General features: G+C 42.3%; 1 protein-coding gene across 1 annotated transcript; it reads right to left on the bottom strand.

The window, feature by feature from the left end:
- Positions 1-19,349: 19,349 nt before the first annotated feature.
- Positions 19,350-46,681, bottom strand: LOC124119399 (B1 bradykinin receptor-like). Its single transcript, XM_046481891.2, has 3 exons — positions 46,582-46,681; positions 35,965-36,148; positions 19,350-22,998 (listed from the first exon to the last, which is right to left on the bottom strand). Exon 3 carries the CDS (start codon positions 21,812-21,814, stop codon positions 20,711-20,713), a length of 1,104 nt encoding a protein of 367 aa, XP_046337847.1. The 5' UTR covers positions 21,815-22,998; positions 35,965-36,148; positions 46,582-46,681; the 3' UTR covers positions 19,350-20,710.
- Between the last annotated feature and the right edge of the window lie 25,408 nt (positions 46,682-72,089).

Below are 72,089 nucleotides of genomic sequence, written 5' to 3'. Positions count from 1 at the left end.
GGAATTCGTGTAAGGTTATTAGAGTCAAATATGCCGTCGCCTCAGGCGAGCTGCCATTTGCGATTAATGTCTGGGTGACATTGATTTTCATGCTTGTCAATCAAATCTAATAATATGTTTTGATATGTGAATTTCCCGTGAGGGTTCTGCGTTAGTTTGGGGGGGGGGGGGGGGGGGGGGGGGGGCATGGATCGCGTTCACGTGGTTAGACGTACTGACTTGTATCGGTGAAAAGCTGTAGGTTGGTTGGTTTGTTGTTTAACGCCGCACTCAGCAATGTTGCAGCTGCATGATGGCGGTCTGTAGGTTATCGAGACTGGACCAGACAATCCAGTGATTAATATCATGAACATCGATCCACGCAATTTGGACCGTACATGCATCAACCAAGTCAGCGAGCCAGACCACCCGATCCCGTTAGTCGCCTTTTACGACAAGCATTGCAGTCTTTTACGGCAAGCGTATTTGGTTCACATGTCAGCAGTTCATAGTGAGTGAGTGAGTGAGTAAAATTTAACGTCACATTGGCAGTATTTCAGCCATATCGTGACGAAACAGTTATAATAATTATATCGAGATTGTAAAAAAAGCTGTCAACGATTGACAGTATAATAACTTGAGTATCACAGTTTCGATTTTAAAACTAGTTTAGAATATTTCAAAGAATACATTATCATTCAACAATACAATATATAAACGGGCTACAGATCACCAGCAACCACAGTTAGGCCACCATACTTGGGACCGAGGGGACTTACGGGACTTCTGCTACCTGCACGGTTCCCCAGCAGGAATTACACCATCCCTTTAGCTGCTGGCGACGTTACCCATTTTAGCCATCAATTAAATTAACAAAGATACTACGATTAAAACCGTGGCATGAATAAAGGTACTTAGAAGGCTGTTGTCTTACATATGCTCTCAGGGGGACAATAATTTTACGCTGCTTCAACCTGCACTAGTATAACACTTAAGGTAAAATCGAGCATGGCCTTTCTTTGAAGATTTCAAAGATCGCACATGACTGTATTATAAGGATGGAGTCATGTGCGATCTTTGAAATCTTCATAGAAAGGCCATGCTCGATTTTACCTTAAGTGTTATATTAGTGCCACCATTATTGGATCCAGGACTGTATCATAATATATGGTATATATGTATAAGATATGTCCAGATTTGACCAAAATGCTGTCTGATGCAATGCCTCATTTTCACTTGAACCATGTATTCCCGTGGTTTTGTCATCGGGACAAATGACTTGCCTTTGAATGTGTTTGTGACGGGGCTACCAGTTGGCCAGCATACCCGTACCTTTCCGCAAACATGTGGGATAATCACTACTTCATAGTGTTTCATTAACAGGTGTTTATGATATAGTCGGAATCGCATAATGGACTGGCTTTAAGCAGAGTTTTCTTATGATTATGGAAATGATTTTGTCGCTTTTATTTAGCATTACTGGGACTTTATTCCATCCATATTGTATGTATAATACACATGCGCGTAGTCCAAACTGACTCTCCCCACCGCCAAAACACAGAATTCGTCGGTGCATTCATTTTGGCAGTTTAATTTGTAGTGATAACTCCCTAAACGTACATATTGCAGTCAATTCTTATGAATAAATACATTAAGAAAAATAACTTCACAGACTGTTTCCGAAACACACTAGGAGACAGCAATACAAAACCAGTCACATCGTGCAGGGCAAACAGGAACCACTAAAGACACGGTAGTTTGTAAATGGACGCGGTCTAATTTGTTTTTGGAAACAAACAGAAAAAATACTTGCTTGGAAATGTATGTTAATAGTAGCATCACACCAAAGTTAAAAACAAGCATTTAATTATTCACATACATATTTAAAATGTATTATACAGACCAATTTCTTACAAGTAAGTTATGATGAAATGCCCGCTGACACGGGTAAAGAGATTTACACTTTGATAATGTGAATCCCATGTGATTGCAAAGTCCACACAGTCAAGCAATATATGCTTGACGGTGAACCTTTCATCACAAGGGATACACTTAGGAGGTTCGTCCTCATCTGTCTTAAGCAGATATTCGTGTGTAAACCGACTGTGGCCAATACGGCATCGTCGTAAAACGACCTCGTCATGTCTTGACTCACAACCCAAGTAGGTATGACCGATTGTTGGTTTCAATTCGTGTAGTTTATTGCTTCCTACTTGGGTGTCCCACCTCTTTTGCATGAGATCCCGAGTATAAGATTTGATGGTTGATTTGAAATCACTGTACGGGATAAGAAGTGAAGATAACGGTTTGCTGTTTTAGCTGCAGCATCGGCTTTTGAGTTACCTGTTATGCCTACATGACTTGGTAACCAGCAAAAGACGATGTCACATTGGCTAGTAGAAAGATCATTATAGAGTTCTAAAATGTCAAGGATAATAGCGATATGGTGAGACACTTTTAAGTGCTTGAAGGCAAGATAACGAATCAGAGAAGATGATGAAAGTTTTTAGATTGGTGTTGTTGTTGAATATAGGTCAAAGCTGTTAGGATAGCTTTGGCCTCAGCAGTAAAAATTGAACTCAAATCTGGGATTCTTGAGGAGACAGTTCTGGATCCAACGATGGTGGCACTTGCAACTTTGTCGGGGGTATATAGTTATACCAAGATTCCGTCCGTCCGTCCGAAAACTTTGTCCGCACGATTTCTCTTAAACTATTCAAGGGATTCATCTCAAACTTAGTACATATAATCTGTGTCATATGAAGGGGTGCAGTCAAAAGAAAAAAAATGTTTTTATTAATTTTCCATTTTTTAATGATTTTTTCCAACCCTTACGTCCGTCTGAAAACTTTGTCCGCGCGATTTTTCTTAAACAATTTAGTGGATTCATCTCAAACTTAGTACATATAATCTGTGTCATATGGAGGGGTGCAGTCAAAAAAAATAAAAATGTTTTTATTAATTTCCATTTTTTTAATGAATTTTTCAAACCCTAAGCTAACCCTATCCTAGCTATTTAATTTGTAACTACTGACACACTAGGTGGGTCGGGGGTATTAGTGAGCCACGCTCACTTTTGCACTTGTTCTAAATTGCTTTTGCAGGCTCCACCATAGACAATGGAACCATTGTCTAGTTTGGAGCGTATTAACGATCTGTACAAGTGAAGGAGGGTGGTCTGACTTTTAACAAGTTGAGAGCACCTTGCCTTGAGATATTTAATGTGTGGTAAGAATGTGAGATGACGGTCAAATATGTAGCCAAGGAACTTGGCCTCCTCTACTACCTTGATAGGAGTACCATCTAAAAATAAATCTGGATCCTTGTGAGGTTTGTATTTACGACAAAAGTGAATACAGTTGGTTTTGGATTTAGAAAATTTGAAGCCGTTTTCGTTTGCCCATTTTTGAATTTTGTTAAGACAGAGCTGTAGCTGTCTTTCTATTGTATTCATATTCTTACCACGACAAGAAATGTTGAAATCGTCCACAAAAAGTGAACCATCAACGCTATTGTTTAATACCTCAGTGTTACTATTAATTTTGATGCTGAAAAGGGTGACTGATAGTATGCTGCCTTGAGGGACGCCCTGATGTTGATCGAAAGCATCAGACAGGGTAGATCCCACTCGTACTTGAAACTGACTGTTGTTTAAAAATTGAGATATGAACTGAGGTAATCTGACCCTCAATCCAAATTCATGCAAATCTTTTAAAATACCATGTTTCCACGTTGTATCATATGCTTTCTCTAGATCGAAAAAGATTGATACAGTATGTTGTTTGTTGACAATAGAATTTTTAAGAAACGATTCTAAACGCACCAAATGGTCAATGGTACTTCTGTTTAAATAAAATCAAACATGTGAACAATGCATTGTATCAGTCTTGTGTACGAGTCGGATGCTTCTGGTACCAATCATCGAGCCCTTTTATCTTAGTCAGCCATGCGAGTCGACAAGCTCCTCATTCTCGGGAGGGGCGGTCGGGTAGCCTAGTGGGTAAAGCGTTCGCTCGTCATGCCGAAGACCCGGGTTCGATTCCCAACATGGGTACAATGTGTGAAGCCCATTTGTGGTGTCCCCCGCCGTGATATTGCTGGAATATTGCTAAAAGCGGCGTAAAACCATACTCACTCACTCATTCTCGTGAACCTAACACTGAAATGCCACTACATTGTCATGCTTCTAATATAATAGAATTCAGCTTTCAGACCAAGCAGTATTCAATCTACGCCCACGATACCCCCCTGCACCACTAGCAAATAGATATCGGTTGCAACCAGTGGTGTGTAAACAAGCGTAATGGATGCCTTCCGACAGTGATTGCAATCATGCCAATTTCCTTTATTTTCCATCAAGCGTCTACCACGCGGTTATGGCCACATGGACCTCTAACACCGTTCTCCACTCACCGTCACATTACTGGCTTCGGGAACAAGATACAATCAGGTCGGTCCGCACTGTGGACTTTACTCAGCAACAATTAAGTTATTGTAACGGTATATTTATCCTTCCAGTTTCCTTTCCTTTAAACATATACCATTAGACATTTCCTACAACTCAAGGGGGCACGGGTGGAGCCGCGATTCGCTGTGCAGAGTTGCGTACCTTGGGCACGCAAGAGACCTATGATTGTGGGTTCGAATCCCGGTTCGCCCCGACCCGTGAAGATCCGGGGTAGAATAGGTCTTCAGCAACCCATGCTTGCCATAAATGGTGACTATGCTTGTCGTAAAAGGCGACTAACGGGATCGGGTGGTCAGGCTCGCTAACTTGGTTGATGCAGGTCATCGATCCCAATTGCGTGCATCGAGGCTCATGATATCAATCACTGGATAGTCTGGTCCAGACTTGATTATTTTACAGACCGCCGTCATATAGCTGTAATATTGCTTAGTGCGGCGTAAAACAACCAACCAACCAACCAACAAACCCGGTTCGCCCTGATTATGTTTCTAGGTTTGTCAGCAGCATACCCGTGCTCGTGGGTTTCACCGAAGTGGTAAACGTCGGAGACATGCATCACTTCGGCCTTAAGCTGACACGCCGTGATATAACTGGAATACTGTTAAAAGCGGCGTTAAACCCAACTCACTCCTACAACTAAAAAATGCAAAAGGAGCTCTTTGAAATCTGATCTGCCATTCCCACTACGATGTAAACGTTGAATAGTGACATTGTTGTTTGTTTGTTGTTTAACGCCGCACTCGGCAATATTCCAGCTATATGACGTCGGTCGGTCTGTAAATAGAGGACCCGTGAAGATCCGGGGTAGAAAAGGTCTTCAGCAACCCATGATTGCCGTAAAAGGTGCCTATGCTTGTAAGAGGCGACTCACGGGATCGGGTGGTCCTAATTGCGTGGATCGATGGTCATTATATCAAACACTGGATTGTTTTGTCCAGACTTGATTATTTACAGACCGCCGTCATATAGCTGAGTGCGGTATTAAACAACAAACAAACTGTAAAAACTATTTGCATCATCTTTGTGGCGTTCAAGGTGCGAATACAGTTTCAAGCGCTCTTGCGTCGTTTATACCCATATCATCCTCCACAAAAGCCTTCACGTGATGTGTGTGCCGTCATATGGCAGGGATATGGCTAAGTACGGCGTTAAACAACAAACCAAACCAAAACCGTCTTCTGTTAGTCACACTGGTCATCGCTCGACACAGGAAAAACTATTCAAGCACTCTATAATTATTTGTCACTCATTATTATTATAACATCAATGTTTGACATGAAAATAACTTCCGGTACTGACATGCGTATACTAACCAGGATCTACTTTCGAGAAAGAAATATTTGATTCTTCTTTGCTCCAGGTCTTATCTGCCAATATAGGAAGGGAAACCACAGCGGAATGCTATAAAATCCCAATCAGTAAAAGCGACTTGCACAAACATCCGACTTAGTCGACAGCCCTAGGCGGTATCTTCAAAATCTCTTCCCATCAAGCAGATCAACCACATTGACTGGTTGTGAAATGGTTTATTTCCTCTCAAAGAGACTCATGTAATTTTGTGTGGTTTCGTTTGAGTGGTGGCTGAGTGATTTAAACTTTTTTTTTTACGTCGGCAATATTTCAGCCACGTTGTCATTTGAGTAACTGTGGAAGTGGACCCGTGAAGATTCCGGGGTAGAATAGGCCTTCAGCAACCCATGCTTGCCGTAAAAGGTGACTATGCTTGTCGTAAAAGGCGACTAACGGGATCGGGTGGCCAGGCTCTCTGACTTAGTTGATGCATGTCATCGATACCAATTGCGTGGATCGATGCTCATGATATCAATCACTGGATTGTCTGGTCCAGACTCGATTATTTACAGACCGCCGTCATATAGCTGGAATATTGCCGAGTGCGGCGTTAAACAACAAACCAACCAAACTAAAAAAACAGGAAGTAAAAGTTGTTTGGAGGCCACAGTCTGGGATATGCTAGCTCTATGGCGAAGGTCTAACATAATTGGGTTTGGGCCTGGACACTGCAAACCTTATACACTCAAGACCCGTGAAGATCCGGGGTAGAATAGATCTTCTGCAACCAATGTTTGCCGTAAAAGGCGACTATGTTTGTCGTAAGAGGCGTTTTCATAATATGCTTGTTTTCTACTTTTATATTACAAAAATATTTAAACTGAAATATGCCATAATCTCATTTCTGATACTCAAGGTACCACGTGCAAAGTAAATTTTGTTTTATCTTCTGGGTTACATGTTTTCGCTTTACAACAGTATCAGTTCGCTTTACAACAGTATCAGTACTTGCATCAACAGATAGTATGCTACAACATCTCTTTGTGCCGTGTTGATCCTCTGGATCAAAGTTATCTTGTATTTGAGGTTGTATAAGGGCTTGATGAAGGTATATCTTGGCATAGCCTATGGTATATTTGATCTAGCTTAAGGTTGGTTAGTTGGTTGGTTTATTGTTTAACGCCACACTCAGCATTATTCTGTAAATAATCGACCAGACAATCCAGTTATTAATATCATGAGCATCGATCCACGGAATTTGGATCGATGACATGTATCAAACAAATCAGCGAGTCTGACCACCCGATCCCGTTAGTCGCCTCTTCCGACAAGCATAGTCGCCTTTTTTACGGCAAGCATGGGTTTCTGAAGACCCATTCTACCCCGGATCTTTTACAGTCTATAGCTTAAGGGAGCAACCGAAGATTCGGGGTAGTTTGTTTGTTTGTTTGTTGTTTAACGCCGCACTCAGCTATATGACGGCGGTCTGTAAAAGAATCGAGCCTTGACCAGACAATCGAGTGATTAATATCATGAGCATCGATCCACGCATTTGGGATACGATTACATGCATCAACCAAGTCAGCGAACCTGACCACCCGATCCCGTTAGTCGCCTTTTACAACAAGCATAGTCGCCTTTAACGCGAAGCATGGGTTGCTGAAGAACGGTAGAATAGGTCTTCGGCAACCCATTCTTGCTTTAAAAGGCGACTAGCAGGATCGGGTGGTCAGGCTCGCTGACTTGGTTGATGCATGTCATCGTATCCCAGTTGCTTGGATCGATGCTCATTATATCAATCACTGGATTGTCTGGTCCAGACTCGATTATTTACATACGTCTAAAACGCAGTCATATAGCTGGAATATTGCTGAGTACGGCGTTAAACAACAAACAACATAAGGGAGCAACCCTTGGATTTCAGGGACAGGGTGGTGAGATCAGCGTGGCCTTTGGACACTTGTCCCCAAGAAAAGGTCACGTTATTTATTTGCTTACAATGAAAAAAGCATCTGTATATTTACATTAAGGAGGAATTTTTAGAACCTATCTCCCGCCGCCCCCAAATGGTTCCTCCCTATGATGGTTTAATTGGACTTGAATGCCATGGTATTCTAATTTGAGAGTCTTAAGATTTCACCCTTTATCCTGCTTAATGAGGATTGTCATCTCCCCCTACGGGCAACCCCGGGGGAGAGTGCTTCCCAGTTCCGACAAATGTTTCCTGTGCAAGAATGTGGAGGATGTTGATTTGTGTGAGGCGCATAACAGCTGTTGAATATGGAAAGGGATTTGGTTCTTTTCATTTCCCGTCACGGCCAGGTGATAAAATGCGTTTGACGTTTCAGGGCGGAAGCTGAGATTTGCTGTTGCCATTGCGGTTTACATTAGCTTATTTTTTAAACTTGTTTGCATGTCAAAAGTGTCGACTGAAATGTATGTTGTGGCTGCAGGCGTGTGTTCATGTTACGACGGCACATTGAGTGAGTGAGTGAGTGAGTTGGGTTTAACGCCGCTTTTAACAGTATTCCAGTTATATCGCGGCGTGTCAGCTTAATGTGGGAGGAAAGCCCGAAGTGATGCAGGTCTCAGACGTTTAACACTTCGGTGAAACCCACGAGCACGGGTATGGTGCTGAGAAACCTAGAAACATAATCGGGGCGAACCGGGATTCGAACCCACAATCATAGGTTTCTGGCGTGCCCAAGGGACGCAACTCTGCACAGCGAATCGCGGCGCCTTAGACGACTGGGCCACCCAGGCACATTGAACAACAAATACACGCTGAATTGCATGGTCAAGCTTTTGAACCTTGAAGATCAATGGATAGAATAGGTCTTCAGCAACCCATGCTTGTCGTAAAAGACGACTATGCTTGTCGTAAAAGGCGACTAATGGGATCGACTAATGGGATCGGTTGGTCATAAAATTTCAATAGCGTGGATCGATGCTCATGATGTCAATCACAGGACTTTTTGGTCCAGACTCGATTATTTACAGACCGCTGCCATATAGGTTGAATATTGCCGAGTGCGGCGTTAAACAACAAAGATAGAAGGTAAACTATGCTTTTGTTGGTGTTTCTTAACTTGTATTTAAACTCATTTGTACCATGTATATCCCGTGTCATGTAAAATGTTACCTTTCACCATACACAAGCAATACCTTCGCAATAGGTTTATGATTATGTTACAACAGTAATTATGACCTAAAGAGTCACCATGTTTCGATATCGTGGATCACCCAACATGGGTTGATACAGCCTTTTTGAAAAGGGGGGTGCACAATTAAGATCTATTTATTGTCTTTGGTGGTTATTTATACAGAATGCCCAACCATACTCTAATGGACACGCGTTTTTATCGATATCATTGTCCCTTTTTCCAATCGCAACAAGACATTTCTAATGGCTTCCGAATTAGGAAGCCTTGCAACCGGAACAGTAGCGAGGGTGTTTTCGAACTTTATGTACTTGACATGGTCAATAACAAAGTGTTGTTTTTAGGAAAGCATTAATTCCTCTGTGTGCAGATATATGAGACGAAAACATGTAACACGACCTGATGATACCCAGTCAACGTTGTGTGAACATCTGTTACTCTGCGAACATTGAACGAATTTTCTATAAATAAGCATCTATATCCGAAACTTCCGATAGATGGGAGTGTGAGTTAAAACCATTAAAAGGTACAGACACCATACTACTTGGAAGATAAAGGCGCTGCTTCAGCATCATCCTGAGATTGTGTAAATTATTAAGAGCAGTACAGGATGCCTTCAGAGCAATATTCTGGAACAAAAACTTTCAATATAGGTTCTGTATAAAACAGGCGCCGATTCTATGAAGGTTTGGTTTTGGTTTGGTTTGTTGTTTAACGCCGTACTCAGCAATATTCCATCTATATGACGGCGGTCTGTAAATAATCGAATCTGGACCAGACAATCCAGTGATTGACATCATGAACATCGACCCACGCAATTGGGATACGATGACATGCATCAACCAAGTCAGTGAGCCCTATCACCCGATCCCGTTAGTCGCCTCTTACGGCAAGCATGGGTTGCGGCGTTTAACAACCAACCAACCCAATATCAATCACTGGATTGTCTTGCCCAGACCTGATTATTTACATAATAACTTCATATAACTGGAATGTTGCGACAAACAACAAACACCCACCAAACATGTTGAATTTAGTGATGTCAAAGCAAATGTTTTGGGTTAAATAACAATGCGTGACTTACAGATTACACGATCAAGCGCAATAGACAGTCCAAGCGACCTTTTCCTCTTCGGAAGGAAGTCAAAGTCAAAGCAATCTCATTAAAATCAGATCTTAATTATCGCTACAGCTAAACAAAGATCTGAGGACATCCCACTACGGGTCACGTCAGACCGACCTTGCGCGAACTTTGACCGACCAAGGGAATGACCAATCAGAAGGGAGCTTTCTCGTGCTTTACGGCACTTATTTCAAATTGGCGACTTCGCTTCGAAATATATTTTGACAAATTCTCGATGTCCTCAGATCTTTGTTTAGCGGTAGCGAGAACTGAGGTCTGATTTTAATGAGATTGAAGTCAGTGTGTGAGTTAAAATTTAACGTCGTATCGGCATAAATTCAGCCATATAGCTACGAGAACAAGTTGATATAAATACAAGTGAGTCATGAATTGTTTGTGTTAGCATTCTCTTGAAGTTCATCAATGTAATATCCTTTGTAGATATGACTACCGGGCGCTTTCATAACGTGGTATCCTTGACAAGGCCTTTTTGTGTGGCCACAAGCATCACCAGACCTTTAAATGAATATTCTCACTTAATGTGTACACGGAGCGCTCCGAGGTTGACGCTTCTTGCTGGTGATAAAATATTAGAATCGTCGCGTTGTGCGACCTATGATTTAATGAGGTACCTGTCTACGCGAAGCTACAACCATCTGGAAGGGTTAAGGCCTCATCAAGTGGATTGTTTGGTTGTTGCATATTTGCTGTCAAAGTAAAGATTTAGAGTTTTAGGGTCATTACCAAATTCCTCATATAACCGAATCGTAAAGGTATGGTAGTTCCCGTTTTACTTACTGTCCCATATTTTAAATAAGTTTGTGTGAGTGACAAGATAGACACAATTTTATGGATAACAACTTCTTTAATACTGTAAAAAGCGACGTTACGGTATAGATCCTTATACCGAAACGTCGCTTTTTGTGGATCGATTAGGATCGACGACATGCATCAACCAAGTCAGCGAGCCTGACCACCCGGTCCCGTTAGTCGCCATTTACTCGCCTTTTACGACAAGCATGGGTTGCTGAAGACCTATTCTACCCCGGATCTTCACGGGTATTTTTTTTATGAATATGGAAATGGTTTTGTTTTTAACCATTTTCTGGCATTGGTATCATTTCATTTTACAGTGTTGAAATTTCCACAAGGCTCTTCTCGACCGAAATTCTAATCAAAGCAGTGTTAAACTTACTCACTCACTAGTTGATCACTCACTCACTAGCTGATCACTCACTCACGACATCAGTTCCATAGTCTGTCTCATACATGACATCGATCCCAATTGCTTGGATCGATACTCATGATATTATTCACTGGATTGTCTGGTCCAGACTAGATTATATACGGACCGCCGTCATATAGCTGGAATATTGTTTGTTAAACAACAAACAACAACAATCAACATAGTCTGTCTCAGTCCCTGAACCATTATTTCGACACGTAAAGACCCGGGGTAGAACAGGTCTTCAGCAACCCATGATTGCGATAAAAGGCGACTATGCTTGTCGTAAGAGGCGACTAACGGGATCGGGTGGTCAGACTCGCTGACTTGGTTGGATGCTTGTCATCGATCCCAATTGCGTGGATCGATGCTCATGATATTTATCACTGGATTGTCTGGTCCAGACTCGATTATTTACGGACCGCCGTCATATAGCTGGAATTATGCTGAATGCGGCGTTAAACAACAATCAACCCAACCAGCTGTTTCTGGACAGCAAAATCCCCAAATGAAGCAAGTCTAGATTTTCCTCAGATTTTCTACATCCTCTCTTGCTTATCTGATTTGTGACTTGTGTACCAGCTATCAGCATAGCCACATGCCACGACACGTACACGCGTAGCTAATACGTTCTTTGGCGGACGAGACCTGCCTTGCGGGAGTTGATACCGGCGACTTCACCTCATGTCCAGCTGCTCTGTGGATACAAGAATACATTAATGCACAGCTGAGAGGACGGAACAGTTAGCACTCCAATGCTTGAGGGGAACACGATTGTTTGTCTTATTTGTTTGCTGTTTAACGCCTCTATATGACGGCGGTCTGTAAATAATCGAGGCTGGACCATATAATCCAGTGATCGACATGAGCATCGATCCAAGCAATAAGGACATGCATCAATGAGAGCTTTGTTTTGAAACTATGTAAATCAAGGCTTGGAGAGGTTTGGATATGGCATAAAAACCTGGCCTCTCTCTCTCTCTCTCTCTCTCTCTCTCTCTCTCCGTGAAGATCCGGGGTAGAATAGATCTTCAGCAACCCATATGCTTGCCGTAAAAGGCGATTATGCTTGTCGTAAAAGGCGACTAACGGGATCGGGTGGTCAGGCTCGCTGACTTGGTTGATGCATGTCACCGATCCCAATTGCGTGGATCGATGATCATGATATTAATTACTAGATTATCTGGTCCAGACTCGATTATTTACAGACCGCCGTCATATAACTGGAATATTGCTGTGCTGAGTACGGCGTTAAACAATAAACAAACAAATAAATCTCTCTCTCTCTCTCTCTCTCTCTCTCTCTCTCTGTAGATATATATGTATACACACACACTGGTCCGCAAAACAAATTATTTATGTTATTATATGCCAAGGGTGTCATGAGGAATACACTGGAGAGACGGAGTTCTGAATGGACAGATTGCGCGTCATTAAACAACAGATGCAGGACCCAAAAACAAGATGCAACCCTTAAAGCCCTCACATCGACAAATGTGCAGTAGGAAAGGATATGAAATTTAAGATATTCCCTTTCTTTAAAATGAACACTGCTGATGCCATGCAACGTAAAGCCAAAAATCCTCTTCATTAAAAAGTTGTGTGCATCGCTAAACAGATAACGCAATATATACTGAACCGCAAGAGAAACGTCACCCCAAGCAACATTGCATGAATAGTTGTCATTTAAATATCTGGGTAATTTTTGTCAAAGTTGAAAAAATTTATCATTACCTTGTCCGGAAAAATGAAATTTGATGATAAAGAAACAAAGCAGATGACAATAAAACTGATCGCCCAAACGCATCACGGCAACGGCTATAGTAACCCGATGCCCGTGAGTGAAATGCACCTGCGTTCCCCCATTTCTTGCCCTATAAAATTCCACCGAGATCGGATAACATTCATTCGTTATTGAATTGTTACCACATGCCAAGATTGACAAGAATCAGTGACACCAAGCCCTTGGACGGTTGCAAGCTTGATAAACCGCTCGGCAAGTAGCCAATGCATTTTAAGTCCACGTAAGGACCATATACAGGCTCCAGCAACGGTACCAGACCACCAACACTACAGATGACCGACCACGTAGTTGAAGACCAAGGGTCACTACCCGACGTCAGGATCGTAAGATTGTGCGACAGCATCTTTAAGATCGCTTTGTTACTGCAGCTCGGTGTCACAGCAGCTCGGTACATCGATCAAGTCTTGAGACCGGACGCCATACCTTATTGGCACGTTGCCGCAACCACGAGTTTCAGCATGATAACGTCCGTGCCCACACTGCGAGAGTAACAAGAAACTTTCTCCAGCAGAATGGCATCAGAACCATGGAGTGGCCTGTCCTCAGTCCTGATTTAAATCCCACTGAGCACCTGTGTGACGAGATTCAAAGACCAAGGCCGACAACTGCAGCTGAACTGCGTCAAGCGTTCCTCAGAGTGGGGGCTCAAGTGCCCATGGTCTTCATCAACCGCCTCATCCATTCTATGTATCGACGTTGCACGGCAATCATCAATGCACATGGCGGACACACGAGATACTGAATTGTAATGCTATTTTCTCAGATGTGTTTCACTTTAAGAACATTTTACACTTTCATTTCAACCTTGATCAGTTTTGCCAAGTATCATCTTCTCAATATCTCTCAAAGTATGTTAGGGGCGGTCGGGTAGCCTAGTGGTTAAAGCGTTCGCTCGTCACGCTGAAGACCCGGGTTCGATTCCCGATATGGGTACAATGTGTGAAGCCCATTTCTGGTGTCCCCCGCCGTGATATTGCTGGAATATGGCTAAAAGCGGCGTAAAACCATACTCACTCACTCAAAGTATGTTTACCGTGTTTGGACAAATAAGGTGTCTCATATATCTATCCATGGTGACGTTTCTTTTGCAGTTCAATATATGTGAATTATATGTGTTTGTATTAATATTGTGAATGTTACCACTGTCAATTTAAGCCGCCAAGGTGAATTCATGGCAACGTAGCGTCACAGTATTTGTATACAGTCGCATTGTGACGTCTTGACATAGTGACGTCATAATAGTTTTCTGTAACTGTAATCATGTAGAACAATCCGTGTTGTGTAATTATTTCTTTGAATTTATATATTTGTCGCCCTGCCATTTCAAGTATTGTTTTCACCATGTCCTCAATGTCCAAAACAGTTAGCAGAAACCAATACACTGGTGAAGTACCCCCTAAATCCCTACAATCAGAGACCGCCTCCGTGGTCTTGTGGTAGAGCGTCCGCCCGGAGAGCGGAAGGTCCAGGGTTCGATCCCGGGCCGCGTTATACAAAAAGACGTTAAAAGATTGTACTTGTTGTTACCCTGTCTGGCGCTCGGCATTAAGGGGCTAAAACAAGGACTGGTCGGCTCGGAGTCAGTATACTGTGTCTGAGTGGGGTATCCATGTTAAACTGCGGCATGGTATCTCAGTGAGCTAGCACTATAAATCGGCATCAGTCCGGACTAGTACAAGCAGCCACACACACACATACACGTGCATGCACGTCGCTATATAAGTGCAATAATCTTGGACGCGACGTTAAACCCAATTTCACCTCACCTCACCTACAATCAGAAATCTCAATTTACAAACTCAGCCACACGATTTGGCTGTTCTTATTATCGCCGTCGCATGGTTATATCGACCTAATCGTTAATGTCAGAGTCACCCTCTGCTCATGTCAGGAAATCTCAGGTACAATAGAATGAACCATACTGGCAATAGATTCACTAGTTTCTCCAATTCACGTGACAAGCACATTACCAACATATGACACCCTGTTGTTAAAGGTCGTTCCTAATTTAACATGCTAATCTCAAAGTCGGCCTTCATGTTGGACGAACGAACGAACCAGGTTTGAGGTTGGACCTGGCGTTACAGCTAGTATCAATATTCATGGTGTGTGTGTGTGTGTGTGTGTGTGTGTGTGTGTGTGTGTGTGTGTCTGTGTTAGCATAGTTTCTTAGCAGTGTTGAATAAGGGAAATTTTGTTTTGTGGAAATTACCCAAACATCAATTTTGTGTGTTAATAATGGAAATGGAGACTGTTTGATGGTGCTCATGAAATAGTAAGTTTCTTGGATACATCTGGCAAAAGAATAGATTGCCCTATAAAACATATAGAATAGGTCTTCGGAAACCCATGCTTGCCGTAAAAGGCGACTGACGGGATATGGTGGCCAGCCTGGATGACTTGGTCACAGCATGTCTTCCTATCCCATTTGCGTGGATCGATGCTCATGATGTCAATCACTGGATTGTCTGGTTCAGACTCGATTATTTTCAGACCGCCTTCATATAGCTGGATTATTTCTGAGGGGCGTTGAACAACAAACAATCAAACCAAATGAATGCTCCCTATGTGCTGTAGGTACTGGGAACCTAGGGTACAAAGCTACCAGCCGCCCCAGGACCCACAAACAACCATCCGTCCTATGTCGTAGACCCGGGGTAGAATAGGTCTTCAACAACCCATGCTTGCCGTAAAAGGCGACTAAGCTTGTCGTAAAAGGCGACTAACGGGATCGGGTGGTCAGGCTCGCTGACTTGGTTGATGCACGGTCATCGATCCCAATTGCGTGGATCGATGCTCATGATATCAATCACTGGATTGTCTGGTCCAGACTCGATTATTTACACAGACCGCCGTCATATAGCTGGAATATTGCTGAGTGCGGCGTTAAACAACAAACCAACCAACCAGTCCTATGTCGTAAGAGGCGACTAACGGGATCGGGTGGTCAGGCTCGCTGACTTGGTCGATGCATGTCATTGATCCCAATTGCGTGGATCGATGCTCATGATATCAATCACTGGATTGTCTGGTCGATGATTTACAGACCGCCTTCATGTATGTGGAGTACGGCGTTAAACAACAAACCAATCAACCAACCCTGTCGGTCCGATCCATAAAGTCCTCTCAAGCATTGGATGGTGGGGGCCCATATTGTTACCAGGAATCCCCATGGGGTCAAGTGAAACTGTGACTGTCCAGTGTCATCCGATCATCTTGATCCCCAGCGGTCTCATGCCAGCAACTGATGTGAGTAATTGTACAAAGATCCACATTATTAACAGTAGAACACCATCATTAAATCATTTTAACCCAAAATAATTAGATCATAGCATGCATTATTCCTAGGAGCCTAACGCTGGTCAATGTAAAACTCCCATCAATGTTACTGAAGGCTGTTTAATGCTACTTTGTCTCAAACCACGACTCCATATAGTGTCGAATTACACACTTTGGCCTCAGGTTGAAGTGGTTTGATGTAAAATCGCGTGCATTATTACTTCTAACGACACAAACAGATACTGCGATCTTCAAATACACTTATTGATTATTTTTATGCAAAGGCCTATAGGCCCCGCGAAGGACAGGGTTAGAACTTGTCTTCAGCAACCTATACTTGTGGTAAGACGCGATTAACGGGATCGGTTGGCCGTGCTTGTTATTGTATCCTAATTGTGGAGATCGGTGATGTCAATTACAGTGAGTGAGTGAGTTAATATTTAACGTCACATCGGCAATATTTCAGCCATATCGTGAGGAGTTAATTACAGGATAGTCTTGTCCATACTATTATTTACCGACCGTCGTCATATAGCTGGAATATTGGTGATTGCGACGTTAGATAATAAACAAACTATATAATTTCTTCTTTATAGTTTGTTAATTGTTGCTTATCAAATTAATATTGTTCCAGGTAGTTATTGGCGGCCTGTAAACACTCGCACTGCGGGCAGGCAAACCAGTGGTTGATAAATAGGTCATGCAACGCGGGACAATGACCCACAAACAGCCAGAAAACAACGCCCGATCCCTATTGATGGCTTTTTGAGGAGTTTTAAACTTTTGCCGACGACTTGTTTTTATATATTTGATATCAATAGACACGAGATGAGATACTACGAATCATCCAAAATCCTTCTCCCAACTCTTTTAGGTCATACAGTAATATTTTTTTAATTTGAAGTTTACACGATATACGGCCTTTCCATTGGACGAGAACTCGGTCACATGACCGCGAAATTGACGTTTATAAGTGTATGAACGACACAATTTGACGTTCATACGTTTTTCACGATACCGTGTTCTTGAAATGACGTAACACTGGCGGATTACTTACACATTCCTTGGGAAACCCCTGGGAATTCCCTAGCACGAAAACATACATAAGCGTTCTTTCTGATCACTTAGAACCTTTATTCTTGGTCTCAGCGTTTCAGTATACATTGAGGAATGTCAGAGAGCGTGACTGCATGATTGTTCACGAATATCCTCGCTACGGCCCATCCAAATGAACAAACGAAGAAATGCACATCTAAACTATCGTAGTATCGACTCGATTCGTGTCTAGGCAGACACTGACCGTCTCCAGCAATCTATGAATTTACCTTAGTGTCTGTTTGACGCATCTTTCAATGATGCCTAAGACGTGTAACCGCCACAGGTTCATTAACAACTTTGGAAATCTCTCCCGTCACGTTTATCGTGTCGGCCATTTTGACATCTTGTACTTGATGTAAATGTATTACGACGCGCTGTCATTGTGACTGACTCACTGAGGTACATGTAGTTCTTTACAGACCTTTCTCATCTAATGGTGTTATTTTTTGAACACATGTGTTGCGTAAGATGTTTCTGAAGAGCAAGTTGTGCATCCATACGCTCATGTCACCTCTCTTTTTGAGGAACTATTTTACTCCGCGATATAGCTGGTTGTTGTATGGCTGTCAGTGTAAACATGAAGTCACACGTTCTAAAAAAAAAATGTGTCTAGATCTTGGCCTACATCTTTTGAGGTAAGAAATTGTGATAATTTTTTTATAAGCATTGACTTTCACTTTGTGTGAGTTCATTGGAGTATGGACCTTCATAGAGTGAGGGCCAAACATTGTATGCAAGCTCCGACGTTCATACAGTTTGGCCCTCACTCTATGAAGGTTCATACTCCAATGAACTCACACAAAGTGAAAGTCAATTCTTAAATAATCTGTGTCTGGAGTGTAAAGAGTACAGCTTACTAGCTTCAGTGGCTTTAGTGACGTCATGTGATTGTGACGTCATGGTAACCGATGGCGTCACAATGGTCGTCACAGTATTTTAATGCAATTTCATTTTAGTAATCTCACCCACGCGATACACCGGTGAAAGCCAGTTGGACCCGTGAAGACTCCGGGGTAGAATAGGTCTTCAGCAACCCATACTTGCCGTAAAATTGGAATGCGATGACATGCATCAACAAAGTCAGCGAGCCTGACCACCCGATCCCGTTAGTCATCTCTCACGACAAGCATAATCGCCTTTTACGGTATGATGCGACCGGGGATCGATCTCCCGACCTTCAGCTCTCAGGGCAGTCGCTGACCCGAATATTCAAGGGTCGTGTGACCTTCACAATGAATATATTAGTATTTGTATGAACATTCCAAAGGGCATTCCAGCGAAAATATAGCATATTCAAATCCCTGCTGTATTCAGCGACTCCGCGGTCGGGGAATATTTTGCAAAAATGCCCACTCGTTGCGGAAATATACCCGTCTTACAGTAAATCCCATTTTGTGCAGAACTCATGCTGATTTTTGAATTAACTACCGCAGATTTGGTCAAAAAACCTGTTGGAGCTGTTTTTCACGTGTAAACAGAAATATATGTCGTTTTAAATTGAAGTTGACGATTCTATTATTCCTTAGCGTAAGTACATGTCTCCATGTTTACACAAATGACTTCCAGATTGACTTCATTAAGTGTATCAGAAACATTGCCGCCAAAAGTCAAACAGTTTCAAAACCTCGAAATTCACGAAAAACTAAACTAAAATGTTTGCAGAAAAGTGTGCAAAATTATGAAAATGTGGTTGCAGAACTTATATTGACTGTAGAGGAGATATACATGTTATCATATCCTTGAGATGCCCAAGAACCGTGTGGTCTCAGCAATGATGGTCGCATTCCTTCCACACCTTACAGTAACTACATTTACACGTGGTTGCTCAGCTGACTGTGTATTCCACAACCAATCAAGAACAAACATACCCGAGAACATGCGGCCACGAAGAAGGCAACTAAACGACGGAACAAAGTATAACGTTTATTTTGTCATCTTACATGGTCGAAACGTTTGACAACAAACAAGCGTTTAAAAGAATAAACATCCAAAATAATAACAAAATGATACAATGTGTAAGATTGGTAAGTTAAACCACGAAGATGAATGTAAAATGACTAAACGCAGAATCATACTCATCCCACATTGTATTGTAGCAGTTGAAGATTGCCGGTATATATCTCAAGGGGCCATTTAGGAGACATATACAGGAAATCCGCACACCCTACACCACACAGGTCGAATCAGTGTAATATCTGTGTGTGCAGTGCTACGTATTATATCTCCCAAGAAACGATTCATTTCGCAATGATAATTCAACAGTTCATTAGGACAAAACACACTTGGTTACAATAATTGCGATACGTGTATTGTGTGATCGAACCTCTGAAATGGAAGTCAGGCATGCATGATAATTAAACAGACATTAAATAGAATTGATTGCACTTCTTTTAAACAAGCTTAACAGAAATACAATATTGTATGAGCAAGTGTTGAAATCATCAACACATGTTGTTCCATCCCGCCCTAACGTCAAATACTCAAATTAATACACTGGATAATATTGAAAAGTAGATATGAATAGATGTATGTATTTGGAGCGAGTGTCACACACACACACACACACACACACACACACACACACACACAGAGTGTAATATCTGTGTGTAAAGTGATACGTATTATATCTCCCAAGAAACGATTCATTTCGCATGGTAATTCAACAGTTCATTAGGACAAAACACACTTGGTTACAATAATTGCGATACGTGTATTGTGTGATCGAACCTCTGAAATGGAAGTCAGGCATGCATGATAATTAAACAGTCATTAAACAGAATTGATTGCACTCCTTTTGAAAAAGCTTAACAGAAATACAATATTGTATGAGCAAGTGTTGAAATCATCAACATCAACACATATTGTTTCGTCCCGCCCTAACTGACAGACTAGCACGTCAAATACTCAAATTGATACACTGGATAATATTGAAAAGTAAATATGAATAGATGTATGTATTTTGAGCGAGTTTCACACACACACACACACACGCACGCACGCACACTTTTTGTTTACCCATGAGGATCCAGGGTAACAACCCTGTGCTTGTACGAGGCGACTCAATAGACCTGGTAGTCTGGCTCTGTGACTTAATTGGTTGCATGTCATTATATCCCAACAACGTGGATAGCTGCTTATGTTGCCACTCACTAGATTGTCTGTTGCAGGGTTGGTTGCTTACAGACCGCCGACCTATAGCTGGAGTGCTGGAGTGCAGCGAAAACAACACGCAAACAAATATGTCTTGCAGCATCACATAATTGTCTACAGAGTTTTGTTTGCATCATCTAAAGATCGCTTCTCCTTCAGAGCCCCGTTCAGCATATGGATCAAAAGTATTATTTTGGACAGCCTCCGTTTCATAACATCCAGAAAAATATATCCGTTTAAAAACCAGTCTAAAATTGTCACCGAAAATCAGGTATACTGCACAGTGGACAGAAAAGTTCATATAGTACACGAGTTCAAAGATTCGATGCATTACACCATCATTCAAACTGGGGGAGGCGGCGCCATATAAACTTTGTAGGAACATCATTTTGATTCTGATAACATGGGTAGGGGTGTGGAGAACAATAAAGATGAGCGATACTGCAAACAGCAGCTTTGATACCTTTACTTCCAAGGCTAGTGTTTCCTTTCGGCGTGATGTAGATGTCCTTGGAACCCTTTCAAACAATCTCTTCCGGCGCTCGTGTGCATGGACGGCACTAACTGAGATGGCAACGTTCAGGAAAACCATTACAACAAGCGGTATGACTAGCGTTAATATAGAGTCGACAAGCGTCATGGCAACCAACAGTCTTTCGTATTTTTCAAAAACAAGACAACTTGAATTATTGTGGGAACTTATTAACCCTGTCGTCCACAAACTGAAGCTGTACAACCCAACGGCGATGGTGATGAGGAGTATTATGGTGTACTTCGCACGCTTGACACTGCACAGGTTTGTTACGTGGCTAGGTAATGACACTCTGATGAAGTTTTCCCAGGTAATAAGCACAACACACCACACAGACAGAAAACCTGTGATATACGTAATGAAAACGGTGGCCTGGCACACTCCGACCGTTTTAAACACTCGCACATCCAGGCGATACAACCAAACAACGAACAACGACATCAGAAACAACAAATCGTTGATAGATTTTGTTGCTAAATACAGACAACAAGACGTGTTTCTCAGGTTTGGACTCAGGAATGTTCTCGCAGCTAAAATATTCCCAATTAGCCCTATAGAGAATACAACTGGAAGAGTCCATGTCTGAAGATGGAGTACAGTTTGGTACGTGGGGTCATTTTCCAGATCCGTGGTGTTATATTTGGAGGCGTTCCTGGCACCAAGAATGCTACTTCCCGTATCCATTATCAACTGTTGGTCAAACATGCATGTTATTCGGTTGACTGTTCAAATGGGATCCTTGTGGCAACAGTGCTGATGTCCGCAACTATTAACAAACGTCGTTACCTAACGAGTTCCTTGCATTGCTAATATCCGCAGCTATTGTGAAATGTTAGTCAAACGTGCATGTTAACGTTTAAGTTCCGATGAGTTTCGGACAACTCCAAAACAGTATCCACATCCATTTCAGAGCTGCGTTCACTACCTGTCTTCACATCTATAGAACTGTGTTCAAATGTGCATGTTTGTGGCTTCGCTGTTCTGATCAAAGTCTGAGATCAGATCATACCATGTCCTCCTTTCCATATTTACAAACCAATCAATCCTTCACTATTTACAGTGCCTTGTCTTGATACACATGGGTTACCATACTCAAGATTGATAGTTTATTTAATGCAAGCTTTCATCAACTGTATATACCTATATGTCACATGTAAGGTGACACTGGTAAAGAGATTGATTCACTGATGAAAATATATTGCCTGTGTATCAAATATTTCAATTCCCCGAAGTGCCTGAAGAGAAACAGTTACCCACTTCTGACTTTATTTGTCCATTAAATCTTGTTGATTAAACTGCTTTTATCAAAAGGTTCTCATTTCCTCAGGTCGTAATGTGAGAGTTCCGATATATTTGTTCAATGAGATGCCGGCGTATCAATGTTCCAGGGAGAACAAATTGGAATCATTTGAAAATGTATGTATCGCGTATCTACTGTTTTGAATATGATCCGTTAGACATCAATGTAATGATCGTAAAATAATAAAACATTATTTCATGAAAGCTGATCAAAAGTCATTTGAATCAGTTGTCTGTAAGGCACACGTTGTCTCCTTGCGGACTGTCTCGTCTGCTGTTACAAAGTGCCATAGGAAGTGGGACGCTTGATGAGTGATCATCTATCAACGTTGGCAACGTGATCAACTTTCCTTTTAGAGTATTTCCTTGTGAGCATATATAACTGGGAAGTCGTACAGTCCCTGCACGATCATCAGTCGACGAACATCGTATGGCCTGTTTCCCTTGTTGTTGCAACTAGGCTGTGAAAATCAGTGGGCGATAGATATATACCCTTTAAGTCATTTCTTGGTAACGAGAGACACGTCAACTTTCTATCTCTTATTATCTTGATTAATTTCTTCTGTTGACGTCTTGCCAACCTTCTTTATCTGAAAAATAAGTATGATTCAAGTGAGACAAGATAATACGTTTCGTTTAAACTGATAGGGTAGAAAATACACAGACATTTTATAAATTATAGATGAAATATTCAAAATATACAATCATGCTATTTGTGTGTGTGTGTGTGCAAATGATACATTTTTACAAATAGTTAGTAGTTATAACTACTGACATACACGGAGGTACTCTTGGGCACACCCGAAACCTGTGATCATGGGTGGGAATCCCGATTGTCCCCGATTATGTTTCTAGGTTTGTCAGCACCATACCAGTGCCCGTGGGTTTCACTAAAGCGGTAAACGTCTGAGACCTGCATCGCTTCGGGCTTTCCTTCCGACATTAAGCTGAAACGCCGTGATAAATCTGGACTACAACTGAAAGCGGTGTCAAACCCAGCTCACTAACTCATTGAATTGAACCGAAAAGTTTTAAGACAAATCTCGAATCAAGACCTATGAAACCATTGGTTGACATCTGAATCGCTGCTAGTTGGTCCCCACAAAGGAATATTTACAGATTAGTTTTAGTGTCCCTCTGATTGTATAATACGTCGTTGTTTTCTGATGTGTTTGTGATGAGATGAGACACCGGTAATACGCCTACCCTTTCGCTGATATCTGGTATAACTGTTATTAACACAGTGATATTGTTAGAATTGTAAATAGAATTTCTTATGATTATGGAAAGGGAATTGTCACTGTTACTTATTTGAATACATTATACCCAAATACCTTATTGAACGAAACGGTATCTTTATTACGTTTCCGATTTCTTACCGCAAACCTAGTATCTAGACACTGATGTATCACCCCCAAAGGAACACTAATGTAAGTGTGTGAGTGAGTTTTAAATTTAACGTCGCATCGACATTATTTCAGCCATATTCCGACGAGACCAAGTTGACATACACCCAATGCATTCATGAATACAAAGTTTATATAAAACAATTTATCAAACATATTTGGGCATACCAATATCATTTCGACCGTTTTTATAGGCCATCAGCAACCAAAACCTAGGCCACCTTGCTGGGGATTATGGGGACTTACAGTACCTCTGCTTCCTGCATGATACCCCAGCAGAATTTATGCCATCACTTTAGCTACTGGTGGCTATGCACAAAACTAGCCAATATTAAAAAATACTCAGCAATGAGTTGGCCATCAAACACTGGTTGAGGATAGTTACATCGATTATGATAGGAATTATGTGACACACATGGGGACAATCATTTTACGGTACTTTCACCTCCTGCACAGAGCCTTCAATAATGTCAGTTGGTAAATATCATCACACCAAAGTTAAAAACAAGCAATTAATTATTCATGTACTTTTCTTGATAAAATTTATCATAGAGACCAATTTCGTTCACGTAACTTAAGATAAAGATGCCGGCTTACACGGAAAAGAGATCTTTCAGATTTACGCTTTGATAATGCGAATCCATTGCGATTCCATTATATGCTTGACGGTGAACCTTTCATGACAAGGAATACACTTAGGAGGTTCGTCCTCATCTATCTCAAGCAGATATTCGTGGGTAAACCGACTGTGGCCAATACGACATCGTCGTAAAACAACCTCATCATGTCTTTACAGACAACCCCAGTAGGTATGACCGATCGTTGGTTTAAATTTGTGAAGTTTATTGATTCCTACATGTCTGCCTCACCTATTTTGCATGAGATCCCGAGTATAACTCTTGATGGATGGTTCGAAATCACAGTACGGGATCAGGAGTGGAGATAACGGTTTGTCAAGAGCTGCTTTAGCTGAGTTACCTGCTAAGCCTACATGACTTGGTAACCTGCAAAAGACGATGTCACATTGGCCAGGAGAAAGATCATTGAAAAGTTCTGAAATGTCAAGGATTATGGGATGATTTGAGAAGGCACTTGTAAGTGCCTGAAGGCAAGACAGTGAATCGTAGAAAATGGTGAAATTCTTAGGATTGGATTTGCTCCTGAATATAGGTCAAATCTGTTGAGATAGCTTTGGCCTCAGCAGTTAAAAAATAACTATTATTCGGGATGCTTGAGGAAACAGTTCTGGATCGAACGATTGTGGCACTTGCCACTTTGCCACTCGTCTGTAAAATTGGATCTGTGAGAATTGTATTTGGTTCGTAATTGGTTATAAACTTGTTGATACCCAAAAGATTTGTTTCGGACTTTTTGAGCTGGGTAAGAGAAAGGTCTATCTCTGGCTTCAGCATCTGCCAAGGTGGAGTAGACAGAAGACGGTAAGGTGATATAATATTTAGATCTATTTTAGCTGGAGTGATGTGAGGTTGAATTCCGATTCCAAGCTGTAGAACCAGGTTGAAAAAAAATCGAAACAGGTTTTCATTTTGAGAATTGTGCACACAATTGTATGCCGAGTTTGATTAATTTGAATGCAATTTAGTGATGTATTGTTGTGATAGTTTAATGCGGCGTTGTTCGAGGGAAGGTTCATCAGCCGCCACATACAAACTGTCAACGGGAAAGGTCCTAAAATTGTTTCTTCTGTAGGCTGCACCATAGACAATTGAACCATAGCCCAGTTTGGAGCTTTTTAACGATCTGTACACATGGAGAAGGGTTGTCTGGTCCCCTCCCAACTCGGAATTTGAAACGACTTTTAACAAGTCGAGAGTCTTCAGGCACTTTGCCTTTAGATATTTAGATATTTATGTGGTAAGAATGTGAGATGACGGTCAAATACGAGGCAACTGCGTTAATTGATGCTCCTGATGTCAATAACTGGATTGTCTGGTCCAGACTCGATTATTTACAGACAGCCATCATATAGCTGGAATATTCCTGAGTTCGGCGTTAAACAACAAACAAACGAAAGTACTGTACGCACCGATTCCTGGGTTAACCCTCGTGCTTCAGCATGAGAATCGACACGTAAGCGTGAACCATTTTATATGTCGACCTCTTACGGCTTACTGTCCCTGGATTGTGCGTGTTGTTATGAAGATTTGGGAAACGTTATACAATATCCAATATTACATAACAGAGCCGTCGTACTATAAGGATCACTGATGTGATGGTCGGTAGCTATTCATGCTTCCTCAGCAAAATCAACAAAAGCCGACGGCTCGCTAATTATATTTATAGATTTGTGGAACTATAAGTGAGGTTGTAAAAGGCGACTATGCTTGTCGTAAGAGGCGACTAACGGGATTGGGTGGTCAGGCTCGCTGACTTGGTTGAAGCATGTCATCGATCCCTACTGCGTGGGCCGATGCTCATGATATCAACCACTGGATTGTCTGGTCCAGACTCGATTATTTACAGACCGCCGTCATATAGCTGGACTATTGCTGAGTGCGGCGTAAAACAACAAACCAACAACCAAACTTTGGGACCGATACACACAGTTCAATTACACTGCAGACCGTCCGAGAACCGGTCGACCAAGAGTTACCACCCCTGCACAGGATCGCTGCATTCGACTGTTCCACCTACGTCATCGCAATGCCACACTTGCGGAGACTGCAGGACGCATCCCTGGTTGAAGAAGAATATCGGACCGGACTGTCAGGAACCATCTTCGCGAGGCTGGAATCCGACTCAGAAGACCAGTTATCGTCCCTGTTTTGCAACAGATCCATCAACAGCGACGCTTGCGTTAGTGCCATAACTTACTGCCTTGGAATTTGAGAAACTTGGAACGAGTGTGGGTTAGCGATGAATCACGATCTTTTCTTCGCCGGCTAGATGGAAGACAACGTGTTTATCGTCGCCGAAATAAGCGTTTGGAACCAAATTGTGTACGTGAATTCGACAAATTCGGTCGCGGTAGTGTCATGGTGTGGGGGGCCATATCCTACACCACGACATCTGACTTGGTTGTGATTCAGGGAAATGTGACAGCAAGTCACTACATAAATCAAATTCTTCAACCTCAAATTCTTGCAGTCATTGACCGGCAGAAGGAGCTGTTTCAACAGGATAACGCTCCACCGCACACAGCTCGTGTCACGGTAGACTACCTTCAAAATACCATCATCAACGTCTTACCCTGATCGTCGAGATCTCCAGATCTCAACCCAATTGAACACTTCTGGGATAAACTCGATATATGTGTAGGTCAACGTCAGATCACGCCGCAGACACTCCAGCAACTTGCCAATGTGTTACAAGCAGAATGGCGCAGAATTCCGCAGGACAGAATTCGTACACTTATCCACTCAGTGCCGAGGAGATGCAGAGTCGTGATTGCTGCCCGGGGCGGTCACACGAGATACCGAGTTCAGCGCAACCTTGTGGACTTATGTGACATAACAGTTTTCAATGCCTTTGTACAACGACATGTGACTTTTGAACTCCAAAATTTCATATTTGTATCTATGATACTCAATTAAATATATCGACCTTTTAACTAAATTTACTAAAATCTACCTTTTTTTGTTTTTTTTGAAGAGTGTAAACTAAAACTGAAACTGAACCGCCTTCAAACGGGTTTTTGTTCTCGGTTCAACAAAACCTTAGTACCTAAATTGACATCATCATAGTGTTAAACCGTGGTACGTTTATACCACAACAGCATTAACTTTCATGCGAAGGCAATACGCCACTGACTGATCAAGAGAGTAATTGCCTAATAAATCCAAGCAGTAAGCTTTCTGTCTGAACAGTTTGACATCGATTCCACAGATTTTGTCTGGAACAAGGTCTTCAGCCTAAACGTATTAATGAATGAAGTGACTCCAATTCCAGTATTAAAATATCAGGCTTCCGAACGAATGCCATACTCAACTTAGGGTGCCTAAATGAGTTCCCAATACATTTACTTACTTATGCTTCACTCATCAATCTGACTTTGCCGAGTTCACTGGTCTGGCTTATTTTTGTATTCCGTCATTAAGTATTAACTAAGCCCAGCGGAGATCATTTATCAGTTGACAGTATTCGTGTTAACACGACAGACATGTCTCTGAAATACATTAGCTGCGGATTGCTATTCCAAGCACCAAAATAAAAAATCTGAAATGCAAGACAAGTCATATATAAAACCAACAGACTTGCCACATCGGCCGTCCGTGACACGTTGGCAACAAGAGTGAGCAGTTTTGATATGGTAATTCAGGATTCAGGATATCCGCAGGTTTCGTCAGGAGTATTTAACTTTTCATGGTCATTTGACCTCGCTGTCAAAGTGAGAAAGAAGGGGATCAATGCACAATGTTTTGAGTACTTCGCACTAATTGTTAACTACCGAACCAATTTCACACTTTACTGTCGAACATATAACTGGAATCACACGTCTTGTAAACAGTTTTGAATTAAAATAGTATCATTAACAGTAATTAACTTTTAAAATATTATCGCAACGTGAGTCAGTGAGTTAAGATTTATGGACACATCGGCGGTATTTCAGCCATATCGCGACTACAACAATTTAAACATGAATACGATAAATGTTTAGACTTCCTGAAAAAAAATGTCCGCACTCAGCAATGTTGCAGCTGCATGATGGCGTTCTGTTGGTAATCGAGACTGGACCAGACAATCCAGTGATTAAGATCATGAACATCGATCCACGCAATTTGGATCGTACTTGCATCAACCAAGTCAGCGATCCAGACCACCCTTACGACAAGCATTGCAGCCTTTAACGGCAAGAGTATTAGGTTCACATGTCAGCAGTTCATAGTGAGTGAGTGAGTGAGTAAAATTTAACGTCACATCGGCAGTATTTCAGCCATATCGTGACGAAACAGTTATAATAATTATATCGAGATTGTAAAAAAAACTGTCAACGATGGACAGTAAATTAAATAGAGTATCACAGCCATATTTAAACGATAAGACGACATCACTATACGCATCAAAACATGATAAAAACAAGCTTGAGATCGCCGGCAATCAAAGTAAGACCACCATACAAGGGACCATGGGGACTTACGATACTTTCAGGATGTACACCATCCCTTCAGCTGCTGGCGGTGATACGGAATTTAGCCATCAATTAAAATGACAAATAAACTGCGTTTTAAAACTTACGGAGGAATGAAGGTACTTTGAATGATGTGGTCTTACATATCCTCTCTCCAAATCAGGACTGACAACCAAAGTAGGTGTAACCGATATTTGGTGTAATTTCATGTAATTTATTTATACCTACTTGGGTGTCCAACTTCTTTCGCATTAGATCACGGATGTAAGATCTTAACAACATAAATAATAAAAAAATCGTTAATATATTAGAAAAACGTAATATATTCTTTACGTTATGGCACACATGTTTGAGCTAATGCATAACAGTTGCACATTTACATATTTCCCTCAATATGTATGAGGTCACTAAGGGTTAAAATGCAGTGATATCATTGTTAAAAGAACGTTGCTCTACATGTGCTGCGACGTTATGGTACCAACACAGACAGCATACTGAAGCACCAGGTAGTGTATACTGGCTTATCTACGTGATCACACGGTACTGAAGCACCAGGTGGTGTACAATGGCTTATCTGTGTCGTCACGCGGTACTGAAGCACCAGGCAGTGTACAATGGCTTATCTGTGTCGTCACGCGGTACTGAAGCACCAGGCAGTGTACAATGGCTTATCTGTGTCGTCACACGGTACTGAAGCACCAGGTAGTGAACAATGGCTTATTTGTGTCGTCACACGGTACTGAAGCATCAGGCAGTGGGCAATGGCTTATCTGTGTTGTCGGGCGGTACTGAAGCATCAGGCAGTGGGCAATGGCCTATCTGTGTTGTCGGGCGGTACTGAAGCATCAGGCAGTGGGCAATGGCTTATCTGTGTCGTCACACGGTACTGAAGCATCAGGCAGTGGGCAATGGCCTATCTGTGTTGTCTGGCGGTACTGAAGCATCAGGCAGTGGGCAATGGCTTATCTGTGTTGTCGGGCGGTACTGAAGCATCAGGCAGTGGGCAATGGCCTATCTGTGTTGTCGGGCGGTACTGAAGCATCAAGCAGTGGGCAATGGCTTATCTGTGTTGTCGGGCGGCACTGAAGCATCAAGCAGTGGGCAATGGCTTATCTGTGTTGTCGGGCGGTACTGAAGCATCAAGCAGTGGGCAATGGCTTATCTGTGTTGTCGGGCGGTACTGAAGCATCAAGCAGTGGGCAATAGCTTATCTGTGTTGTCGGGCGGTACTGAAGCATCAGGCAGTTGACAATGGCTTATCTGTGTTGTCGGGCGGTACTGAAGCATCAGGCAGTGGGCAATGGCCTATCTGTGTTGGCGGGCGGTACTGAAGCATCAGGCAGTGAACAACGGCTTATCTGTGTTGTCGGGCGGTACTGAAGCATCAGGCAGTGGGCAATGGCCTATCTGTGTTGTCGGGCGGTACTGAAGCATCAGGCAGTGAACAACGGCTTATCTGTGTTGTCGGGCGGTACTGAAGCATCAGGCAGTGAACAATGGCTTATCTGTGTTGTCGGGCGGTACTGAAGCATCAGGCAGTGAACAATGGCTTATCTGTGTTGTCGGGCGGTACTGAAGCATCAGGCAGTTGACAATGGCTTATCTGTGTTGTCGGGCGGTACTGAAGCATCAGGCAGTTGACAATGGCTTATCTGTGTTGTCGGGCGGTACTGAAGCATCAGGCAGTGAACAATGGCTTATCTGTGTTGTCGGGCGGCACTGAAGCATCAGGCAGTGAACAATGGCTTATCTGTGTTGTCGGGCGGAAATGAAGCATCAGGAATTGGGCAATGGCTTATCTGTGTTTTCGGGCGGAACTGAAGCATCAGGCAGTGAGCAATGGCCTATCTAAAACTTTTTGATGCACGACGTTTTTCTTTCCGGGGTCCATAGGTTTACATGAAGAATTTGATATGAAATATTACCACTATGGTGATATAGATTCAGGACATCCATCGTCGCCAGAGATTCGTCGAGAGCGGGGAAGCCTCCTTATCGTGTAACAGAGCATTTCAATCAATCATGAAAGGAATTTACGTCTTTCGCGGGGCTACATGTAATCCCTGGCCAGCAGTATCGATAGCCATTGAGCAGTATTGTATGCAACAGTCCTATATAACACATGTTGCTCCACACAAATGATAATGGATGGCTTTTGATATATTTAAATATGAAGTGAATCCTTGTTTATTACAACTCCGTGTCCTCGATATGTAAAAAGCCTGGCAAAAGAAACTATACATCCGCCCGGGGAGGCTAAAATTGAGACAAACAAGAGATGATTTTTCGAAGGTGATGTGATTGACACGTTCATAATAGTCCTGTTCCAGGCCTGAGGTTCGCAGTGTTTTCGCAACTGATTTAACACTAGTATTCCTCTTAGTACGTTTGTAATTTTTTGGTCAAATCCAATTTTTATATGTATGGTTTCTTTTGCCCGGCAGTTTATATCTGATGATCCATATCAAGTCGTGTAAATGACATTACATGCTTGCCGTAAAAGGCGACTATGCTTGTCGTAAGAGGCGACTAACGGGATCGGGTGGTCAGGCTCGCTGACTTGGTTGATGCATGTCATCGTATTATGACTCGATTATTTACAGACCGCCGTCATATAGCTGGAATATTGCTGAGTGCGGCGTTAAACAACAAACCAGCCAACAAACAAATGACATTAAATATGTTTTAAAACCTTATGTTAATTTCATTGCAGAAAATGTCAATTTAAACCGTATAATCGAACTTTGGAATAGGATTACCTGCTCTTTGGTGGTTTGGATCATGTCCGATCCGTTTCAACTGTAGTATCAGATTGCACCAGTTACTTTGCATTGAAGATTAACTTTTGAAATGCCAAATGAAGTAATAAGGTGAAGTTCACGAGTTCATGGCGCTGAGAGGACTCAACAGCCATTTAGAGTTCCATATTGCTGACTGGTGAGTTTTAAACTGTTCTCTTTAGGTATATTGGGTACAATGCGTGAAGCCCGTTTCTGGTGTCCCCCCGCCGTGATTTTGCTGGAATATTGCTAAAAGTGGCGTAAAACCATATTCACTCACTTTAGGTATATGTGAGGTTGCTGAATCGTTTTGCTAATACCACAAACGTCATGGCCCAAGTTGGTATCAAACCCGTATATTAAGTATGGCTTAAATCCTTTCTTCTTTTCTCTTTTCAACAGATTTACTATTTCACGTAAGATTATTTTTCCATAAGTAAAGACGTCAGATGTCCTCATTTTCATTCAAGCCGTTCTTGAGCAACGAGTCCTGACCTGATACTAATCACAATGCAACACGATTTCACTGAGTGATGATAATTAAATAGCATGCACAAACGAGACAAAGGACGGGGCATGGGTAGAGCATGATCACCATCAAAGATGTTATTTACAATTACAAATGAGTTACATGTATGCGTGTCCCTCTGGTTTGGGGCACAGCTGTCTGGAGCTGCGTCCCCCTCTCGTGAAAGCGGACCTCGCTGGAATTCCAGGTTACAATAGATCCCTGGCAACCTATGCTGGTCTCCCAGTGGAGATTCCGAGTTAGAATAGATGGCCTGCAACCTTTGCTTGTCGTAGGAGGCGACCAAATGGATCGTGTGGTCAGACAGGGTAATGAATAAAATAAAGAAATATGTATACGTGCCTCCACTTTATTCGCTTCTTGGACACCTGGTGCCAGTACTGATATAGACTTCAATGTGTGGTTCCATGTTCCTTGCATTTTCCAATGTGACATTTGTGCGAATGCATATTGTTTTATAGCGCAGTCAGCAATACCCAAGCTTTATCATTGAGGCCGACATATATCCTAATTCGAGCGACCCTGTCTGGCGCTCGGCATTAAGGGGCTAAAACAAGGACTGGTCGGCTCGGAGTCAGTATACTGTGTCTGAGTGGGTATTCATGTTAAACTGCGGCATGGTATCTCAGTGGGCTAGCACTATTAATCGGCATCAGTCCGGCTTAGTACAAGCAGCCACACAAACACATACACGTGCATGCACGTCGCTATATAAGTGCAATAATCTTGGACGGGACGTTAAACCCCATTTCACCTCACCACACCTAATTCGAGCATGAGCAGTCATTCATTCCGTCGGGGTGGGATGACGCATTCAGCGCATCATGTGACACCTCTCGATGAGGGAGTTAGAGTTAGAAGGAATCCCACGGGCACCTTATTCCTGATATACGCATATGTGTGGACCAAACGCATGGACGTTGTCATACTTGTTAATTCGAAGAAAGCAATGAATGATGCAACACATTTGTTTATTGCAATACACGGATGACGGGATCGGATGGTCAGGCTCGCTGACTTGGTTTGATGCATGTCATCGTGTCCCAGTTGTGTGGATCGATGTTCATGATGTCTGGTCCAGGATCGATTATTGACAGACCGCCGTCATTAGCTTGAATATTGCTGAGTTCGGCGTTAATAAAACAACAACAAAAAAACATCGATGACAAGATAAAATATCATTTACGTTACATCTTGCTACGATATTGATTGTATCGTTAGACTAAATGAAATTAGTTCGGCCCCTGATAAAGACAACTAATATTCAGAGCTATCTTCGTAACTATTTTCAAATACATTTCGTGAATATAGGACTAGGCGTCCACTTTACATGGCTTTAATACAGTAAACTACGGTTATAACGAACTCAAAGGGACTACTAATTTTAGTTCGTTATAACCGTAATTCGTTATAAGCATATATACAGTATAACTACAGCAAGTAGTCGGGACTAAAAAGTTTGTTCGTTATATCCGTTAGTTCGTTATAAGCGTGTTCGTTATAACCGTAGTTTACTGTATAAAGAAAATGCACGAAAATCTACATTGCAGAAATGTAGAGGTCCTTATCGCATGGTAATACCCCTGCAATAGTTGTAGAGAAATCGCAATAGTTTCACAATATATTCTCTTGCAATAGTTGACATGTCAATAATAATTATTGAGTTATACAAAAAGGAACGAAAAAAGAAACGTGAAGAATGAGTTTGGATCATTTTGTGTTGATAGCATCCACACGTTTCGCGATATCATTATTTTATAGCACCTTTATAAAGCAGCGTTGTAGAACACTGAGTCAAGGGGAAAGCAGCGTTGTGGAACACTGAGTCAAGGGGAAAGCAGCGTTGTGGAACACTGAGTCAAGTGGAAAGCAGCGTTATGGAACACTGAGTCAAGGGGAAAGCAGCGTTGTAGAATACTGAGTCGAGGGGAAAGCAGCTTTGTAGAACACTGAGTCGAGGGGAAAGCAGCGTTGTAGAACACTGAGTCGAGGGAAAAGCAGCGTTGTGGAACACTGAGTCAAGGGGAAAGCAGCGTTGTAGAACACTGAGTCAAGGGGAAAGCAGCGTTGTAGAACACTGAGTCGAGGGGAAAGCAGCGTTGTAGAATACTGAGTCGAGGGGAAAGCAGCGTTGTAGAACACTGAGTCGAGGGGATAGCAGCGTTGTGGAACACTGAGTCAAGGGGAAAGCAGCGTTGTGGAACACTGAGTCAAGTGGAAAGCAGCGTTGTAGAACACTGATTCAAGGGGAAAGCAGCGTTGTAGAACACTGAGGCAAGGGGAAAGCAGCGTTGTAGAACACTGAGTCGAGGGGAAAGCAGCGTTGTAGAACACTGAGTCAAGGGGAAAGCAGCGTTGTGGAACACTGAGTCAAGGGGAAAGCAGCGTTGTAGAACACTGAGTCGAGGGGAAAGCAGCGTTGTAGAACACTGAGTCGAGGGGATAGCAGCGTTGTAGAAAACTGAGTCAAGGGGAAAGCAGCGTTGTAGAACACTGAGTCGAGGGGATAGCAGCGTTGTGGAACACTGAGTCAAGGGGAAAGCAGCGTTGTAGAACACTGAGTCAAGGGGAAAGCAGCGTTGTGGAACACTGAGTCAAGGGGAAAGCAGCGTTGTAGAACACTGAGTCAAGGGGAAAGCAGCGTTGTGGAACACTGAGTCAAGGGGAAAGCAGCGTTGTGGAACACTGAGTCAAGGGGAAAGCAGCGTTGTAGAACACTGAGGCAAGGGGAAAGCAGCGTTGTAGAACACTGAGTCAAGGGGAAAGCAGCGTTGTGGAACACTGAGTCAAGGGGACAGCAGCGTTGTAGAACACTGAGTCAAGGGGAAAGCAGCGTTGTGGAACACTGAGTCAAGGGGAAAGCAGCGTTGTGGAACACTGAGACAAGGGGAAAGCAGCGTTGTGGAACACTGAGTCAAGGGGAAAGCAGCGTTGTAGAACACTGAGTCAAGGGGAAAGCAGCGTTGTGGAACACTGAGACAAGGGGAAAGCAGCGTTGTGGAACACTGAGTCAAGGGGAAAGCAGCGTTGTGGAACACTGAGGCAAGGGGAAAGCAGCGTTGTAGAACACTGAGGCAAGGGGAAAGCAGCGTTGTAGAACACTGAGGCAAGGGGAAAGCAGCGTTGTAGAACACTGAGTCAAGGGGAAAGCAGCATTGTAGAATACTGAGTCAAGGGGACAGCAGCAACAACAACAGTTCGTTGTTATGCAGGCCTGGTACGAATCTGACCTGTGAGAATATCAAATGGTTAAAGTTGTCGACGGCGACATGTCGCTGGTGCATGGAGGGAATAAGACGGTTACGGACGTTCCTGTCGATGCATTCCTACAGCTTGCCTCAGACAAGTTCAATGTTACTCGCTGACGTTGACCTGGTAGAAGGCACGGGTGGCCCAGTCGTCTAGGGCGCCACAATTCGCTGTGCAGAGTTGCGTTCCTTGGGCACGCCAGAAACCTATGATTGTGGGTTCGAATCCCGGTTCGCCCCGATTATGTCTCTAGGTTTGTCAGCACCATACCCGTGCTCGTGGATTTCACCGAAGTGGTAAACGTCTAAGACCTGCATCACTTCAGGCTTTCCTCCCACATTAAGCTGACACGCCGTGATATAACTAATATTGTTAAAAGCGACATTAAACACAACTCACTCACTCACTAGACCTGGAATGTACGCCAAAACCCAAGCATCTTTGTACCTCATCCAATAAAAGTTCTAAAGGTACTTAGGTACTGAAATATCTCTGTGCCTTACCTCAAACAAGTTCAATGAATCTCGCTGTTCTAGGCCTGCGATGCACGTCGTCCAATCCTCTTTGCTTCTCGTCCCAGAACTCTCTGTAGGGATTAACACGGGTCGTGAAATGGTGGCGATGATGTGCGACATAGTGACGATGATGTCATGTTAGTCAAGCAGTGAGCGGTTGAGCATGATTATGCTGAAATTGAAAATGTAAATCTAAGCATAAAAGGGTACATGCTCTGTCTAAAAAACTTGATCAACGTGTAGAGTTGTTGTCACCAAACATTCGACCAACTGTACTATGAATTCAAAAGACTGAAAACGGGGCATTGCGTGTCGCACATATAAAATATTGCTTGCACGGACAAGAACACGTCGAACACCTTGTGACTTTTCAGTGCAAAGCCAAAGTATATCCGATCTAATTTACTGAAATGTACAAAGCCATGCCATGCAAAAATTATTTGGAAACAACAATATATGATTGAGAAACAGCACATACCTAAAGCTATCTTACCTTATCTTACCTACCAGAATTTTATTGGCTAATTGCTCGTGCTTTATTTGTTTTTCGGGGCGGTCGGGTAGCCTAGTGGTTAAAGCGTTCGCTCGTCACGCCGAAGACCCGGGTTCGATTCCCGCCATGGGTACAATGTGTGAAGCCAATTTCTGGTGTCCCCCGCCGTGATATTGCTGGAATATTGCTAAAAGCGGCGTAAAACCAAACTCACTCACTCACTCACGTATTTGTTTTTGGCTTGAGAAGGTTACATGGGGATGTGTAAGAGTTGGAAAGATGTAAAGAAACTTTTTGGAAAAAACTTAATAAAAATGATAAGCACTTTTGGACAGCGTGACTAATTGACGTTTCAAGTTAGAGAATTAACATATAGAATGCCAAGCATTAGGGAGATAACTCTCATAGAGAAGTATTCTTGTTAATCTGTATATAAAGAAATAAGCACTCACAACGTCGTGGGTCTTAATTTTAACAATATCTGCTCGTCTCCACTGTCCTCGTTATTACATTATATTACAATGTACTTATTACTTTGAAGAGGAATATAATGACACTATATTAGTAACTTTACCACTGTAGATATATCACTGTCAACAGTTTCATGTGTTCCAGCACGGACCTAAGTCATTTAGGTCCATGATACCACCGTATATTATTGTGTCAACTTAATACCTCTTGCTCCTTGAAAATAATAACAAATATAATTACAACGTAGATGTGTAGTGTACAATGCCCGGCCAGTATGACCCATGAGACACTGAAGGTATTAAAATGCGTAAAACTGTTATATATTAAAATAAACCATTAGCGAGTAATAGAAGCCGAAGAAAAACCTCATCTGTATGGGCACATCCAGTCTCCAAACCCTAAGTCTGCATGTCCTCCCGTGTATCCTGCAAACCCTCATCATCAACCACCTAACTTACTTACACAACCATCCTCGTATCTCCATGCGCACACGCGCACACACGCACACACACACACACACACCCATCTCACTATGCCTACGTTGGCCCTGATGGTGCCGTGCGCATGCTTACATACAAACACAGCAGTACGCGTCGGCTTGAGGTACACGGCCAAACAGACTGTTCACCAAACCGTATCTCCAAAACTGATTTACTTTGTGTTGCGAGGAACCAAATTATCTTTGTAATAATATGTAATTCATATATCTGCCCGTGTAAGTGAGTGAGTGATTGAGTGAGTCAAGCTACGCGAGAGATCAGGCCATGAAGGCAATCAACAAAATATCATATGATTGCACAAGCAAGCAGTGTTTTCCACATTTTGTAATCCTGACAATTTTGTCCATTCAGAATGATGTGCCTCAGATTTGTATAGATCTTACGAAATGGACATCCGTGTGATAGAGAGCGCCTCCGTGGTCTAGTGGTAGAGCGTCCGCCCGGAGAGTGGAAGGTCCGGGGTTCGATCCCCGGCCGCGTCATACCAAAAGACGTTAAAAGATGGTACTTGTTGTTACCCTGTCTGGTGCTCGGCATTAAGGGGCTAAAACAAGGACTGGTCGGCTCGGAGTCAGTATACTGTGTCTGAGTGGGGTATTCATGTTAAACTGCGGCATGGTATCTCAGTGGGCTAGCACTATAAATCGGCATCAGTCCGGACTAGTACAAGCAGCCACACACACACGTGCATACACGTCGCTATAAAAGTGCAATAATCTTGGACGCGACGTTAAACCCAATTTCACCTCACCTCCATGTGATAGTCTGTATGTGACTTTGGGGAATAGATCAGAAACAAATCAGGTTCGAAAGGGCATCGACTCGCCCTCTTATTGCTCTATATACAGCCAGCCTTCAACAAATTGTCCCCTCCCGAAACTTCTCGAACGATCAAGCCTGCGACATTCTTATAAACAACAAGTCACAAGTCAGGCCTTGAAACAAGAGAGGAGAGAGCTGTGAGGTCCTTAACTAGGGTTTATTCAAGCAAGCGTGCCGAGGACCAACGCCCACAGCTCTACACGTATCAAATTAACCACAATTTTGATGTTGTAATTTCCGGCTATGTTATTTGCCATAGTCTGTCAAAGTTGACTACACAAAGCAGGTGGTAAGAAAATAGTTGATTCTAATTTCAGTTTTAGATTATGGTCAAACCTGCGCCAGCAGGTAACAAAACATTTATAGAAAGACCAAGAGAACAAAGGCCAGGGCGGATGTACCCGACGACTTTATCTATGAATACGTAATTTACTGTTCGCGTGAATGAGCTCGCCAAGGGACCGCCGCCATGGTAACCAGTAACGATACACACGAGATAGACTGGTCAAGCAACTTGTAGATGTATGAATTTCCTTTGTTAAGCTTAACGTGGAAAAATAAAAAAGTGTCAAGTAATATATGCACAGTAATGATAAAATTCGAACGTGAGACTGATCCCAAGCTTCGGTGACTCGCTACAAGTTATCTGTTTCTGTACATCTTCTTTCAGATATCCCTTGACAAACATATTTAATTCCAACGGTTATGACTTTTCAACCAACTAATTACAATATTTATTATCCCAGAACTGGACGTTCAATTTTGCTTATATAAATACAATAAAAGAGACATCTTAAAATTCCCACAACATCCAGAGTCCATTGTACGATTCCAACTCGCGCGCATGAATTGTCCATGAAAGTGAGTGAGTGAGTTGGGTTTAACGCCGCTATTAACAGTATTCAAGTTACATCACAGCGTGTCAGCTTAATGTGGGAGGAAAGCCCGAAGTGATGCAGGTCTCAGACGTTTACCACTTCGGTGAAACCCACGAGCACGGGTATGGTGCTGACAAACCTAGAAACATAATCGGGGCGAACCGGGATTCGAACCCACAATCATAGGTTTCCGGCGCGCCCAAGGGACGTGCACAGCGAATGGCGGCGCCTTTGACGACTGGGCCACCCGTGCCTCCTGTCCATGAAAGTGATGAAATGTACACTTCTATTCGATACAGCTTTTTCTAATATTGTATGTGCTATAAAACATATACACATGTTTATAAAAATAAACGCCCAGGACGTATATAATTGCAATACAAAATGTTCGATATAGCTTTTTCTAATATCGTATGTGCTATAAAACATGTACACGTGTTTATGAAAATAAATGCCAAGAACGTATATAATTGCAATACAAAATGTTCGTTATAGCTTTTTCTAATACCGTATGTGCTATAAAACATATACACGTGTTTATAAAAATATACGCCCAGAACGTATATAATTGCAATACAAAATGTCATGACATATCAAACATTGAGATTTCTTTACATTTGTCAAGCGGCAATAATATCATGATGTTGGACTGGAAATATTTATTCCGTCTGATTTAATCAATCCGCGTTATAGACAAACAAACGGGCTCGCGGAATTGAAGGAAATGCGTTAGCGTGTGCTCTAAATGAGCCATACTTATTGAATTAATTTACCTTGTAAATACTAGTATTTCAAGACTATCGAATATCGAGGAATATTCGCTTCAGCGATCATGTTCCTGCTAACTCGTTCCGAAATTACCAAACAATTCCAGATTCAAGAAATCCATTGGGTTCGTTTCTATGACTTTGTTTGCAACTATCCTAACACGATTCCCTTAGTATTGTCGTTGGAGGGTCCTCAAATTGAATCCAGGTCACATACATACAAGCAATTCTAGAATCAAGCGGTGCTCCAGGGAAGTCTCCTCCTCTGGTTAAGTGTTATGACCATCAGTGCGTGATGCTGATTCCATTGATTGAAACTGATCCCAGACCAACATGTGCTACAACTCGATAATCCACAGAGTTTTGTTTATGACCTATTTTCGATTCGTCTGTCTGAAAGATATTTTTTTATTACTTGAAAAGAGAAAAGAAATCGGCGTGATAAATACATGTTGTCCTCATCAACAGGATGCTTTGGAATAATATTAGAATAAGTGATACATTTGGAACTCTTAAAAATATATATTAGTCAATGATATAATGATGGGTGTATTTTGGACGAGTAGAGTCACTGTGCATGTAGTAAGCTAATTACCTGCTACTAATGTCCCTGTATTGATCAGTGAAGTAATATTATTATAACAGATTCTGTAGTAGGATGTAATTATGTATATATAATCAAGTACATTTTATAGTCAGCTAATGTTTTAATCCCTAATCTAACCTCATCTAACCTGCTTCACCATTACAACAGCGCTTGCCTTCTCTATTGTTTTCATGGTCTCTGTTGTCTCGCCCCCATCCCCCCCCCCCCCCCCCCCCCCCCCCACCACCCCACCCCACCCCCACCCCTCGTTCCAAGTTTAGCTGTGGGGTCGCGCCTATTCGAAAAGAGACGGGTCGCTACGAGGGTATTCCGAGCGATCAGAGATTTTGCTTCGACTGTGCAATGATACCGAAGATGAGATGCATGTCCTTCTAATATGCCCAGAATACGAAGAAGAACGAAGAGAAATCCTAACCAAATGTCAACAAAACGCTATCTTTCAGTATCTCAATATCCAAGAGAAGTTACTCTATGTTTTAACTGACAAGGATCTTTTCTTTATCGTTGCCCAAACCTGCAAAAGTATTTTATTAAAGCGCGGTTTAACTTTGTATAAATAATTTGTATCCTTTTTATTGTTTTTTAATGCCTGTATAAGTATATAGTATTTCATGAATCGCTGGGCGATTGGTCATGGTTTTATTTTTCATGTATTCTTTACTTTGTTTTATCAACTGTACCATGAGTGAGACTTAAATAAACAATTCTGTCTGTCTGTCTGCCCAGCGCCTTAGATTCAGTGACAGGGTGCCTTATGGGACTGGTCAGCTTGCATTTACACTTGCATGTGAGTCTTCATTGAAGTAAGGTCTCCTTTCATCGCTGAAAATATTTCTTCATTTATCACAGGTTAGTTTATGTGTGAATGGTATGTTTATGTGTTTTTCATTAATGTTTTGGTATTATAAGGGTTTTCTAAGGTGCCTATGTATGATGTCTTAACTTCTTTTAATAGTATTATATTCTTAGGAGTAATAAGTATATATCAATCAGTTATCTTATTCAAGTAAAAGTAGTAAGACTAGGTTCGCTTAAATACTTCAGGGATGTAAGTATGTTAATCATACATGGAGCTAATCTTAAATAGCATCTTCATGTTGATGTTACTTTACTTATTGTGTAACTAAGTATGAGCACATATTGGAGCTATTTACCTCTGAATTAAAGTTCTGCATCTAATTTCACATGTATAAATGAGTGGGTGAGTTGGGTTTAACGCAGCTTTTAACACTATTCCAGTTATTTCACGGCGTGCCAGCTTAATGTGGGAGGAAAGCCCGAAGTGGGGCAGGTCTCAGACGTTTACAACTTCGGTGAAACCCACGAGCACGGGTATGGTGCTGACAAACCTAGAAACATAATCGGGGCGAACCGGGATTTGAACCCACAATCATAGGTTTCCGGCGCGCCCAAGGGACGTGCACAGCGAATGGCGGCGCCTTTGACGACTGGGCCACCCGTGCCTCCTGTCCATGAAAGTGATGAAATGTACACTTCTATTCGATACAGCTTTTTCTAATATCGCATGTGCCATAAAACATATACACATGTTTATAAAAATAAACGCCCAGAACGTATATAATTGCAATACAAAATGTCATGACATATCAAACATTGACATTTCTTTACATTTGTCAAGCGGCAATGATATCATGATGTTGCCCTGGAAATATTTATTCCGTCTGATTTAATCAATCCGCGTTATAGACAAACAAACAGGCTCCCGGCAAATCATAGAATTGAAGGGAATGCGTTAGCGTGTGCTCTTACTGAGCCATACTTATTGAATTAATTTACCGTGTAAATACTAGTATTTCAAGACTATCGAATATCGAGGAATATTCGCTTCAGCGATCATGTTCCTGCTAACTCGTTCCGAAATTACCAAACAATTCCAGATTCAAGAAATCCATTGGGTTCGTTTCTATGACTTTGTTTGCAACTATCCTAACACGATTCCCTTAGTATTGTCGTTGGAGGGTCCTCAAATTGAATCCAGGCCAAATACATACAAGCAATTCTAGAATCAAGCGGTGCTCCAGGGAAGTCTCCTCCTCTGGTTAAGTGTTATGGCCATCATTGCGTGATGCTGATTCCATTGATTGAAACTGATCCCAGACCAACACGTGCTACAACTCGATAATCCCCCAAAGGCGACTAACGGGATCGGGTGGTCAGGCTCGCTGACTTGGTTGATGCATGTCATCGATCCCAATTGCGTGGAACGATGCTCATGATGTTAATCACTGGATTGTCTGGTCCAGACTCGATTATTTACAGACCGCCGTCATATAGCTGGAATATTGCTGAGTGCGGCGTTAAACAACAAACAAAGAAACAAAGAAACAAACAAACATCACTTCGGGCTTTCCTCCCACATTAAACTGACACGCCGTGATATGACTGGAATACTGTAAACACTAACTCACTCACTCACCATTAATGTACAAAACATTAATTGCTAAAAGAAATGGAAATCTGTATTCCTGTTGACTGAGTGTTGACATGAACCAGTTTTCATCACACCCATGTCATGTCGCCCTCGGGTACATACTGACAAGTTAGTCTGCGTCATCAATTACACAGCCGTACACCACTGCCACATTGAAGTTTAGAACTTGCGGCTACAATGTTCCTATTTAATGTATCCATTACTGCGATAATCGGTCCTTCGTTGGTGTATTGACGTCGGAAGGAAGGTGCGACGTCCAGACATGTTTAAAAGGATTACATAAGCAAACAGCGTTCTGCCACTTCGCAGCATAAAGTATTAACGGCAAATATTAGTTTAAGCTACGTATCCTTATAGCAAAAGCACACTGGCTTAGTCGTTTTAAGAAGGTGTGGGTGAATGTTAAATATTCTTGAATTAATGTATTCTTAACAGATTCTTTTCATTGTCCTTTAGGCCTAAGGCAAGGCTGTATACAAGGAACGACTCTAATATATTACATCTTTCTCTGTATATTATTCATACATCAGCCAAAATATTTTGTTTGTTTTTTTGTTGTTTAACGCCGCACTCGGTAATATTCAAGCTATATGACGGCGGTCTGTAAATGATCGAGTCTGGACGAAACAATCCAGTCATTGACATCATGAGCATCGATCCATGCAATTGGGATACAATGACATGTATCAACCAAGTCAGTGAGCCTGACCACCCGATCCCGTGAGTCGCCTTTTACGACAAGCATAGTCACCTTTTACGGCAAGCATGGGTTGCTGAAGACCTATTCTACCCCGGAATCTTCACAGGTCCGCCTTTTACGACAAACATGGGTGTGTGTGGCGTTAAACAACAAACCAACAAACCAACCAACCAACTTGCCAAGAATCCACATGTTGCTGTGAAGTTGCTACCAACACTGGACCCGGCTTAAGTTCCACGCATCATATTGCTTGTCTACGTCACTGAATCGGGTGATCACGCTTGGTGATGTGGTTGACGTGTGATCGTGTACTGGCGGTTTGAGACATGATGCGATAACAACGTAGCGCCGTGTAACAGTTGAAGTATGTCGAGCGCGGTACAAAAGAAAGAATATACTATTGTTTTTGAATGCGGAGAATAATAGCAAGCACTGATTCGCAATTGCCTTGTATTCATACGGTCAATGCAAAAAAAGTCGAATGGAGCTTTAACAAACATTTACAAAACCTACTCTCTCTGGTAATACTGCTAGAATGTCGTCAACAGTGGCATCTAACAATACGCCCCCGTGACATTCATGATGACAACCACGCAATCCTTAAGGAGTAGACCGCCTCCGTGGTCTAGTGGTAGAGCGTCCGCCCGGAGAGCGGAAGGTCCGGGGTTCGATCCCCGGCCGCGTCATACCAAAAGACGTTAAAAGATGGTACTTGTTGTGACCTTGCTCGGCATTAAGGGGCTTAAACAAGGACTGGTTGGCTCGGAGTCAGTATACTGTGTCTGAGTGGGGTATTCATGTTAAACTTCGGCATGGTATCTCAAGTGTGCTAGCACTATGAATCGGCATCAGTCCGGACTAGTACAAGCAGCCACACACACACACGTGCATGCACGTCGCTATATAAGTGCAATAATCTTGGACGCGACGTTAAACCCCATTTCACCTCACCTCATCATGACAACTACGCAATCCTTAAGGAGTAAAGTATTTGCGTGAACCGTCCGTAAAGCGGTATATCCGAGTCGAGGTCTGGGCTGTACAAGTATATACAACATTATTACCCATTAGGGGGCACGGGTGGCCCAGTCGTCTAAGGCGTCTAATGTTAAAAGCGGCGTTAAACCCAACTCACTCACTCACTATTACCCATTATGAAAGACCGACCGTGCTTAGACATGCTTTTCTATGACAAAACAATGGGTATTTTCGATAGGCACAATTAGCACATTCATAAGCCAAAAAACATAACCATAAAAAAGTTCTACTAAAATCAGAATCTATTATACTAGGGCGGGGAAGGGTCCAAATTTACTACCCGGGTACCCGACCCACTATTATCCGGCCCTACCCGGGTACCCACTGTAGGTCTCAAGAGTTGGGGACAAAATGTCTGAGTGGAAATTGCCCTGGCAAAAACTGTTGAGATAGATGTATGAAAAAGTGAGTGAGTGAGTTGGGTTTAACGCCCCTTTTAACAGTATTCCAGTTATATCGCGGCGTGTCAGCTTAATGTGGGAGGAAAGCCCGAAGTGATGCAGGCCTCAGACGTTTACCACTTCGGTGAAACCCAAGGGCACGGGTATGGTGCTGACAAACCTAGAAACATAATAGGGGCGAACCGGGATTCGAACCCACAATCATAGGTTTCTGGCGTGCCCAAGGGACGCAACTCTGCACAGCGAATCGCGGCGCCTTAGACGACTGGGCCACCCGTGCCCCCTGTATGAAACAGATCATGCGTACACTGAAGTTGAATGAAGGAATGTGTGCATTGTCAGAAAGAAATGCGAACATTAGCTACTTGTAGTGTAACCACTGAGCTATAGTGATTTTTTTGTCATTAAAAAAAATATATCACGTAAAAAACCACGGGTTCGGGTAGTACTGTGGGTACCCGGGTCCTACTGATGAGGACCCACCCCACCCGAGTACCCGAGTTACCCGTCCCAGCCCTACATTATACCACTCCGAGTACATTTTCATCACGATCAAAACGTCAAATAAAAGTAATTTCCGACTACCATTAAAAAAAACAGGTGAAAATGGAGGTTATTTTTTTTATCTGATCAATGTTTTTTGTTTTCATTTCCTATTTTTCTTTCCTGAACCATAACTGTCAATGGCATATAACCATGTTTCATCGCCGAAGTAGTGCGAAGAAAACAGTGTTCCTAACCATTTACAATACCTATTGATTTTCTGATATATACCCGTACATTGTGCAGCCGGTCGAAGCAGTATCGTACACTACGATCTTTTGTTGACCTATTGGGAGAAACAAAAACGTAGGTTCTAGGCGTGGGATGGCAGACTGTATACTCTACATAAATTCCTGGTAGGAATAAAGGTTATGCCTTAGTTAGTACCAACTTTACTCAAGCGGTGGTAGAATCTTCCAAATTCTTCCTTAACATATAACCAACCGTATGAAAGATAAAAAACTTTCACCAGCAATCTCAGTGCTGCGACTGTCGTTGGTGTGTTAAAGTGCATGTTTATTTATTGGTTGAAATCACAGTCAGCAATATTGAATTCAGCTGTACGAAGGCGGGCTGTAGATTAGGGTCAGGATCAGACAATCCAGTGATTGATATTAATAACGGGTTCCATGAAATGGCGACCACCCGACTAATTAAATAGACCTTGATATTCTAACCGGGAATTGCAAGATTAATGACCCGTCAACCCATACTTGCCGTTAAAGGCGACTACGGGATCGGGTGGTCAGGCTCGCTGACTTGGTTGATGCATGTCATCGTATCCCAGTTTCGTGGGTCGATGCTCATTATGTCAATCACTTGATTGTCTGGTCCAGCCTCGATTGGCTACAGACAGCCGTCATATCCCTGGAATATTGAAATAAACAACAAAGAAACAAAGCAAAATTAAAACATTAAAATTTCATATCTTACCTTGAGAACATCTTATATTCCAGAGGCCTTTGGGAACATTACTCACACTTTGACGAATTGACGAGCTAAACACTCGATTCCTGCAGCGCTCTAATAACAGTGGTGTACTGTGCTGAGGCTGGGAGGAAAGACAATTAAGGATTCCGGATCAATATGCAGGAGCCAATGAAATCCCCTGTAGCGAAAGCTAGGGCATAGTTCTACAAATCATAGCAATTGAGCTGAATCCTTCTGTATGGGAGAAACGTTAACGATCGATGGCTTCGTGACTATCGTGATGTGTGGTATGGTCAACCCTTTACAAAACATGATTCTTTACTTGACGCTGACGTCTCCGTTGTGGCAGATAGATAGTTGGCCCCGTCTTTGGCAGGGAATAGATTCGGGATTTCCAACACATGCTTTGTTCGTGACAAACACCACTATATATATAAACACAAATGCCCAAGTTGCAAACTTATTGAACGCGAGGAGCGTTTACACAAACAATGTCAAATTGTGGCAGGTGTGTTTGTTTGTTTGTTGTTTAACGCCGCACTCAGCAATATTCAAGCTATATGACGTCGGTCTGTAAATAATCGAGTCTGGACCAGACAATCCAGTGATTAATATCATGAGCATCGATCCACGCAGTTGGGATCGATGACATACATCAACCAAGTCAGCGAGCCTGACCACCCGATCCCGTTAGTCGCCTTTTACGACAAGCATGGGTTGCTGAAGACCTATTCTACCCCGGAATCTTTACGGGTCACTTGAATATCTACTGGGAGGGACCCGTGAAGATCCGGGTTAGAATTGGTCTTCAGCAACCCATGCTTGTAAGAGGCGACTAATGGGATCGGGTGGTAAGACTCGCTGATTTGGTTGATGCATGTTATCGTATCCCAAATGTGGATCGATGGTCGTGATATCGATCCCTAGATTGTCTCGTCCAGACTCGATTGTTTACAGACCGCTGTCATAAAGCTGGATATTGCTTAGTGCGACGTTAAACAACAACCAATCAACAACATTGAGGGTTCAATTCAGTAGTCACGGCCAAGGTGACCTCCGCCGTTTACCACGTTGTTTTAAGAAGTGTAAAGATCACAGTACATAATTTTATCAAAATTAGGGAACACTTTGATGTTAAATATAAGTATCGAGAAATTCCTATGTAAACAACTATAAATACAAACTAACGGGCAAAAAACCCGAAACCAAACAATTTTCTGGTCCAAAATAAAACAGACGCAAAATTTAGTAACAGTTGATGTTTTATTATAAAAAAACCCAAATATTCAAAAACGGTATTTGAAAATGATAAGATCAAAAAGCATGTACTTAAAGTTTTGCAGGCACGTTGCTGGGTGCACTGTCCAGTATTCGATCACACCCGCAGACGTCCCGTGCTACACACATGGCTCAGTATCGGATTTGACCCCCTCCAGCCACGATGCAGGCCCTAACACGACTTCCAACTGAGTACACGAGTCTCCTGACACCCTGATTAGGGATCCTACGCCATTCCTCCTGCAGAGCAATTGCCAAGGCATCCCTCGTCAATAGCGGCTGTTGACGTTTCCGAATCATGCGTCCAAGTTGGTCCCAGAGGTACTCTATGAGCGACAGGTCCGGTGATCTGGCTGGCCACTGTAATACGGTCACGTTGTTGGCGTTCAGAAAGTCGCTAGTGACTCGAGGTGTGGGAGGGTGCCGTTGTCCTGATGAAACCGTGTCCGTGGGTGTCGTTGCAGGAAAGGCAGTACCACAGGCCGCAAAACCTCATCAATCACAACGTGCAGTGAGATTGCCGTCGATGATGACCAGATCTGTCTTCTGGTCCCCGCAGATGCCACCCCAGACCATGACACTACCACCTCCATACGGCTCCACTTGGACGCAACAACGTGCCGTCTGTTCACCACGTCGTCGTTAGATTCGAATCCGTCGCTGAAGAACACACTTCGCCAATTGCCCTGCTGCCACTGCTGTACAGTCCTGGCTCCTCACAATACGTGACGTCGGTGTAGAAACGTTAACGTCATGCCCTTGAGAGGTCGACAGGCACGGAGACCATACAGGCGGATTTGTCTAGCAACGGTCCTTCTGCTGACTGGATGTCCAAGGCTGTTTGCGGATGATGACGTCACAGTTAGAAATCTGGACATTCGGTGAAGCACCCGTAAATACCGGTCTTCCTGTGGGGTCGTGACCTTGGGTCTTCCAATTCTCGGCCTACCTGTAATACTGCCAGTTTACCTGTGACGTTTCACAAGTCTGGTGAGGGTGCGTAAAACCATACTCACTCACGATTTGATTGTGATTTACAGACACAGGGTTATAACATAGTCGGGCTCTTTTTACAGCCATAATCTTATGATCATGAAAAGAGTTTTTATTCACGAACTGTTGAGGTTTAGGGCGCTGCAATTTGTAATGCAATCCGATGATATGATTTCCGCAACCATATGGTCCTTTGTCTGTCAATACCAAATGGGACCCGTGCAGTTTCTGGGTTAGAATTGATCTTCAGCAACAAATGCTTGCCGTAAAAGGCGTCTATGCTTGTCCTAAGAGGTGACTAACGGGATCAGGTGGTCAGTCTCGCTGACGTGCTTGATACATGTCATCGTTTGCCAATTGCGTAGATCGGTGCTCATGTTATCAATCACTGGATTGTCTGGTCCAGACTCGATTATTTACAGGCCGCCGTCATATAGCTGGAATATTGCTGAGTGCGGCGTTAACAACAAACAAAGTACCAAATATGTGGGTTTCACCAAATGGTACTCCAACAGCTGTTCAAAGTGGCGTCAATGGTCTGTTCATTTACTGGATCAAAGTTTCCATCGACTGTAAAGTTACTATTTTGATTCTCGACGCCAGTCTAAAGATAAATTGAGAATTTTAACAAAGTTAATGAGTAGGGTGAGTCCAAATCAGTAAGAACAACACTCACATAAATGTTATTTGATTACAACTGAACAGAGATTGGTTACTGGGCCATAACTTAATTTTCATAAAAATAACCACATGGAACTCGTAGAATGTCCATTATATAAACACACTTTGACACAATGAGCAGCCTCGTCGTTCATTTTAAAGTGTGTTAAAAGGTCAGGCGTCAAGTTGTTCCATAGCCTACTTGTAATTGATACGACTACGAGTGCAGAGAAGACTGATGTTTTAAACGTGATCTGGTTTTGTTTTTATACTTATGCGACATTTAACCTACCTTTTTACTGTCAGTTGTTGACAGGAATTTAGAAATGATTAAATTGTTCTCATCGAGATACGAGCCCGTGAAGATCCGGGGTAGAATAGGTCTTCAGCAACCCATGCTTGTCTCCCCCCGTGAAGATTCCGGGGTAGAATAGGTCTTCAGCAACCCATGCTTGCCGTAAAAGGCGACTATGCTTGTCGGAAAAGGCGACAAACGGGATCGGGTGGTCAGGCTCGCTGACTTGGTTGATGCATGTCATCGATCCCAATTGCGTGGATCGATGCTCATGATATTAATCACTGGATTGTCTGGTCCAGACTCGATTATTTACCGACCGCCGTGATATAGCTGGACTATTGCTGAGCGCGGCCTTAAACAACAAACCAACCAACCAACCAAATCATCGCGATATGGCTGCAATATTGCCGATGCTATGTAACATTTTAACTCACTCACTCACCCAATTCCTCACTCACTATTACTGGTTCATTAGTATAACGCCACTTTGAACAGTATTTCAGTTGTTTGACGGCGAGTCTGGTTGAACAAATATACAAATGTGTTGACACCCCTAAGATGACAGATGTATACAATCTTCTTCAATAATAATGATAATAATAATAATAATAATTTCTGTCCCTTTTGATACTAATGTGATTGACAAGATTGAGGAAAAAAATGGCAAATATGCAGACCTCGCTATCGAAATTGCATCGCTTGCATTCCAAGTACCAAGTTGACCGACTCCCCACTGTTCTCGGTGCCTCCAAATCTGTTGACTGACATTGAGAGAGTACCCGGCTTTGCTACCAGGATTACAGCCCTTCTGACAATCTGGGTAAAGCAGAAGGCTGCAGTCGTCTAAGGCGCCGCCATTCGCTGTGCAGAGTTGCGACCCTTGGGCATGCCCGAAACCTATGATTGTGTTTCTTTGACAAAAATCTAAACGGTTTCTTTCCAAGACCGTGCAATGTCACAACTGTGGTGTCAGTGTCCCCCTTGATTAATGGGTCGCATCCAGCTTCGTCCGAGGGCTTGGGTGGCCCAGTCGTCTAAGGCGCCTCGTCCCTTGGGCTAGCCAGAAACCTATGATTGTGGTTTCGAATCCCGGTTATCCCTGATTATGTTTCTAGGTTTGTCAGCACCATACCCGTGCTCGTGGGTTTCACCGTAAGTGGTAAACGTCTGAGACCTGCATCACTTCGGGATTTCCTCCCAAATTAAGCTGACACGCCGTCATATAACTGGGATACTGTTTAAAAAGCGGCGTTAAACCCAACTCACTCACTCACTCAAACCGAAATAAGTATCTGTTTACACGTCTGAAACAGGAATACAGCTGGGTGAGGTGAAATGGGGTTTAACGCCGCGTCCAAGATTATTGCACTTATATAGCGACGTGCATGCACGTGTATGTGTGTGTGTGTGTGTGTGTGTGTGTGTGTGTGTGTGTGTGTGACTGCTTGTACTAGTCCGGACTGATGCCGATTTATAGTGCTAGCACACTGCCGAAGTTTAACATGAATACCCAACTCAGACACAGTTTACTGACTCCGAGCCGACCAGTCCTTGTTTTAGCCCCTTAATGCCGAGCGCCAGACAGGGTAACAACAAGTTCCACCTTTTAACGTCTTTTGGTATGACGCGGCTGGGGAGCGAACCCCGGACCTTCCGCTCTCCGGGCGGACGCTCTACCATTAGACCACGGAGGCGGTCGAATACAGCTGGGACTGACTGACAGGCGAATAACGAATCTGTGTTATTGTGAGTGCGCGAGTATGGTTTTACACCCCTTGTTGCAATATTTCATCAATATCACACCGGAAATGGGCTTCGCACTGTACCCATGTGTGGAATCGAACTCGGGCCTTCGGCCTGACAAGCGAACGCTTTAACCACTAGGCTACCCCACTGCCTCAATCCCTGATGGAAAGAAATGAGCTCCAGCGTGTTCACCGTTAAAGCTATGACAGTTACTGTAACAGTAAAGCTATGACGTATTTTATGCCAAATCCTGAACATCAGAGATTCAACCCGTGAAGATCCGGGGTAGAATAGGTCCTCAGCAACCCATGCTTGCCGTAAAAGGCGACCATGCTTGTCGTAAGAGGCGACTTACGGGATCGGGTGGTGGGGCTCGCTGACTTGGTTAATGCATGTCATTGTATCCTTTTTGCATGGATCGATGCTCATGCTGTCAATCACTGGATTGTCTGGTCCAGACTCGATTATTTACAGGCCGCCGTCATATAACTGGAATACTGCTGAGTGCGGCGTTAAACAACAAATAAACAAACAAAACATTAGAGATTCGATCTGTCTGACTCACTGAATTACTGGCAGTAAGTTGCCTAATGTAACTTGAGTCTAATTCTTTCCAAATGTAAAAAGCCTTTAGCAACACCAGAAATTTGAGGCCACGATATGCGTCAATTTTCAGAAATGAGAAATTAAAATGTTTTCCAATCTGACATCATTGGATTTTGTGCTTGGAGTGAAATGTCCTTGTTACCATGGCTATTTTTCGTGATGTGTGTTTTTATTTAAAAACAGGACATTCGCCAACGTACTGCAGTGAGTCTTGGAGCCAAGGTCGTATCTCGCTCATAGAATGACAGATCTATAATTAGCGAGCCGTCGGCTTTGGTTTTATTATGCTGAGGAAGCATGAGTGACTGCCGACCATCAATTCAGTAATCCTTATAGTACGACGGCTCTGTTAAGTAATACTGGATATTGTATAACGTTTCCCAAATCTTGATAACAGCACACACAATCCAGAGACAGTAAGCCGGAACACAGCAAGAGGTCGACATATAAAATGGTTCACGCTTACGTGTCGATTCCCAAGATGAAGCACGAAGGTTAACCCAGGAATCGGTGCGTACAGTACTTTCGTTTGTTTGTTGTTTAACGCCGAACGCCAAAAATTCAGCTATATGACGGAGATCTGTGAATAATCGAGTCTATATGACGGCGGTCTGTAAATAATCGAGTCTGGACCAGACTATCCAGTGATAAGCACTTCGCAATTGGGATAGACCCGTGAAGATCCGGGGTAGAATAGGTCTTCAGCAACCCATGCTTGCCGTAAAAGGCGACTATGCTGTCCTAAGACGCGACTAACTGGTTCGGGTGGTCAGGCTCGCTGACTTGGTTACGATGACATGCATCAACCAAGTCAGCGAGTCTGACCAACTGATCCCGTTAGTCGCCTCTTACGATTAGCATAGTCGCCTGTTACGGCAAGCATGGGTTGCTGAAGACCTATTCTACCCCGGATCTTCACGGGTCTATCATTTAGTTTCATTTAACAAACAACCTTTGCTTTATATTCTTACAAGTACACGTACAATGTATGTGACGAAAGGGATGATGACATGCAGAGAATGAGACTGCAACGAGTGTCTGAAGCGACAACACGCAACAGTCAGTCTGTGAACATTAATGAATGCCGCGGTCCTTTCTGTTCGCCTTGACACGGGAAAACGCATCAGTGTTTAACACTGACACCGTGAGACAGAAATGAAATAAGGACGCCATAATGCAAAGTTTGCATTTGATTTAAAGGAAGTTGAAGTTAAGTTAGTGAAAAAAGCAAATGATATCTTTCAGTCGAAATTCTATCAGCCAATACTAATTTAAATCATGGAATTTTAAGTCTACGATCTTGGTGTTCCCGTTTGCTGATGAGGTTTTACGGCTAGAGGTAGGGTTACTCGCATAAGTGTTTTGACGCATTTTAGGCCAGGGATCCACACTCCCATTACTTTGGAGACATTGATGTGGGTAGGTGGGTGGCTGTGTTTGTGAGTGGGTGGAAAAGATTGATTGATATAACGTCAAGCCGGACAGGACGTTGGTATTTGACTGGCTCTGGCGTAAAACACATTTATTTATTTGTATGGGGAATTGAATGTTCATCTAAATTGTTGATGAACACGTAAATATGTTTCTGAAGAATAAACTGACATAACAACTACAGATTCATGTGAGCAGTGGCTCTATTGGAACGATATGGAACTAGTGTTGTAATGTACGCTTGCTTATTCTTACTGATTAAAGCATTAAAAACAGTTAGAGTTTGCAGATGTGTTTGGATCACGTACGGGCTGCAAAATAAAAGTGACACAACTCTTTCTGAAAGCAGAGTCCACTACGATTCTGATCACATCATGAGCACTATGAATCACTATCAAATGGTGATGATACTAAACCTAGTGATCCGGGATAGAATAGGTCTTAAGCACCCCATGCTTGCCGTAAAAGGTGACTATGCTTGCCGTTAAAGGTGACTATGCTTGTCGTAAAAGGCGACTAACGGGATCGGGTGGTCAAGCTCGCTGACATGGTTGATGCATGTCATCGTATCCCAATTGCGTGGATCGATGCTCATGATGTCAATCACTGGTTTGTCTGATCCAGACTCGAATATTCACAGACCGCCGTCATATAGCTGGAATATTGCTGAGTGCGGTTTTAAGCAACTAGCAACAAACAAGCAACAAGCAAATAAATCTTATATTCAATCATACAGAGAACGGAAAATTTGGAGAAGGCATGCGTATAACGGTTGAATTCAGCACTTCCGCTAAGCGCTACGAGCACCGCCTCACTACTCAGGGATGTCATGAGACACGCGAGTGCTGACCAATGAAATCTGAGAAATAGAAATATCGGTAGAAGCTCTGGCTTGATTGACAACGTCATTCAAGAAAAGGGAGGAGCTTGATAACACCTTTCTCTCCAGTAAATTCAGATGTCAAGTAACGATGTTATTTTAACAGAAAACCGATGGTTAGATAGCATCCGAATAACGTTGCATTTTTCGTCCAATGACCATATACGGGAAACAACGACGTTTTCGTGTTTGCAGTGATTTTGTTAAGACAGTTGCTCCAAGATTGACGCTTATTTTGATTAAAGGCACGTCGTGCTTTGCATTTAAAATTTTAACCTCATCTAAAATATGAACTGTAGCATGACGGCGGAAATGTTTCTCACCTTTCTCATTTTCGTGCCTATTTGTATTCATTGTTAAACCATGGTTTACGAATATGTGGATTTGCAGAGGACTTCGTAATTGTTCATTAGCAATTTCATTCAGGAGGTCCGAAAACAACAGTATCGGATCTTGAACTGGAATTGGCTGACAATCTGATATCTTGGTGTGACTGACACATGAAGTGTTAACTTGCTCAACCCACGTCAACTCAGTCTGACATTCAATCGATGAAGTCGAAAAAGAACGAGACATCGTAGCAGTATAGGTAAGGGTTGATGGCAACTGTTTTTTGGAATCCTGATATTTCAATCTCAAAATCTGTGATTACATTTGCCATACAAGACAGGATTTTGATGAGGCTTCACGTTTCCCACCACAGTTGGCATGCTTGACATCTGCCCTCCATTCGTAGCTGTCATGGTTACCACCACAGTGTTGGCAAATCCCAGGGCGATCTCAGGTCAAACTTATGGCATGTATAACATCGGTGTTTGTTGGTTTGTTTAATGCCACACTGTAAATAATCGAGTCTGGACCATACAATCCAGTGATTGATATCAAAAGCATCGATCTTCGCAATTTGAATAAGATGACATGCATCAACAAAATCAGCGAGCCTGACCACCCGATCCCGTGTGTCGCCTCTTACGACAGGTATAGTCGCCTTTTACGGGGGGGCATATCCTACACTACGAGATCAGACTTAGTTGTGGTTCAGGGAAATTTGACAGCTAATCGCTACATGAATCAAATTCTTCAACCTCAAATTCTTGCAATCATTGACCACCAGAGGGAGTTATTTCAACAGGACAACGCTCCACCGCACACAGCTTTTGTCACGGTAGGCTACCTTTATAATACCAACATCAACGTCTTGTCCTGGCGGTCGAGATCTCAACCCAATCGAACACCTCTGGGATTAACTCGATCGACGTGTACATCAAGTCAGAAAACGCCGCAGACACTCCCACAACTGGCCAACGCGTTACAAGCAGAATTCCGCAGAATTCCGCAGGACAGAATTCGTACACTTATCCAGTCTGCAACTTTGTGGCCTTATGTGACATGACAATGAACAGTTTTCAATGCCTTTGTACAACGACGGCATGTGACTATCGAGCTCCAAAATTTCATACTTGTATCTATGATATTTAATAAATCGACTTTATTACGTCTATCTGTTTGTTACTTTTTTTTGAAGCGTGTATACAAAGTTTGGTTAATACATATACAAATTTTGGATGAAAAATCTTTGACGGAGACATATGCATCGCTGATTGGCATGTGACTGTCAGTCATGGTACAACTGATAATTTGTTCATGAAGGTGAGCGCTCCGACCATTGTACGATCGCCGAATGTAACTGTTCGCCTTTAACGAGTCCGCAAGAGAATAACCTGACAGTACACCGTTCTATTATGTCCAATGACACCCCCCTCCACCCTACTTTTCCTTTAGCTGACAAGATGTGATTTAAATGAAAAACTACTCAAAGCGACGTTAGCTTCAGATCGATCCATCTTGATTACGCCTTCTGTCTTCAGCATCACAATGTTTCTTTGACAAAAATATAAACGATTTCTTTCCAAGACCGTGCAATGTCACAACGGTGGTGTCAGTGTCCCCCTTGATTAATGGGTCGCATCCACCTTCGTCCGGGGGCTTGGGTGGCCTAGTTGTCTAAGGCGCCTCGTCCCTTGAGCACGCCAGAAACCTATGATTGTGGGTTCGAATCCCGGTTATCCCTGATTATGTTTCTAGGTTTGTCAGCACCATACCCGTGCTCGTGGGTTTCACCGAGGTGGTAAACGTCTGAGACCTGCATCACTTCAGGCTATCCTCCCATATGAATCAGACACGCCGCGATATAACTGTAATACTGTTAAAAGCGGCGTTAAACCCAACTCACTCACTCCAGCTTCGTCCAATACCATGCATAATTTGTGGTGTGATCAAATTTGTTTCAAATTTTTGACGTATGTTTTGTTGTCTGTTGACACCGCATAGTCCAGCCATACGACGTCACCTTCACGTAGTCGAGTCAGGACCAGATAATCTTGTTATTGATATTAAATCAAACCATGCTAATACGGTGACACGCTTTCAACCAAGTTACAAAGCCTGATCCGTTAAGTCGATTCTTACGACCAGCAATGGTTTATAGGGACAATTCTTTCCCATAATCCTCACGGGGGTAGACATGCAGTCTCATCAGCCATCATGTTAACCCTTTCGATACTGTTGCATTGCTGTGTTTTTCGCTAGGTTTCTAGCGTGACACGAAGATCAGCGAGCTTAATGGAATATTCCACTGACATTACAAATTGATCATGATATGATTGAGATGTTGTTTGAAGCTGCTACCAGAGGTGTTTTATTCTGAAAACCATATGCTCACGGAGACGCTAAGTTTAAAGAAAAAATGCTCCCTTTGCCCACCATGGGGAGGTCGCCATTTTGTCTCTTACAAGAGCGATAGGTCCCAAGACTTTGAAGTCATAGAAATATAACGAAAACAACATTGGTGATGAGATATGTCAAGGACAGGGACAAACAGGATGCAAGCGATCAATTTACTCAACGCACTTTAGAAAGTGGACTGAATATAAAAGTTCAACGCTAGCGAATAACCAGTCTCGACTTTGCGACGAAACAGTTTCCATTCGGTGTAAAAGGTGAAATAGCGGTGGAAATTAATCGCTTGATGTGAAGAGATATGATTTGTTTCAAGTATGAATGATAGGTTGGCAAAATCATCTTCCCGAGGCAAGGGCGTTAACTGACTATAGCAGTCCAGTTTCCACCCTTGCCGAACGAGGCTTGAAATTTGAGGCTCGATCGTAGCGCCACCAGTGGTTATTACGAGATTTGTCCCTTCTATGTGCCTTCTATTTTGACCATTCAGATTCCACCTTTCATATCACTTGCATATCACAAACAAAATAGCGGCTCCCTGTCAAGACGATGACAATATATGCAAAATATCTATCGACGGCCAGTTTAAAGTACACATGCTTTGCAAATCCTGCAGTCGACCGAAATCTGCTCGTCGAAATCCATGTTGTTTTCGAACCGGATGTCTAATTCTTTGCATTGACTCATTAGTCCTGCCAAAATGTTACTCCAGAAATCCAGCTAAGTTCGGCAAGGATGGAAACTCGAATTTTATAGCCAGTTAACGCCCTTGCCCCGTGAAGATGGGCAAAACAGGATTTGAGATTTGCAACACTGTGTAACAAAATCATCTTCATGTTGAGAATATATAATCTGGGCTCTTTATTCGAAAGATTTCGTGGTCGCCCGCATGTATTTAACAAATTTGAGCTACCAATTCATTTTAGAAACAATTTAAACAAACGCCTTGTTGTTGTCCCCGAATACAACACGTGATCGGTCACAAAATGAATACCACGGAAATAGGGCCTAATTGCCTCTCCAAGTAACCATGTAAACGATTCCTTCACTAATGTTTCCATTTTTTTATTCTGTCGGCACGTGGTGTGCATAATTATCAGCTGTGTGGGTGAGGTGAGGTGAAATGGGGTTTAACGTCGCGTCCAAGGTTATTGCACTTATATAGCGACGTGCATGTACGTGTGTGTGTTTGTGTGGCTGCGGTCATGTCCCATTAGTCATACGCCCATTTGTCATACTCCCAATAGTTATACAGCAAATGAGGGGTTAGTTAAAACAACAATAGGCATATACCCTTTGGTCAAAATGGATTAGTCCACTAATTAGAAAGCTTGGGATTAGTTTAAATAAATACCTATGATATTTTAGGAACAAGTACAGGATTCATCTCAAACTATTTACTGTTCTTAACTGAGTTAAAAAAACTGAAACTAGTACATAAAAGTGTCTATGTTTTAGACTCTAGCATATCACTCTTGTTATCATGGCAGGATTGATTGAAGTGGAAAATGTTGCTTCTAGGCGAGGTACAGCATCATCCCTGGCTCTGTTACCGGAAGCTGACGTCCAAGATGCCTTGGTCGACGCCATGGACGATACGCCAGAACTAGACAACGCTCATGGAGTTAATGATTATATTGTAACAACTTGGGTTGATGACGATGTTAGATTCCCCATCCCTCTATGGAATCACCACCGAAACATTGGACCTCGCACGAACAATAATCTGGAAGGCTTCCACTACCGACTGAACAAGTCTTTGCCACATCATCATCCAGACATTTATCGTTTTGTTGAACTTATCAAGCAGATTGAGAAGTCTGAATCTGCCAAGATGCGTCAAATTGACTTTCGTGCTGCTCCCCAAGGCAGAAAGCGAGCGTATCGCGAGAAGGAAAACCGACTCATCAGATTGTGGGACCAACACCAAGAAGGTCAGAAAACTGTGTTCAGTTTCTGGATGCTGCTGATGATCTGTATCCAACTGACCACTAAATGTGAAACTGCAAACTCAAAATGTTAATATATGATCCTGCGTTAATGATCATTTAACTTACAGTGATTACTTAATGTGATTATTTATGTATATATGTCTTATAAGATTATAGGTCATTGATGATGATATGTGCTATATTGAATATATATGCTATGCCGAGGAGCATTAAAAGATTATTAAAAGTATTAAAAGTTGTAATTTTGTGTTTCTTGTATCATTCCACTTTAATTGTGGGTATTACAAAGGAAGTTGCTGGTGCAGTCAACCATACCATATGTTGTTTTAACCCGTATGACTAATGGTCAGTATGACTAATGGGAGGACACCGTGGTTGCTTGTACTAGTCCGGGCTGATGCAGATTTATAGTGCTAGCTCACATAGATACCATGCCGCAGTTTAACATGAATACCCCACTCAGACACAGTATACTGACTCCGAGCCGACCAGTCCTTGTTTTAGCCCCTTAATGCCGAGCGCCAGACAGGGTAACAACAAGTACCATCTTTGAACGTCTTATGGTATGACGCGGTCGGGGATCGAACCCCGGACCTTCCGCTCTACCATTAGACCACGGAGGCGGTATCAGCTGTGTGGGAAAATTGCAAATACCTGACACGAAGTGACCGACCTAACATTTAAAGCAGTATTTCAGTCAGCACCTTAGTATTCCCGAGATTTCCCACATTTAAGAACCTATTTCTTAGATATATTTTTACATGCTAATATTCTGAATGTACAAACCAACGCATGATTGGTTGGTTTGTTGTTTTACGCCGCACTCAGCAACGATTATTTACAGACCGTCGTCATATAGCTGGTATATTGCAGAGTGCGGCGCTAAACAACAAACAAACAAACATACATGTAATGCCAAGTCCTTTTCTCCACTCGCAAACCTCTCATTGTAACGAGTGTGGCGTTATACAGCAAACAGGGAGAGAGAGAGAACTTATAAAGATGTTATATTAACGTAATAGTGTTTGGGTGTTAGACAGTTGTCATTGATATTGGTTTGAACAAAGCCATAAAAATCACGTTGTGTCACAGAGTGTTTTTGTGTGTCGACGACTACTCAAAATGGCGTCCTCGGATAAGTTTGTGTTAATTTGTGCCAAATGAGACTAAACTATACATATATGGGTCCTGGGTATAGATAAAGTGCACATGATAGTGGGATACACCTGTTAGTAAATGTAATGTTTAGAATATTTACACCACCACCTGATGAATGTACTGAGTTGCGGTCTACAATACCGATGAATTGTGTCTGCAATAACTGTAACGATGTAGTATCGTACTACTAAGAGGTGAAATCGGCATAATTACGACCATGTATTTTGTCTCCTGATAACTGGAGTAAATCCTGCTGGGGAACAGTGCAACGAACTTTAGCCCTGTTTCACAGTGTACTGCAAAATAAAAGATATGCCGTTTTAATGCTCTAATAATAGTTTTAAATGGTCTCCAGTGCCGTAGCCGTAAGAGGAGGGGGGGGGGGGGGGGGGGGGGGGGGCTTGGTCCCTGTGATGGTCTAGTTATAGAACTGTTCATCTACGCCTCTGTGGTCGAGTGGTAGAGCGTCCGCCCGGAGAGCCGGCCGCGTCAAACCAAAAGACGTTAAAAGATGGTACTTCTTGTTACACCGGCGCTCAGCTCGGAGTCAGTATACTGTGTCAGAGTGAGTTTTCATGTTAAAATGCGGCATGGTATCTCAGTGAGCTAGTACTATAAATCTGCATTCGTCCGCACTAGTACAAGCGCAAACAAAAACATCACTCTCTCTCTCTCTCTCTCTCTCTCTCTCTCTCTCTCTCTCTCTCTCTCCCTCGACGTTAAACCCCATTTCACTTCACCTCACATTTCACATAAACGACGACTGGGAGTTGTTTATCGTACAATAAAAACACTTCAGGGAGAATAAACAATGAGTGGTTTATTCAAATTATTTCCTACATTGGTAGTCAAAATTATGTACAGCCTCTTAACAGGATGTTAATAAAATGTACAAGCAGAAAGAAATCCCCTATTTACATAATGATAACTCCCTGAATATAATCCGACCGCTTCAATGCCGGGCACATTTATTTTATGAGTGAGTGAGTGAGTGAGTGAGTGAGTATGGTTTTACGCCGCTTTTAGCAATATTCCAGCAATATCACGGCGGGGGACACCAGAAATGGGCTTCACACATTGTACCCATGTCGGGAATCGAACCCGGGTCTTCGGGGTGACGAGCGAACGCTTTAACCACTAGGCTACCCGACCGCCCCCCATTTATTTTATGAACAGGGGGTGACATTTGGTATTTCCCGGATGTTCTCACAATTTTCACGTCGATGATCTGTACCTTTTCTCCCAAAACCGATTGTCACATCGCTTGCATTTTTGAGGGCAGTGTGGTAGCCTAATGAAACATTAAAACATTCGCACGTCACGGGATCGACTCCCACATGGGTGCATTGTGTGAAAGCCAATTTCTGGTGTCCCCCGCCATGATATTGCTGAAATATACTCACTCACCTACTTACATTTTTGCGTTTATCTACATGTCCAGCTACATCTATGGGAAACCGCTCACCAGACACTTCCCTATAAAAATAACGTCGTTCCATGTCATCAACTTGCGAGGGCATGTTCGAATCTCCAGAAATGTCATGATAAAACAATATGTTATCGTGAAATAAAGCACGCTTCGTTCTTCATTGTCTTCATCTTATATTACATTAAATGAATTTGTTCACTGAGATCTTAAGTGGCTGTACCCTTCAAGTAGTATAGTTGGTTGGTTTGTTGTTTAACGCCGCACTTAGCAGTATTCCAGCTTAATGACGGCGGTCTATAAATAATCGAGTCTGGACCAGACAATCAAGTGATTGATGTCATGAGCATCTATCCACGCAATTGGGATCGATGACATGCTTTCAACCAAGTCAGCGAGCCTGACCACCCGATCCCATTAGTCGCCTCTTAAAGACAAGCATAGTCACCTTTTACGGCAAGCATGAGTTGCTGAAATTCTACCCCTGAATCTTCACGGGTAGCAAATGTACTGTAAGTCCCCATGGTCAATAGTATGGTGATCTACCTTCAGTTGCTGGTGATCTATAGCACATTTTTATATCGTGTTGGTAACTGCAAATGTATTATTGTTCTCAACTAGTTTTAAATCGAATCTGTGATATTCTAGTTATTATACTGTCCATCGATGAAATGTTTTGTTAAGTCTAAATTAATGTAATATTAATTTCTAACTTCTCGTCACGACAGGGCTGAAATACTGGCCATGTGACTTTAAGTTTGTACTCACTGTCATGATAATAGTGCTGAGTGCGGCTAGAAATACTTGCAGGTTGAGTTTTTTATGCCTTGTGGTGCTTGAGAATACATTTGTTGAACGCTTTAAATATAACCAAACAACAAAACTCTCACGACCTGAAAACTATATGACCTCAAAGTTGGTTGGTTGGTTGTTTGTTTAACGCCGCACGTTGAACTCCTCACAACAGAACCAAACAACCAACCTCATGACTGAGTGAGTGAGTGAGTGAGTATGGTTTTACGCCGCTTTTAGCAATATTCCAGCAACATCACGGCGGGGGACACCAGAAATGGGCTTCACACATTGTAGCCATGTTGGGAATCGAACCCGGGTCTTCGGCGTGACGAGCGAACGATTGAACCACTAGGCTACCCGACCGCCCCTCCCTCATGACTGGACAAAATATGCCATCATAGATATGAGTTACCAAATAAATGTTTAAGCGACATACCAAAGAATGTCTTTTCACAGCAGTACTCGTGTTTCGTTTATATCATTGAATAAATAGAGGTTACCAAGCGAGTGTGTTTGGGGATGGTAAATATCCTGCATTAGGAATAAACATTGTATTTAGCGAGCCTTGGCGAGCTAAATACATAGTGTTTATTCCTAATACAGGATATTTACCATCCCTAAACACACAAGCGTGATAACCTCTTTATCATATAATGTCATTCTTTAATTTTGTGCTTGAAAATAGCTCTCCCTCTCTCACAAACATTACCGAAACATTGCGAGTTTTCCTGGAATGCGCGCATTAATATTTATTACGTCACAGGGTAAGTGATGTGTCAGTCGGACTGTGACAGTAGCCAATATAGCTCCAACTAAAATCTGTTTCTTATACAGTGGCGAAGCAACATATACGCAAAACAACAATTGTTTTTACTTGCATTTCGCGGCAATCCATCGGTCTGTCCGCTAGAGTAACTGCCCTTTGTCAAAGGGAAGCTACCCTAACCCTAGTCTATGAGACGTCACGGCCACGTTCAGACGTTGTTGACAGTCGGTCTGTCCTGTCATAACGTCAATTACAGTCAGATGCACACAGAGCGACAAAACGAAACAAGGTAACCATTCAAACATATTTCGGCCAAATCCAACTATTTTAATTTGTGGAAAAGGTTTCAAGTCGCAGAGGTCGACAAGCACAGATATGGCTTCTGATCCCGCTTGGCTGGGCCTAGTGCCCTTGCAAAAGTTGCCAAAAGTTATAAAATGCCTTAGCTCCATCACAGTTAGACACTGATTTTCAGTATGTTAGACTGTTCTTTTGATAATGATAGCAATTATCCCTTTAGTTTATCCAGATTCACGATGGTTGATTCTGACTCGATCGCCGAATGACAAGGGCGACGCCATGTTTGTTTGTAAACACTGAAAGTAGTCCCTACTTGACCTTTGATATTTGCATCTCTATCCGCATATGACCCCAACGGATATCGTTTTTATCCGTTGGCTTTATCCCGCCGAGAAACCTACCCATTATATGATAAATATGCTTACAAAGGACCATTCGTTCGTTTGTTGTTTAACGCCCCACTTAGCAGTATTCCAGCTTAATGACGGCGGTCTATAAATAATCCAGTCTGGACCAGACAATCCAGCGATTGATGTCATGAGCATCTATCCACGCAATTGGGATCGATGACATGCTTTCAACCAAGTCAGAGAGCCTGACCATACGATGCCGTTAGTCGCCTCTTAGGACAAGCATAGTCGCCTTTTACGGCAAGCATGGGTTGCTGAAGACCCATTCTACCCCGGATCTTTACGGGGGGGAGACACGCATGGGTTGCTGAAGACCTCTTTTACCCCTCTTCATGGGTCTCCACACAAATGATTTTGCGACATACCAAAGAATGTCTTTTTACAGCAGGACTTGTATTTAGTTTATATCATTGAATGCACCAACACGCAGAAAACATGCCTTTTGAAACATACATAATACTGATTCAACATAATTATATGTACACGTTTGTCTGCGCGTTGTCCACACTGATATTTGTTCCATTATCGAAACCCACGCAGAAAAGATGAATCCCTCCTCGAAACTGTAATTTTACAATCCTGTATCAATGTCCTGTACTATTCTGGTACCTGATTTACTAGAAAGGATTGATGGATGAACGGATAACTTGGGCTGGGTTGTTGGATGGCTAGTTGATAGACGGCTGATCAGATTGATTGCACATGATCAAATGCCTGTTAGTTGGTTGGATGGTTGGTTTGTTTGTTGTTAAACGCCGCACTCAGCTATATTCCAGCTATATGAAGGCGGTCTGTAAATAATCGAGTCTGGACATTAATAATAAATACAGTTAGACCATATAACAACTCATCACAAGGGATACAAAACGGGGAATCTTCGCCTATAAATACATAATATTATCCTTCCTCTCAAAATGGCCTCACCAAATCTCGGGTGACAACCCAAGTAGGTGTAATCGACAGTTGGTTTAATTGCATGTAATTTATTCATACCTTCTTGGGTGTCTCATTTCTTATGCATAAGGTCTCTGATGTAACATATAATCACAGGTTTCATAACCCTGTATGTAATTATTCGTGAGTGAGTGCCTGAGTGAGTTTATGCTTTTCGTCACATCGACAATATTTCAGCCATATCGTGACGAGAAATTATACATTATTTATACATATTTTTAAACTGAATAAAAACCTGTCATCGACGGACAGTAAAATAACTACACTATCACAGATTGATATTGAAACCTAGCATACAACAATAAAAAGATATCACTATATGAAACAGTACAATGTAAAAAAGGGCTGTAGATCGCCAGCATATGAAGGTAGATCACCATGCTAGGTCCATGGTGACTCTTGCTCCCTGCATGGATCCCAGCTGGATTTACATCATCCCTTCAGCTGTTGGAGATTATTGACAAATTTAGCCAAAGTTTGTTGGTTGGTTGTTGGTTGGTTTGTTGTTTAACGCCGCACTCAGCAATATTCCAGCTATATGACGGCGGTCTGTAAATAATCGAGTCTGGACCAGACAATCCAGTGATTAATATCATGAACATCCATCCACGCAATTGGGATACGATGACATGCATCAACCAAGTCAGCGATCCTGACCACCCGATCCCGTTAGTCGTTAGTTAAGTGAACATATATAATACGAATAAAAACGTGGCAGAAATAAATATACTGTGAAAGACGTGGTCTTACATACCCTCTCAAGGGGACAATAATTTTACACTACTTTTACCCCCCTATCGATATAGCCAGCAACAATCTCAGCTACTGATTTATACTACCAATAATAAAAGTTGATTTATTTATTTACATAATTTATCAGTCAAATGTATTTATCAGTTCAATTTCCTTTAAGAAAAAAAAGAATTAAAAGAGAACTTACCTGATTAAAAAGATCCGTGATGACTGAAACTTTAGAATATTTATCACTTGTGATGGAAAAATTAATACACTCATGAAGGACATGCTTTAGCGTGTTTCATCACAAGGGATGCAGAATGTAGGATCCTCACCTTTTATTATATATTCATGAGTATAACGAGAATGACCAATACGATATCGTCTCAATACGACCTCTTCAAATCTGGACTGACAACCCAAGTAGGTATAACCGATATTTGCTTTTATTGCATGTAATGTATTTATATTTATACCCACTTGGGTGTCCCACTACTTCTGCATAGATATCTGATGAAAACATCTAATAACAGGTTTAAAATCACTGTAGGGTACAAGAAGTCACAGATTTGTTGAGTGCTGCCTTAACAGCAGCATCAGCCATTATTTTACCAACGATCCCAACAAAAGACGATGTCGTATTGGCCAGTAGCAAGATTATCATGTAATTTAATGATGTTAAGTAAAAATAGATGCTAGCACGAAGTATTTTTTATTGCCTGAAGACAGGATAGGGAGTCTGAAAAATAATGAATTCTTTATGTTTAGATTGTTTATTTATACATTCTTAAGCAGTTAATATGGCCTTTGATTCAGCTGTAAATATTGAAGAGTCAACTGGTAATCTAGTTGATATAGTTCTGATATAGCACCCCCATCCTTGGATCCATCTGTAAATATTGATTTGTAAGTAATATATGTAATTCTTAACGTCGAATTGGTCAGCAGCATGATTATTAATTAGTGCAATGATGACAAGTACTATTGGATGTTGATACGAAATATTTCAATAGCCTGAAGACAGGACAGAGAGACTGATAAAATAATACATTTGTTATGTTTGGACTGTTTATTGATACTCTGGAGCTGTTAAAATAGCCTTTGTTTCGATTGTAAAAATGGAAGAGTTATTCGGTAATCTAGTTGATAAAGTTCTATATCCAACGACAGTGGCGCTGGTAACAGCGTCCCCCATCCTTCCATCCATCTGCAAATATTGATTTGTAAGTATTATATGTACTTCTTAACTGATTATAATCCTGTTGATATTGAAGTTGATATGTTTCTGAATTCTTTAGTTTAGTGATTTTTTAGTGAGGTCTACGTGAGGCTTTACCAAATGCCAAGGTGGTTTCTGTTTCCTCCTTGGCAGTTAAAGAAGCCAGAAATAGTTGGTTTAGTGAATGTTTAGTGAATGTTTGCACACAGCAATATTCCAGCTATATGACGGCGGTCTGTAAATAATCGAGTCTGGACCAGACAATCCAGTGTTTGACATCATGAGCATCGATCAACGCAATTGGGATACAATGACATGCATCAACCAAGTCAGCGAGCCTGACCACCCGATCCCGTTAGTCGCTTCTTACGACAAGCATAGTCGCCTTTTACGGCAAGCATGGGTTGCTGAAGACCTATTCTTCCCCGGATCTTCACGGGTCGCCACTGCACTGTAGCACGCATGGATCTATAGTGAAAGGTTTCAAATGCCAACAAAGACAAACACTTAAGAGCGTTAATTATTTTTATTACACAAAGCTCAAATCATTTGAACAAAAAAAGATGTTCTCACTAGAAGAAACATAAATTCCAAAGTTCAGCTCATTCAGTGTGAAAATTTGGTTACAGGCCGCCTAAGCCACATTTCGAAAATAGATAGCCAAAAAATGTGGCTCTCGTGGCAATGGTTACGGTTGCGTGATTGTGGAATGTGGCTCTCGTGGCTATGCTGTCAAAACATGCTTTGTGATTCTAACAGGTTACCGTATTTAACAAAACAAGTTTTGTTTTCTCATTTTTTTATTCCGATCATAACAGGGATAATTTATTCAACATTACATTGATGGATATCATGACAGGTCATATTACAGGTCACGATTGTGTAATGAATTGTACTTCCTTCTTCGTGAAGGTTCTGACCACTGGTGAGAGGGTCTCAGGACTGCAACCTCTGTGAGTGACTGCTCGCGCTGAAAGAGCTTCACTACCTCGTAGATCGGCACTTCGGGTGGCACTTCTTGACAAGTCTCTTTATCTTGCTGTGCAACCCTTCTAGGTGATTGTTGGTACGGTGGCCTTGGTTGTCGAAGTGATTCCAAATCTCTGGGATGAAGGCCTGTCCTTGAACCCAACTGGTTGTCACATAGTCCATGAAGGCAGTCACTTTAGGGCCAGCAGGAGAGTCAGCCATGGCATCAAGCCACACATCATCCACCTTGTCACGAGGTGGCGTGGAACAACTCACCCTGAGTTGTGATCCTTGCAGTGCACTCCTTGACAATACAGGACCAGTATCTTCTTTCACCACGACTGCTCTTACACCGAAACTTAAAGCCATCAAAGTACAAAATGACGCCTCCTCTGCCACTTTCAATGAATTTTATTTGAACTTTTGCCATGGTTCTGACATGGAGTGAACAGGACGTCACTTAAATATGTTATGAATAACAGGATTAACTCAGTGACAATTAAGAACGTTTACTCAATTTAAATGTGGGACTCTCACTTAAAGGTATCGGTAATCTGATTAACTAATTACCCGCTAGAGTAGGTGAAATGCACACAGCTGAAATGTGGCGCATTCGGCAATAGTCATTTTTGAAATGTGGCTCAACCGGCTAGACACCGACAATTTCTGACTGAGTAAAGGTCATAAAAGGCTTCAGCTCTCAGAGAGATCGAATCCCGTCGGACAAACAGGCCAATCAAATAAGCTCATTTGGTACATGAGCAGGAATATACTCCACTGACAGAGCACAGTATGGTTCTCTCGCTGACGACGGTGGGTCATTGCTTTCAGAGCTATTCAAGAATCTGACAATAGACTTATCTTCACTGCTAATGCCAAAGCAATTCTGACAGTGTCAGTGTCAGTGTCAGACAAACTAACTGTAAAACAATAATTTTGTAAGATTCGTTGTCATGGTTTAGGGCGTGACCTCGACGCACCAACTAATGTTAGACATTTAGGACATAACGATCTTTCTACTGATATCTGTCACTTCTTCAAATGATGGCGATACCAGCCATAAAAAAGCCATTTCCACATTATTCTATTCTTTATTTATAGTTATGTTATCTGTAAGGGAGTTCACGTGAAAAAGAGGGACACGAAGGGAAGTATGAATAATCTGAGTATTTGCTTAAAAGTGATGAAGATGTACCCTTGTGACGGAAGGTTCACCGCCACGCATATTTTTCTGGACCTTGTGGACATTGCAATAGCAAGGGATCCCTACAATAAGGCAGCAAATCAAAGATCTCTCACCACAATTAGGTGGCACTAGCCTGAACAATCTCAAGAAGCCCTGGGGACACCTGGAAAGGATATAGTTGGTTATCTGTCCGTGAGTTGGTTGGTTTGTTGTTTAACGCCGCAGTCAGCAATATTCCAGCTATATGACGGCGGTCTGTAAAAAATAGAGTCTGGACCAGACAATCTAGTCATTGACATCATGAGCATCGGTCCACGCAATTGGGATCGATGACATGCATCAACCAAGTCAACGAGCCTGACCACCCGATCCCGTTAGTCGCCTTTTACGGCAAGCATGAGTTGCTGAAGACCTATTCTACCCCGGAATCTTCACGGGTCGGAAAGGATATAGGTCCCCAGCAATCTTTCGACTGCCGTAAAACTAAATAGGTGGTGTGGTCAGGCTCGTTGACTTTGTTGATTGCAAGTCAACGTATCCCAACTGCGAATATCGTTCTCCATGATGTTAATCACTGGATTGTCTGGTCTAGATTGGATTATTACAACTTGAATATTATTGAGTTTCGTTGGTTTGCGCATCTCACGTTACATATGTATGGTTCGTTTGAATGAATGTATAATGAGTTCTCGTCGATAAATGGCTAAGGTGTTGCCACAAAGGTTGGCTGGTTGGTTTGATGTTTAACGCCGCACTCAGCAATATTGCAGCTATATGACGGCGGTCTGCAAATAATCAAGTCTGGAACAGACAATCCAGTGATTGACATCATGAGCATCGATCCACTCAATTGGGATACGATGACATGCATTAACCACGTCAGAGAGTCTGACCACCCGATCATATTAGTCGCCTTTTACGACAAGCATAATCGCCTTTTACGACAAGCTTGGGTTGCTGAAGACTATTTTAGCCCGGACCTTCGCGGGTCTATTGCCACAATGACCACACGTCCACGTTTCTGAACATTTTCGAGAGGAACTCGTTCCCTTGGGATTCTCTTCTTTTCCCTCCGTATCATTTTTTCGTGTTTGATTAATTTCGTTGCCATGGCATCTGCTTTACCAGTCCTTAGAGTCTGCGTCATGGTTGTTAAATGAATCTGATTACACCATACGGGTCAGATCAATACTTGTAATTGATTACACAAACCTATTCAGAATGACATTTTGGTATCTGATTCCATTCAGTTTTCCAGACTGTATGATAAGATTGCCAATCAGTCATCCGAAATAATGCGCACAAAAACAATTATTTCCCCTGAAATCAAGGGGATGGAACGTGAACACATAATAAGATTTCCTTGTTGGTAAACAGTTCGGGGACATTAAAACTCCCAAAAGTTCATATTGAACCTTCGCGTAAGAACAAAGCAAAACAAAAACCTAACGCTGGATAAAATAGCACTATAATTACATGAACATCTGTCCGTGAGAATCTGGGTAAGAATAGGTCTTCAGCATCCCATGCTTATCAAAGCGTAAATCTGAAAGATCTCTTTTCCCGTGTCAGCGGGCTTCTCATTATCAGCTATTTGAAAGAAATTGGTCTTAGTGGTCAAATATTATTGGTATAATATATTTAAATTATGTATGTCAATAATTAAAAGCTTGTTTTTAAATTTGGTTTGATGCTATTATCAACTGACAATATTGAAGGCTCTGTCCAGGAGGTTAACGTAGCGTGAAATCATTCCCCCCTGTGTGACACGTAATCCTATCATAATCGATGTAACTATCATCAACCAGTGATTTTAAGCCAAGCCATTGCTGAGTATTTTTTAATATTGGCTGTTATTATGCATAACCACCAGTAGCTAAAATGATGGCATAAATCCTTCTGGGGTATCATGCAGGAAGCCGAGGTACTGTAAGTCCCCATGATCCCCAGCGAGGTTGCCTAGCTTTGGTTACTTGTGGCCTATAGCCCGTGTTTTTATAATGTATACATTGTATTGTTATGCTCAAATATGTTTCATAAATTGTTTTTAAATGTAACTTTGCATAAATGACTCAACTGTAAACATGTCTCGTCGCTATATGCTGAAATAATGCCGATGCGACGTTAAATTTTAACTCACTCGTAAGAGGCGACTGACAGGATCTGGTGGTGAGGCTCGCTAACTTAAGTAATGCATGTCATCGTTTCCCATTTGGTTTGTTGTTTGGCGCCGCACACAGCAATATTCCAACTATATGACGGCGGTCTGTAAATAATCTGTCTGGACCAGACTGCGTGGATCAATGCTAATGATATCTGTCACTCGATTAACACACAGCGCCATTTCAGGAAGTGGTCATATGTAAGAAATGTTATACTTGCCAGATCGCTGACTTTGTGTGCCGACGATTAGGAGCCTCACTCTGGCAGTGATATATTTTAGCAGGAATTATATGAGATTGTATTCTTATTCCAGTGGACAAGAGATCATATTTTATTATTGAGGTCTTTACAGAGGGGTACAAACACAATCGTAGGCTGGACTGGACTTAATGGAATGCAATTAAGAAATATAACGTAAAGATAACTTAAAGCGTAGTTGAATGGATGATCACCACAAACAGACAATGAATCAGGTAAGTTCTGAAGGGTCCAAGTCAACGGAGCTTTTTTCTCAAATTGCCTTTACAAGCTCCACCATAAATGATGGAAACGTAATCAAGTTTCGAGCGGATGAGCGCTGTGTCTATTAGGAGGATAGTTTTCTCATCCCCATTTGGAATTTGAAGCTATTCTTAACAAGAAAACAAAATAATCTCTGTACCCAGCCCTAACACACCACCACCAACCACCTTCAGAGTCCGGCGTAAAATAAGTCTTCAGCAACCCATGCTTGCAGTGATAGGCGACTAAGCCTCAGGCGACTGCTGGTATACGGTGGTCAGGGCTCGCTGACGTGGTTGCTGCATGTCATCGTATCCCAATTGCGTAGATCGATGGTCATGATAAG

Source organism: Haliotis rufescens, unplaced genomic scaffold (assembly GCF_023055435.1).
Source record: "Haliotis rufescens isolate VD_foot unplaced genomic scaffold, xgHalRufe1.0.p SCAF_47, whole genome shotgun sequence".
Taxonomy (NCBI): Eukaryota; Metazoa; Mollusca; class Gastropoda; order Lepetellida; family Haliotidae; genus Haliotis; species Haliotis rufescens.
Note: the sequence above shows the minus strand (reverse complement) of the source record. Positions and strands in the feature narration are given on the sequence as shown.

What these genes read in the sequence shown, in the direction of transcription:
- LOC124119399 (XM_046481891.2), bottom strand. Translation starts at nt 21,814, where the DNA reads ATGTTTGACCAACAGTTGATAATGGATACGGGAAGTAGCATTCTTGGT.